At 33.1% G+C, this 72,089-nt stretch overlaps 3 protein-coding genes and 1 pseudogene across 3 annotated transcripts; 1 reads left to right on the forward strand and 3 right to left on the reverse strand.

Annotated features, from left to right (window-relative positions):
• Positions 1–253: 253 nt before the first annotated feature.
• Positions 254–16,025, reverse strand: LOC114391090 (annotated as a pseudogene).
• A 19,787-nt stretch (positions 16,026–35,812) lies between these two features.
• LOC114389213 (major pollen allergen Ole e 1-like) lies at positions 35,813–37,517 on the forward strand. The gene is made up of 2 exons (XM_028349843.1): positions 35,813–36,350; positions 36,799–37,517. Exons 1-2 carry the CDS (start codon positions 36,167–36,169, stop codon positions 37,134–37,136), a joined length of 522 nt encoding a protein of 173 aa, XP_028205644.1. The 5' UTR covers positions 35,813–36,166; the 3' UTR covers positions 37,137–37,517.
• Positions 37,518–47,642: 10,125 nt separating this feature from the next.
• Positions 47,643–50,249, reverse strand: LOC114389107 (omega-hydroxypalmitate O-feruloyl transferase-like). Its single transcript, XM_028349704.1, has 3 exons — positions 50,074–50,249; positions 49,429–49,896; positions 47,643–48,734 (listed from the first exon to the last, which is right to left on the reverse strand). Exons 2-3 carry the CDS (start codon positions 49,870–49,872, stop codon positions 47,874–47,876), a joined length of 1,305 nt encoding a protein of 434 aa, XP_028205505.1. The 5' UTR covers positions 49,873–49,896; positions 50,074–50,249; the 3' UTR covers positions 47,643–47,873.
• Positions 50,250–54,690: 4,441 nt separating this feature from the next.
• Positions 54,691–63,659, reverse strand: LOC114391263 (actin-related protein 2-like). Its single transcript, XM_028352329.1, has 15 exons — positions 63,505–63,659; positions 63,230–63,340; positions 62,942–63,076; positions 62,789–62,860; positions 62,413–62,491; positions 62,070–62,119; positions 60,452–60,555; positions 60,300–60,368; positions 60,156–60,219; positions 59,147–59,215; positions 58,829–58,912; positions 56,782–56,840; positions 56,053–56,119; positions 55,334–55,417; positions 54,691–55,239 (listed from the first exon to the last, which is right to left on the reverse strand). Exons 1-15 carry the CDS (start codon positions 63,544–63,546, stop codon positions 55,159–55,161), a joined length of 1,170 nt encoding a protein of 389 aa, XP_028208130.1. The 5' UTR covers positions 63,547–63,659; the 3' UTR covers positions 54,691–55,158.
• Between the last annotated feature and the right edge of the window lie 8,430 nt (positions 63,660–72,089).

A 72,089-nucleotide genomic window follows, 5' to 3' on the forward strand; every position in this document is an offset into this window, starting at 1 on the left:
CTTGATGCAATATTAATATGTTTATCTATTTAATGTTTTTCCAATTTTCACAAATATCTACTAAGACGTTCAACCCTGATCCCTCACGATGAAGAGTCTAATTTATCTTTTTTTTCTCCCAAATCCATTTGCAAATATAAAATAGTAAATTGCATGAAGTATAGAGATGTATGCATAGACAAAACAAAATCACTCTATCTCTAGCAATGAGTTATTTAGATGCCCTTTCCAAGTTCTTTAGAAATGACAATTTCCCAATGTATAACCCCTAAAACAAATGTATGGATGATCGTACCATACAATATAATGAAGAGCAAAAAAGAGACAATAGAAACATAAATTTCATTTAATAGATAGTAAAAGAAGTTACATTACAAGGGTGTTGGTTGTTAGGCTCCCAACAAAGGAGATTTAGTCTCTCATGGCCATGAGAGACTTTACACTTTAAGGCCTGATGTGAATAGAGAAAGAAAAGGGATGGATAAAGAAAGAGAAGGGGGGAATGGTTATAGAGAGAGAGTTTCTCCTATAAGAGATGCTCAGGCTTTGGGTGTACTTAATAGAGAGTTCCGAGTCTCGGTGTGTTACATCGAGATCTCGTGCTAAGCGCTCCTTTTCTAGGCTTAGCAGGGTGATCACGCGCTGAGCGCAATAATGTCTGGGCTTAGCGAGGTGGTTACACCCTTAGCGCGTGATTTCACGCTAAACGTGCCTCTAGGCTTCTTCGTGGGTCTTTTTTACGCTAAGCTTGAGTTTGCTCGCTAAGCAAGGATGATGTGCGCTGAACCTGACTTGTGCGCTAAGCATGTTATCCCTTTTAACTTTTTCTTCAAGGTTTTTTTTCTTCAAGTTTTTGCATCAATTTTCTTCCAAAGCACTTGAAATTTTCTTCTTTTGAATCCTACTTGTCAAAAATTACAATGGTATTAAATTCTTTATTATTTCATTAAAAACAACAGTATAGTGAAGAAATTTTAATCATTCTTAACCAAAATTGACTATCAATTAAACTCAAATTTCACATTTATCAAATTTATCAGAACTTTTGAACAGGTGTAGATGTTATTGGTCAAAATAGATGAAAGGGAAGACACCTTAAGGAGTACTGAAGTATTCACCCACAGAAATAATCAAAGAGCATAAACAGTATTGATTTTATAATAAAATTGAACTTCTAATAATTAATTTGTACTGTCTAGAGTCCATAAAATACATGTGATATTCTATATGACATTTCAAGACACATGTCAATTCTCCACATCAGCTCTGGAACAAGAGCACGAACACTCGGCCCTTAGCAACCGGACTTCCTAATTGACATGTTATCTCTAATATCTTATTATTTGAATATATTTGAATCTCCTTATCTCTTGGCATGTATTTAATTATCTACAAACTACACATTATCTATAAGGTATAATTATTTACTAGTTTTTATCTTTAAGCTACGTATTATCTTCTAACATTATCCATAAGCTATCGACTCTTATCTATAATCCGAGAATTATATGTAAAGGCTATAACAGCCCCTACAAACAAGGAACCACAACTTCACTCCACCCATATAAATATCAGGTTTTGTCGAACCCTCAACACATCCCACATACACACCAGCACACGAGCAAACACGCCTGTGCATACGCTCTTATATTTTCTCTCTCTTATTCTCTTAACTCATACTTACTTGAACGTCGGAGTTTAATTCAAAGCCAAAACATTTACTCAAAAACCATATTACTAACCGACTCACAACTTACTGTAATTGAACCACTGTGATAACAAGAATTCTTGTGAAAGATAATTAATTCAATCATCGTGAATCTAACAATATAAACATTTTTTTAATAGAAGCCTAACTAAAGTTGTCCACCAAACATTTTGACGAAGTTGAAGGAGCTCAATCTCTTTCTCTATATATTGATGTGCTTCTTAAAATAAACTAAACAATTGTTTAAGTTAATTACAAACTCAATTTTGAAAACCATTGTAAAATAGTTTCTCAGAGAATTAAAATGAAGAATTATTTCCTATCAACTTTCTCCCTTTAGTCATATGCGCCAAAATTAAAACCCTATTAGCTCATTTTAAGTTTCTCTTATTGTATGTAATTCTTTGGTTCCTCCATATAGCTAACAAGCATAGTCACTATGGCATCATAGATAAACACTTACAATGGGAGAAAAAAAGAAGCCAAAATCTCAAATCTCAACACATCTTTTGTTTGCAAATTGTCTTCTCAACCTGTATAACTCCTCATTTATATGGGTTTCGATTGACTATATATGTCACTTATTCTTTGGATAAATAATGTACGTACAATATTTTTTATATTGTCATCTAATCATAATCTATTATATAATAGCTTAATTTGTTAACTTTTACATTAACAACCATATATATATAAATATATATATTATCTTATAAAAATAATTATTTTATGTGAGAATGAAAATGATGAATCTCAATCAACTGTAAAATTAAAATAAAAAGTCAAACTCTTTTCACTCTCAGATTTTGTGACAAAAGCAACAGGTTTTTAAAGAGGCCCGCACTTCAGATAAGTTGATCTTACATTAATTAATTGGCAGTGGAAAATAGGGAAAATGAAAAGGATGGAAAAGGTCTTAATAAAGTGGAGCATGCTAGTGAAGGTCAAACTCACGTTCTATCAGCAGCGTTAAAACTTGTTTTATGTATTGTTTTGATGTTCTGAAACAGATGCTATTTGGCTATAGTTCTATTGGAATTTGTAAATGGTACATATGGCGTACTCAAAGTGATAGTTCAATTCTAAGCATGCATAGCTTTAGTCTGAATAAATGTTATTATCATTATCCTCCTGTACCTTTTTTTTTTAATTTTTAAATTAAGGCTGAGATGAGGTGATTAAGGAGGAGGATTTCCCAGCAAAGGACACCCTATCCCAAAGTCACCTGCCTTAAATAACATTAAAATGAAAGAAAAAGCTCAAATACAAAAAAGTGGGGGATTTATACCAAAACCCACAACAGCTTAACGAAACCTATAATGTGGATGAGACATTCTATTTCTAAGAAACTCATTTCTAACAAAAATGAGAACGAGTCCCACCAAGTGAAGCAATCACTAGACAAAGCACCAAGGTTGGTCAACTTGTCCGCACAAAAGTTTTCTTCTCTATAAATATGAAAAATGACTAAAACTATATGTTTGCAAAAAATTGGCAAACTTCAATTCCCATCTTTTACGCAGCTTCCAAGGGACAATGGCGAGATTAGAGATTAGAGAAAGCTTGAATAACCCATACAGAATCACACTCTATCCAAAGGTTCAACCACCCTTTCTCTTTGGCTACTTTCATGACCATCATGCCTTTTATAGGTTTTCACACCTTATTAGTGAGTAAATATCTTTGTTTTACTTAGCATTTTAGATTAAATTTGCAAATAAAACTTAGAAAAATCATTTTAGAAAACAAAAATAGAATTTCTTGTGTTTTCTTTTTTTTTTCTTGTGACTAGTTTCACAATGGACCAAATTAAAATGACATTTAGCCCATTAAATAGTATAATTTTTTGGTTTGACACTTAATATTTTAATCAAGGTCTAGGATTCGATCCCTAACTTAAGCATGAAATAACAAAAAGAGATATCACTTTACTACTAAATGGATCAATTCGGTGGAAGGAGATTGGCTAGCTAGACTAAAAAATAGTACAATTTTTATGGTTCATTTTTAATTAAAAAAAAGATATTTTAACAATTTCTAAAAACTACAAAAAAACACAATAGTTTTGTTGATAACAAAAAGTGGTTATTTTCTTTCTACATTGATTAATTAAAAATAATTTTTCTAACCCTAATTAATCCAAAATTACATGAGAAGCTTTTTTCTAATAACACTATATGCGATCGTAGTACTCTTCTAAAGTGAAAAAAATGTCAAACAAATATTTTATTTGCTATAATTAATATATTTTTATAAATATAATCAACTTTAAACTAATCTAATGATATATATATATATATATATATATATATATATATATATATATATATATATATATATATATATATATATATATATATATATATATATATATAAAGTTATCATTGTTATAGATTTTAGTAAGTACATTTGATGTCCACCGTGGGGTTGCGGTAAAACTTACCTTGCGGCCTCTTTTCACCAATGATTAGCACGCGGTCTGGTTTTAGTCACAAGACACCTCTAGAGAGCTCTAACCCTCCCCTAACAACCATAACTCACAATGACACCCTCCAACAACTCCAAACACATATTATACAGAGATGGACCGACGCCACGCGGAGGAACTCAAAAAGTTGAAGGATGACCATGACCAGTTGGAGGCTCGTGTGAGAAGCTCCCAGGACGACAAGCATTCTACCCACACAATACACGAGCATACTCAAGGGAAATCACACCTCCGACAAATCATCAACACCCAAGATGATCTTAGTCTCTCGCACTTACACCACCATGAAGGGTGAATGACTCATCGACACCCCTTTGTCGACTGCATTATGGAGGTCGACTTACCCTTAGGTTGGAAACCGCTTAACCTAGAGCGTTATGATAAAACTACCAATCCAGACGAGCACCTTGATGCATTCCACACCCAGGCTAATCTCAACACCAACAACGACGCAATCTGATGTCGAGTTTTTCCAATGTCCCTCAAACGGGTACGGAGGACTCCCTCCAAGGTCCATCGACAGTTTCGACACCCTTGTTGAATGTTTCAGCTCTCAGTATGCAACCAGCTGGTCACTTCGCATGACTTTCGCTGTTTTAGCCAGTCTGCGAGAAGCAAATGATGAATCTCTTTGAAAGTTCATGGACATATTTGGATGAATTGTTGTCCAGATCAGGAATCTTAACCCTGAAGTAGCACTACATTCCATGTTACTCGCCTTACGACATGGTAAGTTTACAGATAGTTTATGCAAAAAAACTCCTAACAGCATGGACGAGTTACGTGAACAAGCCAAAGGCTATATTCAAATGAAGGAGATGTTCAGGTTTAGAAACGAGGTCTGACAAGCTGGACAAAAGCCAGATAAAAGGGAAAGAGGTACCAAGACCGAATCATGCAAGTCGGACGAAAGGCATAAGCCGAACAAGCGTCAACCTCTCCCAAGGGGACCCAGGTATAAGCGTTACACACCCTTGATGGCCAACCGAACCACTATTCTTGAGGAGACCTTCAATGCAGAGGTACCCATAAAGCTAACTCCGCCTTTTCCTTCCAAGTTCAGGTTAAATAGAACCAAACACTATAGATACCATTGCAGTTATGGTCAAAATACAGAAGATTGTTGGGCTCTGAAAGATAAAATTGAAGAACTCATACAGGCTAGATATCTAGCCCAATTTGTGAAGAGATTGACAATAACCAGTAGGAGCAAGACCCGAAAGACACCAAGAGGACCAACACAGAAATCACGATAGAAGAAGGGAAAGAGAAGAAGACAGAGGCATCACCAACAAAGACACGAACAACAACCTTAGCAAGAACAAGAAAAAGAGCTCGCCCAATAAATCAAAGGTATAATCAACACCATTGCGGGTGGATTTTCCTATAGAGGGTTGTCTAGTCGATCTCAAAAGCGCCATCTCCACGTCATCTGGGATATCGACATCAACTGCGTCGACATACATGGTTGTCTCCATCCCACAACATTCATAGATAGAGACTTTAGAGGCATCAATCCTATCAACTAGGACAATCCCATGGTTGTCTCCATCGTGATTGTCAATTTCATGGTATCCATGGTCCTTATAAACCAAAGTAGCTCCAAATATACTTTACTGAAAAACATTCCAGCGACTCGAAGTCTCACCTGATAAATCCAGCCACACTATGGCTTTGTAGGAGAAAGAATAGAGACCAAAGGCTATGTAGACCTAATGACCACCTTTGGTTAAGGCCAACTCTCTAGGAGCTTCACTGTCAGGTATTTAATTATTGATGCAGATACATTCTACTTTGCTTTGATTGACAGGAAAATGCTGAACGAACTCGAAGCCTCCCGAAGCTCGCAGAGAAAGTGAAGCCATTCTACAAGCTACTCAGGAAAAATGAGCCGTTCCTATGGGACGAAGCTTGTAAGCAAGCTTTCTTGGCCTTTAAGAAGACAATTGTCACACCGCCAGTCCTGAGTCGACCCAAGCTAGGAGTAACCCTAATTTTATACCTCTCAGTAGCTGACGAGGCTGTCAATTCGACCTTTGTACAAGAGGAGGGAAAATACCAGCTTTTCATCTACTTTACTAGTCGTATCCTTCATGATGATAAGAAGCGACACTAGATGATAGAGAAGGTAGCACTGACACTCATAACCTCGGTCCAATGCCTAAGGTTGTATTTCCAAAGTCACCAAGTGATGGTCAAGACGGACTACCCCATCAGGCGGGTGTTGTGAAAGCCTGACCTGGCAGGAAGGATGGTAGCATAATCCATAGAACTATTAGAGTTCTATCTCCGGTACGTACCTTGTGGCCCTATGAATACCCAGTTCATGACAGACTTTTTGGCAAAGTTTGTTGGCAACAACTAAATCACCCTAAACTGGTGGAACCTCTATATGGATGGAGCGTCCAACGTGAAGGGAAGTGGAGCAAACATCATCCTTGAAGGACCCGACAACACTACTTTAGAGCAAGTTTTCAAGCTCAACTTCAAAGCATCAAATAATCAGGCCAAATACGAGACACTTATAGCAAGCCTAAAACTAGCAAAAGAAGTTGGGGCCAAGAAGCTAAGGTGTTACACTGACTCATAGCTTATCCAAGGACAAGTTGCCAACAAATATCAAGCCAAGGAGGCAATATTGCTTAGGTACTATCATGTTGCAAGAACCTCTATTGATGGTTTTGATTGCTTTGAGATGCACCACATTCCAAGAGAAAGCAACACCTGAACAAACTTACTCTCCAAGTTGACCAACACCAAAAGGACCAGACATCTCAAAACCATCATCCTGGAGACACTCTAGGCTCCAACCAAAGACACCAAAGAGGTCATGGTAGGATAGGAGAAGGAACTAGATTGGATGACCCCCTACAAGAATTTCTTAATTTGGGGGGTGTTACCATCAAACAAAAATGAAGTCCAATGCCTGAAAAGGAAGGTCAGCTACTACGTCATCCTTGATGGTGAGCTATTCAAAAGAGGGTCAACAACACCCTTACTCAAATGCCTAAACAACTAACAAGCAAACTATGTCATGCAAGAGCTACATGAAGGAATCTGTAGCCTTCATACCAGGGGACACTCCCTGGCAACCAAAGTGGTACGTGTCAGATACTATTAGCTGACACCTTTGATTTCATAAGGAGGTGTAGACGATGCCAAGAATTCGCAAACGTTCCACGCACCCTTCCTGACAATTTCCATAGCCTAAGCTCCCCTTGGCCTTTCGCCATGTGGGGGATGAAAATTTTGGAACCCTTGCCAAAGGCCCTAAGAGCGGTTAAGTTCCTATTGGTCGCCATCGACTATTTGACAAAATGGATTGAGGCAAGGCCATAATGAGATATCTCATCCAGCAAGGTAGAAAAATTCACCTAGAAACATGTCATATCTAGATATGGTCTCGCTTACACCATCGTCATCGACAACGATACTCAATTCAAAGCTCAAGCTTATAAAGAATTCATAACAAGGTTAGGAGTCAAGCACCTCATGAATTCTGTCGAACACTCTCAAACCAACGATCAAGCAAAGACAGCCAACAAGTTCATCCTTAAAGCCCTACGCATAAGACTTGGCAAGTCCAAAGGTCTATGGAAGGAGGAACTCCCTAGCATACTTTAGGCTTATCACTATTCACCCAAACAACTACTAATGAAACTCATTTCCGACTTACATATGGCACAAACGCCATAATCCTCGTCGAAGTTGGGGAACCGTCGACAAGGAGACTGTTTTTCTAGGAACAACAAAATGAAGAAAATATGAGGGTGGAACTAGAGATAAAGGACAAAGTCCAAGATATGGTCAGAATCAAGGAAAAGACCAACAAGCTCCAAGCATTAAGAAGATACAATACAAAGGTTCAGTCTCGAGCCTTTCAACCTGGCGACCTAGTGTGGCAAGTCCGGGGTGAAGCAAGGAAGGATCTCTGAGTGGGAAAGCTAAGACCTAACTGGGAAGGCCCATTCAGGGTTGTGACAAGCCTAGACAACGGAGCATATAGGCTACAAGAACTAGATGGTAAAGCAATTCCAAGAACATGGAATGCTACCCATCTAAAGTTCTATTTCAGTTCACTTGTTACAAGATCAGGTGCTATACTTTTTTTCCTACTCAAGTTGTTTGTCCCAAAAGAGAAAATTCAGGATTTTGACTTGAGAAATTTTAATGAGGCATACCTGGGGAACAAAGAGAATTTGTACTTAATTGACTACATTGAATAAAAGTTCAATCTCCCTTTAGCTTTTATAATTTTCTTGTGTCAATCTTGCAAAGGCTTGTTAAACCCAAGGTCCGCCCTTGGTGAGTCTCGCTTCTCTAAAGGCTCGTTAAACTCAAGGTTTGCCCTTGGCAAGTCTCGTTTCTCCAAAGGCTCATCAAATCCAAGGTCTACCTTTGGTGAGTCTCGCTTCTCCAAAGACTCATCAAACCCAAAGTCCGCCCTTGGTGAGTCTTGCATCTCCAAAGGCTCGACAAACCCAAGGTCTGTCCTTGGTGAGCCTCACCAAAATCCCGGACAAACACATCCTTGGTCAAAAGCTCGTTAAACCCAAGGTTCACCCTTCCATTTCTATGTTTCATCTTCATAGAAACCTAAGGTACATAAGGTTCATCCCTAATGAGCTTCTTTATTATTAAACTTTATCTTTGTAGGAACACGAGAAACCCAAGGTCCACTCTTGGTATGCACTCCTATAAAAACCCAAGGTACACCCTTGGTAAACTCATTTCTTTGGAAGAACGACGAGTATAGTCAAAGGTCTTGGTTTCACAAGGCAAAAAGAGATATCACCAGACTGGTTAGCAAGACCTTCAACTAGATGAAAATCAAACTAACTCCTCATAAGCCTTTAGGGGAGAAGCTCTGCAAAGTGAAATGAAGCATCACCAAGATGATTGACAAGACTTTTAACTAGGTTGAAATCAAACCTGAGATGATTTTATGTCATCTCAAAACTACCAAGGTTCCATTCTCATCAAGGCGAACTATCCTTACTACCACAAGTGACGGAGCATCATATAGACAAAAGACAACAACATACAAGACAAGTTCCAACAACAAACAAGGCAAATGTATTAAAAATAAAAGAATAATTTTCAGAGTTACAAAACCATTACGACCCAAAATCCAGTAAAAAAGAAAATAAAGAAATGGCAGCCTAAACATTGGCCCCGTCATCTTGCCCTTTGTCGACATTCTCTTCCGCAACAACTATTTCTTCTTCATCAATCAGTTCATCGTCCTTCACATCCTTGAATGGGTCAAAAAGACCCAAGTCAAGATCCTTGGTGAAAAACCCGACTTGTTTGACGACCTTGTAAAAGCCTTTCTCATGTTACTCCACAGCCTCCTTCTAGAACATCAGCAACTCCTCTTCAAGCTCTATATTGGTCTCCCTCTCATTTGACGCCCTGAGCTCGGACTCCTCTGGCTTGGACTCTAACTCCTTCAGTCGGGCCTACAGGTCAACAACTCCCTTGGCGAGCTCATCCTTCTCATCCACAATGCTCTCCACCTTGCCAGCCAAGTCATTTTTCCCTCTTTGCAAGTCCTTACATCACTCAAACATCTCATCACCATTCAGCTTGGTGCGCAAAAGCTTGACAAGGACATCACCGACTTTGGACAAAAGCTAGTGGTTAAACCTAACGACCTCAACAAAGGTGACAATGGCATTGACCACCTTGGGACGCTCGACTCTCCATACAGTCCGAGCAGTGGCCCTCAAATTGGCGATCTTAGCCTCTAAGAATGCCAACTTGCTTAGAGCTTTCTGATGTCGTTGTCCATTTTCCTCCAAAATTGCCAAACTTATTTGGAGTTGCAAAATTATTTGTGTTTTGAACCTTAATTAACCGAATGAGGTTTTTGTCAAGAGAAAACACAAAAGCCGGTCAGAGTTCTCTGCATTGGCCTATTCACCATGCTCCAAATTGAATTAGTATCAAGAGAAGTATAGATGTTATCTAGGGAGACATTGGGGGCAAGAAAAGGAGGAAGGAAATGCCAATGCCAAAACAAACAAAGTAGGAACTGGTGAAGCTGAAGAAGAAGGAGGCAAGATTTCTAAAGCACCTGCAGTCGTCACATCAGCACTGAGCAAAGGCATAACAATGGTGGAAGCAGAAACCACGACAGGAGCAACCAAAGGAACAATAAGAGAAGTCATAGTAAAAGGAGAGACAAAAACCTCTTGAGCAGGCAAAGAAAAAGGAGTCGAAGGAACATGAGCAACAGCCTGGACAACCAATGGAGCCGAGGGCAGATCGTGCAAACCAGCAGTAGAAGGGCGACCCGAACCAGACATCAACCCGACAACCTCCTTCAAAGCGCAAAAACTGAAAGAGGTCCTTGACTTCTTACGACCTAAGACCCTAGCACCTTCATCACACTTCCTCTTAGCCAAAACAGAGAAAGACACGTTGGGGGTGACCTCAACAACTTCATCATCATTAGGGTCAACCCTAGTAGTAGGAGGCTTGACAGTAGACAGTGGCATGACCCCACTAGCAAGTCTGGCCTGCTTGACCAAGGGCCTCCGTGCAGAGACATCAAAATAAGCAAAAGTGAAACAAAGGTTATTTCAAGCCAAAACCCACATCAGACACAAAAGATACAAGGTAAAATATTTTACCATGTAAAGTAGCGAGAGGGTTGTTCGCCGAAGGAAGGGACAAGATGTCTCGTGCATCCAATTGCTCCAAAATAGCCTTATCGATCTTTTCCACTAAGGTCAACATATCCTCATCAAAGACTTAAACATGGTAGAGTTTGATTGCCAGTAAAATGGGGAGTGGGGTTCCCCATCCCGGTTAAACACCAGTGGCAACTCATTAGCCACGACGTCATTCATCAGGACCTTGAAGAAGCAGTTCTTGAAGCAACGAAACACGTTTGAGTCAAACTCAAATAGCTTCTTGGACACACTATTCAGGGAAACCCATCCTATTTTCCATGTTAACTTCATTTGGAAGAAAAATAAAATCATAGACACACTATGTCATATGTTGAAAAAGGGACACAGGTCCTCGAAGGCCCTCACCATGGCCCGACTATTGGGATGAAGCTAAGAAGGGGCTACATTCAAATGCTCAAGTAGAGCACATTGAAAAGAGTTCAAGGAAAGAACTAATCCATGACTTCAAAAAGATATCGATACATGAAAAAGAAGGGTGGACAACCCGACACAACCCTCAGAAAGGGAAAATCATCACTCCTACAAGACTGGATTGCCATCTTGTAGGAGTCTTCTGGGTTGGTCAACTTCAGTTTAAGCTCCAGAGCAGCGACACTTGCCACATAAGTATTTCAAAACATCGCCCCTTACCCACTTATAGCCAACGATGATAGGAGAGGACGAAAGTAACCTAGCATTGTGGCTACGCCTGTTACGCGGGAAAACCCTAACATCCCCGTCGTCACTCCATCTCGCTCCCCTAGAACAAGATCATGGTGACTAGAATGGATTCCTCGTCCAAAGGAGCAGTAAAAGGTTGCATCCTCCTATGGAGGCGAGGAGTACCTCCGCCAGCATGGCGCGAGTCCACTAGCCTCTCAAAAGAAAAGAGCTCACTCTCAGAAGCCTCATGGCGTGTCCCCTTCGAGGAGGAGCCGTCAATGGGAATGACCTCTCAATCCACTAGGGGGTGCTGAATAAAGCCCCGAAATCACTTTTGCCCATACCCATGCAGAATCAGAAATGAAAGACATTGTGGAAAGGAGTGTACTTTAAGAGAAAGGGAAATCGCAAAAACCGTATGCAAAATGCAAGGAGATTTCAAAAGAGGAAGCAAAAATTCAAAACTTGTGGTGATCAAAACTCAAACATACACTTCATTTAAGTGGAGGCGCGACTTTTCGGTAACTGATAAGAGCTGAAATGATGCCCTAAAAATTTGCACCACGATGCAGTCCCACTAATCCACACACCGTGTCTCCAGTACATGCCCACTCCTCGAGTGACACGTATGCAAGAGTAACATACGTGCGTTGCACCGCCCGCAGTGAAAGACAAACAAAGTGCTTGTCTTTAATGCATTCTCCAACTATCAGAAAAAGACATAATTGTCAAGTACAAGAATTCTACTCACCTGAGACGACTGATTCCACCAACAAAACAAAAAACATGTCCTCCCTCGACAACTTAACAAAAGCAACTCTCACATTTGTCGAGGTCAGCACCCTCGACATAGGACAATATTTGTTTAGGCTGGGGGACTCGACAAGCTTGTTACTCTCCTACTTGTCAAGCTATTACCCTCGACACTAGACAATCTCCTTTGACATCAGACAACTTCTTTCGCCAACAAGCTGACTCAGAAATTGGGGGGCTTATGTACTGTCCAATGTCCACAAAAGGGACATGACAAGTAACATGATGCTTCAACACACACGTCAACCCTCCATGTCAGCCTTGGAACAGGAGCACAAACGCATCGCCCTTAGAAATTAGGCTACTGGACTGACAAGTTATCTCTAAACACTTTAATATCTGAATATTAATAATAATGTTACAACCTTCTTATTATTAAGTGGCGGGTACTCAATTATCTATAAGATATGAATTATCTATAAGTAACAACTTATCTACTAGCTATTATCTACAAGTTAGAAATTATCTGTTAAGGTTGTTATACCACTGTAACAGCTCATACAAATAAGGACCCAAAACTCTCATCTCACTCTATAAATATCAGGTTCTATCTCACCATTTTCATTCAATTCTAAACTAACTCACGTACTTACTTGAACGTCAGAGTCCTTTGTTTTGCAAGTCTCCCCTCGTGTTCTCCTAATAGAGGGTAGCTCAAGTTCGACGCACGAGATCGTGGAGTCCATCTTGCCCACATCAACCCTATAAATATCAAGTTCTACAAATATCAGGTTCTATCTCACCATTTTCATTCAATACTAAACTAACTCACGTACTTACTTGAACGTCGAAGTCTTTTATTTTGCAAGTTCCCCCTCGTATTCTCCTAATAGAGGGTAGCTCAAGTTTGATGCACGAGATCGTGGAGTCCATCTTGCCCACATCGACTCTAACGTCGGTCAATTCCAAATTTTGGTAAGTACAAGTCCATTTGTCAAGCCATTAAACCAATTGCAATCTTTCATTCATTCTATATACAAAGTAAATAAAAAAAAATGGAGGCATAAGACAGTGGGCTTAATAGTGTACCCTTATTTGCATTCTTCAACAGAATGCACATCCTTCAAAAATCTGCTTTGACTTGAGGTAAGGACCAGCCAGAATGTCATCACCTAAACAAAATAAGAAACGATTTAGGGGTTTACTCAAATACTAGATAACAACGAAAATTAAAGCAAGAGAATTCTTATGATAGGATGAACTTACCTTATGGGACATTGTATGAGAAGTAGTACACAATAGCACCCGGACAAAAGCCAGCAGCATAAAAATCCCTAGACATGTCATTGATCACCTTCTTTGGCAGAGTAGTATCTGTTCAACATGAAAAGTGCATAAGGTTTATTTTTCAGATCATATCTAAAGCAACTGGGCAATGGGGTACGAAGTTTTTTTAGAATCAACTTGAGGGCGAGCCCTGGTGCAGCGGTAAAGTTGTGCCTTGGTGACTTGTTGGTCATGGGTTCGAATCCGGAAACAGCCTCTTTGCCTATGCAAGGGTAAGGCTGCGTACAACATCCCTCCCCCATACCTTCGCATAGCGAAGAGCCTCTGGGCAATGGGGTACGAAGTTTTTTTTATCTAAAGCAACTCTAACTCTAATAGTAAATGAGTCAAGGGAATTTCGATTATGCTATAAAGGTCTCTACAGGATGTTAATATTCCTACATATATATAATGGCTGCTCTGGCTGTACAATAACTAGAGTGATGAAATCATTAAACTCTGGATTGTTTCTGATGGGTGAAAGGTAGCCTCCAACGTGTGATTATCAGGAAAGCAAACTCTAATTACAGTCTGCAAACAAGTCCAAACCAACTTATAATACTGTTATCGTGGAAATACAAACACGCATTATTCACTATTTTCAGTCTCAGCTGGAAGAATAATATTAATAATAATAAAAACAAGAAAGAGAAGAAGCTAGACATTACTTTGGTTCTTCCTGACCTACGAGCAGCCTCTTCCGCTTCTCGGATTTTTCGAGTCTTCTAGAATTTATCTGAGTAAATTTAATACATTTAAATTTCAATGTCATGAAGGGAATATTTTGTCTAGGCATTCCTAACATGTAAAAAACTTAATTCTGTTTTACACCACCCTTTCAATGAGTTATCACCCATCAACTATATTCACCGAAAAAAAAAAATCACCCATCAACTATAAACAAAAACAACACATACAATTGCATTTAAAAAGACAAAAAGTGGGAAAAGATATTTAGTAGAGGACAGTATAAACAGCATACACTAAGAATGGCCCTTCCAATTTATTAATGCTGCAAACAAATGGCTGGCTTATTGACCATTGACTAAATAATCATTTTTGTCCCGATTTTTTAACTTTCATTTTCTCAACCTCAGTAGATTATCATTTTTTTTATATAAATTAACATTATACTTTTATGTCTGATTATGTGTTGCATGGAAACGAAATAAGAGAACACCATTCCTCTGTTTGAGAATTTAAAATAGATAGGGTTGCAACAGAACAGAAGGGGAACCATTCTCCATCATTTCCCCTCAAAGATACAAATATCACTTCCTCAAAAATTGGGGTGCAATGGGAAAAACACAAGGATAATGAAATTCTGTTCTGTTGCTTTATTAATCTTCCAAACAAGCAGAATAGTAACTTTGTCCCATTCCTTCCCTTTAAGTTCTTGCTTATCCCCTCTAGTTATGTTCTGTTCCTTTAATAATAATAATAAAAAATCCAAACACATTAAAATGGAGGTGTACATCAATGCAGATGCATTAGCTTACATGACTTGGAATCTTATTCAGGTAATTGTTCAAATTATAAAAGTTGGCATATTGCTAAGATGAAATAGGGCATGAAAACAGGTAACAATATGTGGTTAATAAAATTTCACTTCTTCACTAATATGAAATAATTAGTATCATCCTTACCTTCCTTTTTAGTAGCCAAAAGTCTGTAATAATCTTTAGCAGTAAACTCATAGAAGTCATCAGTCTCCTCTCCTACATACCAACAAGAAATATAAGTTTAATCAGGATATTTGAGAGGAAAAAAATTAATATCGATTTACAAATATCCATAATTGGAATTTTTCAAGCAAACATTGGGATTGTCCAAGAAAAGGTGCTATTATCATTGGATAACACAGCATTTGAAGATGAAGAAAGAGCTGATGTTTCAAAAACATGGATCTCTCGTCCAAATCCTTCTTTCGCAGCTGCAAGGTTTGCCTGGTTCAATAAAATATAATGGTAAAGGAAAGATCATTGAAATAAATAAAATAAGCATACGTATGCATTAGAGAAATATCCACGATGCCTCACGGAAGATCAAAGATAACAATCATTTCAGAGAAAACTTGCAAGAAACTCTTTGTTTTCCAAGGAAGTAAGCAACCCAACAATAAAAAAAGAAAACTTGCAAGAAACCCACAAAAGGAATGCTCAAATAATCAAGAGAAAGGCAAACATAAACCAAACCAAACCCAAGATGAATAGATTATCAAAGAGATGGGGACAAAACAAAAGACCCAGAAAACCAAAAAGAAATTTTTAAAAAAAGAAAAGAAAAAGAACAAGAATTAGTTTAGTAACAGAAGAGAAACCTGACCAGTTTAAGTATCCATGTGGGTGGAACAAACGTTGGTGACAACCCTTCTCCTCTTCGAAGTTAGTGTGAAGGAACCAACCATGGAAGTAGTGTATATTGGTCGAGGCAGTGGTGCAGTTACTTAATCTTTCTTACATATGTATCCGTTAATTATAATATGGGGATATGTGTTTATATAGGCTAGTTTTGTGGCCGTTTGTACTTCCAAATCTTTTTTTTTTTTTATCTCTTGATATCTTTTATCTTATATCTTCTATTAACATATAAAAGTAATTTTTTATCTTTTATAAAGTAACTAGCCTAGTATTAAATTAAATTTTTATAATTTATATGTGTAATTTTTATATCATTTTAAATTTTTAATATATTATTAATTATTTAATTCAAATTTTAATAAATATATACTAATAGATATGTTAATAAATGTTTAAATATATTTTTTATATACATATATGTTCTAAAAAATTATTATTATTGAAATTTTTTCATAAATAAGATCCTCTTTATTTTGATGATGTCTTGCATACACACTTTTGACTCTCTTTAAAAAAAAACTGATTTAATTTTTTTTATAAGTGTGTTATTAGTATGATGTATTTAATAACTTTGTCAATGACTTAATTTTATTAAAAGCGACATTTGTTCACCTGATAAAACTTTTGTTAAACGTTTTATGCAATGTTATATAAATATAAAGATAAAATAGGAAATGTTATATAAATATAAAGATAAAAGAAAAAAAAAGAAAAAAAAGTCATATCGAAGAAAGGAAGGAAGGAAGGGGCTAGAGGAAGCATATAAAAAGGAATTAAGAGGCTGAATTAAAATAGGAAATAGAACTTATTAAAGATAATTGTGGTATAATGTACGGGTGATGGAGCATTGGGGTTGAAGTTTAGGATGGAAGGTTGAAGGTGAAAAATGGAGGGAGGGTGAAGCGTTTAGTAGTGGGTGTGGATGAAAGGTGGTAGAAGAACACAAACATGAAGGCAGGGCTGTGTCTACGCATTTTAAGCCCTTAGGAAAATTTTATGTTGAATCTATTATAATATAATTTATGAGTCTATATTTTATTTTATTTTATCTTGCTAAAGGATAATTTGTGTTTTTATTTTTTAAAATATGTGATTTTAGTCTTTTTATTTTTTAATTGAGATATTTTATCTTTTACTTTTAATTAATCTGCAATTTCAATTCTCATTTTTTAATTCAGACATTTCTCCTCCACTTTTAAAAATCCATTATTTTAGTTCCTATATCTAAATTATTAGTCATGTGAAAGAAGTTTTTTAAATTAATTAATTGTTAATAAGTTTAATTTATAAAAAAAATTAAAAAAAATACACCACCGACCTTTGAAATTAGTCCTAAAACTAAAATGGTGGATTTTTTAAAATTGGGGGACAAAATTTTTCAAATAAAAAAGAGAATTAAAATAGTGAATTTTTAAAAGTGAGAGACGAAATATCTCAATTAAAAATGATTTTAGTCTTATATCTAAATTATTAGTCATGTGAAAGAAGTTTTTTTAAAATTAATTAATTATTAATAAGCTTAATTTATAAAAAAAATTATAAAAAATACATAGCCAACCTTTGATAGTCATGAAACTAAAATCGTGGATTTTTTTTTAAAATTGGGGGACAAAATTTATCAAATAAAAATGAGAATTAAAATAATGAATTTTTAAAAGTGAGAGAAGAAATGTCTCAATTAAAAAATAAAAAATAAAAATTACTTATTTGAAAAAATAGGGGTACAGAAATTATATTTTATCCTTTTTAATTAAGATTTAACAATCAAGTAATTTTAATATCTCATCCTATAGTCATTCATTCAATCACTATCTTACAATATTGTTGATTTCAAATTGAATATAAAAATGATTTTGAATTTTTTTTTACAATTATAACAATATCTATGTATATACATATTTTTAAATTATATAATTTCACTAATAAAGTAAGTACATTAATATAGTAAAATTTATGATCAAATAAATTAAACAAAAAAAATAAAACCTATACGTAAAAACTAAAAAATCAATCACATAAATTTGAGGTTTAAGAGCATCTCCAATAATAGATTTCATTTTAAGATTTTAACTATTTTTTTTGGTGGATCTACAATTTCACATTATTCTCAAAATTTCTTTCATTTTTTACTTCAACATTAAATTTCATCTTGTAATCTTAAATCATTTTTTATAAGACCAATAAGAGACTCATCTTCTAATAATATTTTATGTCATCAGTCATTACTCTTTATGGATGTTGTGAGAGAGAAGGGATATGTTTGGAATTATTTCCATCTAGTAGCAAATATTTTGATATGTAATTTATGTGGTAGTAGGGATAATAAAGTCTAACCAAATCTTATGCATGCCAGGAAAAATACATATAAGTGGAAAGAATAATTACTCACATATTAAGATTTGGTATAAGGAGAATATTAACTCGCAAAATTAGAGGGGTATGAGGGAGGATATGGGTACTATAGTATTCCCCCTGCACATCTCATATATAAATATATATATATATATATATATATATATATATATATATTTCTGTCAAAAAATTATTATGTATTTTTTAATTCTATGACTAATAAACACTAATAGAACCCTAATGGTGTGTTTGGATGGAAGGAAAGAAAGAAAACATGAATAATAATGTATTTTCTATTGTTTGGTTGGAGGAAAAAAATAAGAAGAAAAGGGAGAAAAAGATTGACTTGTACAGACAAATATTTTAATTTTTCTTACCTCTCATTTTCTTAATTCTAATTTTAATTTTTTTTCTCCTCTCCCATTTTCTTTTCTTCAATCCAAACAAAGGGTAAATCTAACCCCTAATCCCTATTTCCCTTCACAATTCATGCACTATGGCTGTCATCTCAATGGCTCTTTGAGTGTGATTGTGCGAGTTCGAGACGTTGAGTGCTGACCTCAAGTCATGAATCTATGGTTGTGCTGATAGCCTCTACAACTATGTCTCACTGTGGTTGCGCCTTTGCAACTTCAAGTATAATTATAAGCTAATTAGTTTCACTATATTCTTTTTTGACAGGTCTTGGAGAGTATTGTTACCGCATGATGTCCAAGTGTAATTAGATTGTTTGTTAAGTGATTAGAATTTAGAACATTAACTTTAAGAATTACACGTTGAATTATTATCTTTGTAATGTTATTTATTTATGACTTGAATTTGAACGTATTAGTGTTACGTATGGGTGTTCATAAGTCTAAGTTTACCCGTTACCCAACCCGATTACTTTGGGTTGGATTTTTTATAGTTCGGGTTGAAAACGACCAAATCTAATTAAGACTTGATTATATACAAATTGATCATTGTCTACTCGTGACCCAACCCAACCTGGCCTATAATAATAAAAATAATATTAATAATAATAAAATACAAAATTAGAAAATAGAAAGCCTCTCATCTCACAAACTACTCATATTCAATCTCTCACTCACATATTCACGAAATAGATTAGGGTTTAGGGTTTTTCACTAACACTACCTCTTGTCGCATCAACCCCCACAGTTATGGGTGGAAATAGGCTAGACAATTTGTCAGGGGCCCATGGCTTGGCCTGGTTAAGGTCTGGCTCGGCCTGTCCTATTTATTAAAAATGTGAAATTTGAGTTTTTTAAAAAGTATTTTTAATTAAAAAGTTCAGGTTGTAGGCTTTAAAAAAGTCCACTAAGCCTGAATAATAGGTCTGTCTAAACTAAATACAATTCCTACTTCCACTTATCAGTTACCTCACTTACTGTAATAAAGCCATAAGAGTTACATGGCCTATCAAGGACCTTTCTGCTAGAATCCACGTGGTCCACAAGAGTCACATGGCATGTAAGTTTAGAACTGGTCCATCACTTCCATTCCTACTTCTACATTCCTACAACTTGGATACATTTCTACTTCCTCAATTTCCTTCTTTCAATAATGAATCTGTCTTAGACTCTTGGTCCGTCACATGACTCACGTAGACTTTTAGGCCTTTTATGTATTTAATTAGACCAAGCCTTGCATATAGGCTTCCAGGTCAGGTCAGGCCTTTATGCAGGCAAGGCTCAGGCCTTGATAAATTATTTTTAACAGATAACAAATAAGTCTTAGACTTATTGATAGTGATACGGGCCAGGCTTAGGCCTACCAAAGCCTGACCTATTTTCACCCCTACCCACTGTAGTCATTGAAGTGGTCGACCGTCGTCATAGTTCTTTGTCGTGAAGTTGTTATTCATCTCTATTTCCATGTTGTTGTGCATCTTATGAAAAAAAAAAAGATTCCCTACTATTCGCTGGTAGTATATTGGCTAAACCCATGAGAGCAAGATATCAAATTGATAATAAAAAAATAAAAGTAGTATTAATCAAAAGGGTATGATAATGTTTTTTTTTCTTTTTTTCATTTTTTGCCTGGTATAGATGGAACTTCCTAAGTTCTTATTTGATGATAGCCATGAGGGGAGAAGTGTTGTTTCTGGTTTAGACATGCATATTATATGTAGCTAAAAAAAACTATATGTTCTCTTTTTGCAGCCCTTTAAGGGCATAGATCTCTTCTCTCTCTCTCTTCATTGTTTTGCTGCATTATTTGTTTGGTAATACTGTTTTCATATCATGCTGTGTTGGAAAAAATATCATGCTAGTAGAGTTTGGGTGTGAGAGATTTTCCTTTTTGATTTATGCTGCTGATCAGGTCTTGTTAAAATGTACTAGTAGATGTATATAATTTTTCTCTCCTGAAATTGTAAGATCAAGCAAGTTGTTCAAGAAAGCAATAACATGAATAAACTAGTTAATGTTATGTATATTATAGATAGACACTTTGTCAAGAGACAAGGGAGAAACAGGGCATATATCAAAATAAACGGGGGAATCTTCAGTGCAGGGATCAAATTCGAAGGAGTAAATACGCAATTTGGTTATTTAAAAATGTTACTTCTTGGTTTGGTAATTTCTAGAACTGTAGGTCCCTAAAGTTTTCTGCTATCTATTAACAAATTCACCCCCTTTAAAGTTGCCAAGTTGTTAACAAGTTCATCCCTTTAGGGACAATTGGTTTATATGAAAACTTTCAATGATCAAAGCAACAAAAGTAGCATTTTTCAAGAATCAAATTGTGTATTTTCTTCTTCCCCAAGACTAGCAGACATAAATTTGTTAACTATTACACTTTTACAGAAAAATGAATTGAATTGCTTATTCACTTCTCAATTGATTACAGGAGGAACCTTGCTTATATAGCAGGTTAATAGTAACTACTTGTTGGTTATAAGAAAGCAAACCTAACCAACCTTATAACTACCAGTTTACAGCTTTTTAAAACTTTGAATTATTCCTAACATTCCTCCTTAATTCAAAGTTGCATTTACACAAACAACTCCAATGGAATCTCTTAAACATCTAAATCTTTCTAGCTTCAAAGCCTTAGTGAGTATGTCTGCAAGTTGAACTTCAGTTCTGCAGTGCTCAATCTTCAGCTTTTCATTATTGACTTGCTCTCTTAGGAAGTGAAACTTTGTTTCTATGTGTTTACTTCTTCCATGGGAAGCTGGATGCTTTGCTAAATCAATGGCAGATTTATTGTCTACCAACAGCTTCACCTTTCCTGATTTTTCCAGCTGCAACTCCTTAATCAGGGCATCCAACCACACAGCTTGGCATGCAGCTTCTGAGGCTGCAATATACTCTGCTTCACAGGATGATAGTGCTACCACTGGTTCCTTGGTGGAGGACCAAGAGATTGGTGCTCCTCCATAAAAGAAAATGTATCCTGCAGTGCTTTTCCTATCATTTTTATCCCCACACCAATCAGAATCAGAGTATCCAGTCAATTCTAGTCCTATGTCAGCTCCACCTTTAGGAAATAGAATTCCAAAATTGGTTGTCCCTTGAATATACCTCATAATCCTCTTAGCAGCTAGCAAGTGAGACTGCCTTGGTTCTTGCATAAATCTGCTGATTAGCCCAACACTGAAGTTTAAATCAGGCCTTGTATTGCATAGGTACCTCAAGCACCCAACTATTTTCCTATAGTGAGTGGGGTCAACTGGTTCTTCATCAGTTTCCTTCTCTAACACAAGGCCAACCTCTGCTGGTGTTCTTGCTGGATTGCTCTGCTGCATATTAAATTTCTTCAGTAGGTCTTGTGCATATTTGGACTGATGCATCACTGTACCATATTGAGTCATTATAAACTCCATTCCAAGGAAATAGGGGAGAAGTCCAAGATCACTCATCTCAAATTCATTCATCATTTGATTTTTGAATGCAGTAATCTCTTCCTCACTGCTTCCAGTAATCAAGAGGTCATCAACATATAGACATACAATCAATGTCTCTGATTTGCTGTCCTGCAGACATCTCACATACAATCCATGTTCTGAGGTGCATTTCTTGAAGCCAATCTGTGACAGGAAGCTATTGATTCTCCTATTCCAAGCTCTTGGAGCCTGTTTTAGGCCATACAATGCTTTCTTTAGCTTGTACACTTTGTTTTCTGAACCCTTCACTATAAACCCTTGTGGCTGAAGCACATAAACTTCTTCATCTAATGGACCATTTAGGAAAGCAGATTTAACATCTAGTTGGTGCAGGGACCAGTTAGCATTAGTTGCAATGGCTACAACAAATCTGACAGTTTCAATCCTAGCCACTGGTGCATAGACTTCACCATAATCAATTCCAGCCTTTTGCAGAAAACCTTTTGCTACAAGTCTGGCCTTGTGTTTCACCACTTCCCCCTTTGGGTTAACCTTCACTTTATAAACCCATTTTAGTGCTATAGGCTTCTTGTTTGAAGGAGGATCCACTAATTCCCAGGTCTGATTTTTTTCTATAGAGTCAATCTCCTCCTTTATAGCCCTCACCCACATTTTATTAGTCACTGCTTTGTCAAATTTGATAGGTTCAGCTTCTGCTATGAGTGCAAAATGGACCAATTCTCCTTCTAAGTTGACTTCTGAATCCTGAAACAGCTCATAGTCCCTCAAAGTTATTGGTAGCTGACTTGTCCTTGATGATTTCCTTACACTAGGAACTTGGTTAGTAGTTGGTGCAGCTGGAGGTGTTTCTTCTAACAATATCCTGGACTGACTTTCACTAGAAATTGAATTCCAATTCCAGCTTCTAGTTTCATCACAAATAACATCCCTGCTGATGGATACTTGACCACTTTCTGGATTATACAGCTTGTAGCCTCCAGTTGAGTGATAACCAATTAGGATATGTGGCATGCCCTTATCATCAAGCTTTCTTCTAAGTTGATCAGGAACATGCTTGTAGCATATTGACCCAAAGATCCTCAGGTGTGTAACACTCGGTTTGGCTCCAGTCCATGCTTCCTCTGGTGAAGTATCTATCAATCTCTTAGTGGGAGATCTATTTAATATGTATGCAGCAGTTGATACAGCTTTTCCCCACAAGAAACATGGTAGGTTTTTGCTCTTAAGCATGCATCTCACCATGTTTAGCAGTGTTCTGTTCCTCCTCTCAGCTGTGCCATTGTGTTGAGGTGTGTAAGGTGGTGTGACCTCATGAATTAGCCCCTCACTTTCACAAAATTCCTTGAACTCTTTTGACACATACTCACCCCCATCATCAGTTCTTAGTACCTTAATCATTTTTCCACTTTGCTTTTCAACTAAGCATTTGAATTTCTTAAAGACATCTAGGACTTCATGCTTCCTTTTAATCAAATAAATCCAAACTTTCTTAGTTAAGTCATCAATGAAAGAGATGAAATACCTGCTGCCTCCAGGAGTTTCTGTTTGTATAGGACCACACACATCAGAATGGATGACCCCTAGCTTCTCATTTGCTTTGGTAGGAACAAACTTGCTGAAGTTTCCTCTGGTTTGCTTGCATTCAATGCAGTCTCTGCACACCTCATTAGGGACTACAATATGGGGTAATCCTTCAACCATCTTGTGGCTAGTAAGTAGGTGTAGATCCTTGAAGTTGAGATGACCAAACCTGAGGTGCCACAACCATTCCTCTTTATTTTCAAAGGTTGCAAAGCATTGATGCTTCAAAATATTCATCCCAATCCTAAATGTCCTGTTCTGGGACAAATTTGCTTGGATAACCAGCTTTTGATTTCTATCAAATACCTTAAGGCAATTGTCTTCCATTGTCATAACAAATCCCTATTGCAATAGTTGACCAAGACTCAACAGATTTGTTTTTAGGCCAGGCACATATAGAACCTCCTCAATGACTGTTTCTTTTCCATTTGTGTCTCTGAAAGCCACTCTGCCAATGCCTTCTGTAGTGAGACTACTATCATCTGCAAACCGGACTTTGCTCTTTGATGAGTCATCCAAACTGATGAACCATTCCTTCTTCCCTGTCATATGAGTGGAACATCCAGAATCCAAGTACCAAGAGGTGTCAATGGAGGATTCCTTACTTGTGGTTGCCATGAGCATTACAGCTTCAGAATCTGATCCTTCATCCTGTGCCAGATTTGCCTGATTCTTTGGCTTATTTTTAGCACCTTCTCCTTGCCAACAGTCTCGTGCATAGTGACCAAGTTTTTGACAGTTGTGGCATCTCACTTTCCTCTTATCAAACTTCCATTCCTTGCTGCCATTGGAGCTATCATTTTTCTTCTGTGATTGATCACTTTTCTTTCCTTTAAAGAATTCACTGCCTGCATTATATCCTTGATCTTGGTGTTTCTGATTACTGCATGGCTTATTTCCCTTCCATGGTCCTTTCCCTTTTCCTTTGTAGTTGGATCTTGCTTGAAGTGCCTATTCTTGATTGGATCTTCTCTCATTGATCCTCATTTCATGTGCCTCTAGGGAGTGCTGCAATTCTTCAATCTCCATGTCATCTAAGTTCCTTGACTCTTCAATTGCAACAGCCACATGATCAAATCGTGGTGGCAATGTTCTCAAGATCTTGTCTACCACTAGTTCATCGGGGATCTTGTCGTTACACGACCTCATGGCATTAACCAGTTCTTAAATCCTATCAAAGTAATCTGAAATTGATTCTTTCTCTTCCATGCATAGTAATTCATATTGCCTTCTCAAAGTTTGTAGCTTCACTTTCTTGTTCTTTTCTCCATCACCATATGTTTTCATCAGAATCTCCCATGCTTCCTTAGAGGTAGAGGCCTTCGAGATCTTGTTGAAAATCTTTGAGTTCACACATTGGTAGATGAGAAATCGAGCTTTGCAATCAAGTTTTTGCTTCTGTTTGAAATCCAATTGCTGTTCTTCAGTGGCTTTCCTTCCAGGATCTTCAAACCCAAATGTCACCACTTCAAATACATCTTGGAAGCCAAAGATTGCCAGCATCTTGACCTTCCAATCATCAAACAGTTTTCCATCGAAAACCGGTAAAGATCCTTGAATGATACTGTTTGAGCCAGCCATGTTGCACCTTGATCCTCCTTCACTTTCCTATACACAACTGCTATCTCAGAGGTTCCTCTACCCGCGTTCTTGACTATCAAGAACCCCACTTAGCCACCACAATCACAGATATGATGGTGAAAACAATGAAGAATCACTTACAAATCACAGTTCTCACAAAAAGAATCTCAAGAAGAAGGGTTTCCCTCAGTTTTTTGGTGTCAACAGAAGCTTGCTCTCCCTCTTTCTAATCTTCACAGGTCAGGTTCGTATAAGCTCTAGATACCATGTTAACTATTACACTTTTACAGAAAAATGAATTGAATTGCTTATTCACTTCTCAATTGATTACAGGAGGAACCTTGCTTATATAGCAAGTTAATAGTAACTACTTGTTGGGTATAAGAAAGCAAACCTAACCAACCTTATAACTACCAGTTTACAGCTTTTTAAAACTTTGAATTATTCCTAACAAAATTAGTTATTAGCTATGCTCCAAACTACTAATTGCTAACTGCAAATAGACAACTGATTGATGACATAGCATTCTATGAAAATATCCAAACAAGGTCACATAACGGAAATCCAAAATTCCTAATGTTAGGAAGATCGTTCTCTATTGCTTTTAAGATTTGCTTCAACATCATAGAGTAATTGTTCTTTGTCCATTATATATACATGGGCCCTCAAGAATGATGCAACCTGCCATTAACTCCAGAAACCGTACAAAGAACATGTCAGGTAATTATCAAATATTGTCCCTCCAGTCCTTATTTATTTAGCTCCACTGTGGAAGATCGATGCCACCAAAGGCAGCATGGCCTAATCAGCAAATGAGAGTCAAGAACAATAACAAACACACTTTTTTTACACAACCTTTTCAATCTAGTCTTTATGGCAATAGTTAAGGAATAATGGCATTTATTGAAATCAATTTTAAAAAATTAGAAATTATAGTGAAAATATAGTTATAATATTAAATATCATGCTTTTCATTTACTAAACAATGCTCAACAAAACTGCTATATTTAATGGCTGAAATATATATTTTTTTTATGTGTAAATATTAGTTGTTAATTGTTAATTATTTTAGTGGAAAAATTAAACTCAACATCTTTCTCTCTCTTTCCTTTTTTTACTATCCAACCAATCTTATAAATTCCTGTTAAAATTTATCATAATCTTGTAAGAGACTCATTATATAAAAAATGAAACATAATTTTAATATATTTAACTCAACTCATAAGACTTATTAAGTAAAAAGTGAAATATAATTTAATAAACTTGATTCAACAGATAAAATTGTGATAATAAGTGTTAAGGAGCAGTATTAACAACCTATTGGTGGAGTTGCATAATTTGCATGAAATCATTGATTCTAATGATTGGATAGTCTACATGAAGTCATAGGTTTTACCTCACCGTTGAATAAAAAAAATGAGAACATAAGCAAACTGAATGCTGAAAAGTGGCAGCTAGAAAACAGGATTATCCTACTAAAATATGCAAAACAATGCAATGCAAGCACAGTAGTTGCCAGACTCTGGAACTGATTTATATAATGGCAGTAATCAAAATCTGGAAGTTCTTTACTCTTGGTGGCTGGAGGCAATAAAATCAAGAAGTGTTGAAAAGCTGAACCATCTAATGGTCAGTGAATTGTACATGCCAGCATGGCTCAGCACATGCTTCTCTGCTAAAGGTGTGTACCCAAGGAATGAACTTTCAAGAGGTTGACATACACTCAATTAACCCTGCATCTCTGGGATTGACGAAGTACACACGAAAGTAACTTGGATATTGATTTTCATTGCAGGAAAATATCATCATGACATGACGTGTGCCAACAACATTGTAGGAAAATATCATCATGACATGACGTGTGCCAACAAAAACTAATGAATACAAGAAAAATTGTAACATGTTCTCTGATACATTCTTTGTTATTTGATGAATTAAAATGGGATTCTTCTAAATAATGAGTCTCAGACCCTCATTAGAGTTATATGTATTCTCCAATTCCTTAAACAAATTTACTTTCCAAAATATGTAATGGCATCATACACATGAGAATTAAGACTATTTATTGCATGAATCCTATTTTCAACTACATGCAATTGAAGTCGTTTGACGGCAAGGCCAGTTAAACGAGGGGTATGAAGTCGAATTAGGTAAAACAAGGGTTAATATAAAGAAGTTATAATAAATGAAGGGTGACGTGGGGATATTAAAAATTATAGAGGAGTAGGAAGTATAAAATGGGCTACAAGAAGCAATTGCCCTGTAGTTAAGGCCACATTGTCAATGTCACCAATTGATTGAAGGCATTTGAATCTTGTACCTCCCAGCTTGTATTTTGCACCTCTTATTTTATTTTTGTAGACAAAAACATCCCAAAATAGTTTAAGCACCTTCGTTTCCCATCATGGACGACCTGCATCAACCAACGCAACTCCCTTTGCCACCTCCACCACAAGCGCGAGTAGCGTCACGCTATCATGACACTAATAGATATGGTAATAATCGTGCTTGATGTAGGTGGAAGCATGACCTGTGTAAAGCTTCCCTCGACAAACCCACCATCCAAGATTCTTCGGGAGCTCTCATTGGAGTTAGATCTAAGAAGAATGATGATGATGTGGTTGAAGGGGGTGACAGATCTCAGATGCTAGAGATGGACATTTCTCATGGCATAAAAGATGAACAAGGAAAACAAGGGTTATCACTCTATTTTGGAATAGCTAATTTGGAAGGTAAATTTTATCTTATGAAATAATTATTTTGGAATAATTTTGGACCACTTATTTCTATTTCAAAAGGTAAAAATTATCTTCCGAAATAACTATTCAAGAATATGACACTTTTCTAGAATGACCATTCCGAGATGTGAGTTCCTGGTGAGAGAACTATTTTTGTAACACTCTCTACCCCACACATATATGTACTAATAATAAAAGGAATAAAAATACATAATTAATTAAAAGTTTTAAAACATACTTAAATAAAAGTATTTCAAAAAGGGTAAAAAGGTCACATTCACTTTTTTAAAATCATAATAGAATGTGTCCAAATAAATAATAAAATTATCTCAACTCAAAAAAGGATCGTCCATTCTAAATGAAAAGAGGTCAAACTAATAACGAAAAACATAAAACAACTATACTATTCATGAAATTGTAACATATGAAATAAAACTCTATGTCCCGATGTCACTTTTATCAAAGCATTTCCTGGGCCAAGTCTAAGCCTCTTCATCTCCAGCATGAAACTCATCATATGGTGGCTCACCTAAAATAAAATGGCATTCAGCCCAACACAAACACACACCAGGAGTGAATTATCACATTCGTATATAATAAAACACTAGAGCATATGAAACATATAATACTTAGAGCTGAATTTATATAAACAACATCACTTCACAAAACCACACATATTATTCACACTTATTCAAGTTCACACACTCCAGAAAATAACATCAAAACCCCAATCGTTAACTCAATGAAAGTCAAACATAAGCATTATGTAACAGATACACTAAACTCAAGCCTACATGCAATGTGATATCATTTTTAGTGAAAAACCCTCGTCGGATGCCTAGGAATACATGACAAGTCTCACAATGTGTAAATCAGGTCACTCTCAGTGAGTGAAATCATAGGGAGACCAGTCAATTAAAAAAATAAATAAAAATTACTTATTTGAAAAAATAGGGGTACGGAAATTATATTTGATCCTTTTTAATTAAGATTTAACAATAAAGTAATTTTAATATCTCATCCTATAGTCATTCATTCAATCACTATCTTACAATATTGTTGATTTCAAATTGAATATAAAATAATTTTGAATTTTTTTTTACAATTATAACAATATCTATGTATATACATATTTTTAAATTATATAATTTCGCTAATAAAGTAAGTACATTAATATAGTAAAATTTATGATCAAATAAATTAAACAAAAAAAATAAAACCTATACGTAAAAACTAAAAAATCAATCACATAAATTTGAGGTTTAAGAGCATCTCTAATAATAGATTTCATTTTGAGATTTTAACTATTTTTTTGGTGGATCTACAATTTCATATTATTCTCAAAATTTCTTTCATTTTTTACTTCAACATTAAATTTCATCTTGTGATCTTAAATATTTTTTATAAGACCAATAAGAGACTTATCTTCTAATAATATTTTATGTCAACAGTCATTACTCTCTATGGATGTTGTGAGAGAGAAGGGGTATGTTTGGAATTATTTCCATCTAGTAGCAAATATTTTGATATGTAATTTATGTGGTAGTAGGGATGATAAAGATGATAAAGACACACACACACACACACACACACACACACACACACACACACACACACACACACACACACACACACACACACACACACACACACACACACACACACACACACACACACACACACACACACACACACACACACACACACACACACACACACACACACACACACACACACACACACACACACACACACACACACACACACACACACACACACACACACACACACACACACACACACACACACACACACACACACACATATATATATATATATATATATATACGTCAAAAAATTATTATGTATTTTTTTAATTCTATGACTAATAAACACTAATAGAACCCTAATGGTATGTTTGGATGGAAGGAAAGAAAGAAAACATGAATAATAATGTATTTTCTATTGTTTGGTTGGAGGAAAAAAATAAGAAGAAAAGGGAGAAAAAGATTGACTTGTAGAGACAAATATTTTAATTTTTCTTTTCTCTCATTTTCTTAATTCTAATTTTAATTTTTTTTTCTCCTCTCCCATTTTCTTTTCTTCAATCCAAACGAAGGGTAAATCTAACCCCTCATCCCTATTTCCCTTCACAATCCATGCACTACGGCTGTCATCTCAATGGCTCTTTGAGTGTGATTGTGCGAGTTCGAGACGTTGAGTGCTGACCTCAAGTCATGAATCTATGGTTGTGCATGATAGCCTCTACAACTATGTTTCACTGTGGTTGCGCCTTTGCAACTTCAAGTATAATTATAAGCTAATTAGTTTCACTATAATCTTTTTTGACAGGTCTTGGAGAGTATTGTTACCGCATGATGTCCAAGTGTAATTAGATTGTTTGTTAAGTGATTAGAATTTAGAACATTAACTTTAAGAATTACGTGTTGAATTATTATCTTTGTAATGTTATTTATTTATGACTTGAATTTGAACGTATTAGTGTTATATATGGGTGTTCACAAGTCTAAGTCTACCTGTTACCCAACTCGATTACTTTGGGTTGGATTTTTTTTAGTTCAGGTTGAAAACAACCAAATCTAATTAATTAAGACTTGATTATATACAAATTGATCATTGTCTACCTGTGACCCAACCCAACCTGGCCTATAATAATAAAAATAATATTAATAATAATAAAATACAAAATTAGAAAATAGAAAGCCTCTCATCTCACAAACTACTCATATTCAATCTCTCACTCACATATTCACGAAATAGATTAGGGATTTAGGGTTTTTCACTAACGCTACCTCTTGCCGCACCGGCCCCCACAGTTATGGGTGGAAATAGGCTAGACAATTTATCAGGGGCCCACGGCTTGGCCTGGTTAAGGTCTGGCTCGCCCTGTCCTATTTATTAAAAATGTGAAATTTGAGTTTTTTAAAAAGTATTTTTAATTAAAAAGTTCAGGTTGTAGGCTTTAAAAAAGTCTATTAAGCCTGAATAATGGGTCTATCTAAACTAAATACATTCCTACTTCCACTTATCGGTTACCTCACTTACTGTAATAAAGCCATAAGAGTCACATGGCCTATCAAGGACCTTTCTACTAGAATACATGTGGTCCACAAGAGTCACATGGCATGTAAGTTTAGAACTGGTCCATCACTTCCATTCTTACTTCTACATTCCTACAACCTGGATATATTTCTACTTCCTCAGTTTCCTTCTTTCAATAATGGATCTGTCTTGGACTCTTGGTCTGTCACGTGACTCACGTAGGCTTTTAGGCCTTTTATGTATTTAATTAGACCAGGCCTTGCATATAGGCTTCCAGGTCAGGTCAGGCCTTTATGCAGGCAAGGCTCAGGCCTTGATAAATTATTTTTAACAAATAACAAATAAGGCTTAGGCTTATTGATAGTGATACGGGCCAGGCTTAGGCCTGCCAAAGCCTGACCTAGCATTACCTATTTCCACCCCTACCCACAGTAGTCATTGAAGTGGTCGACCGTCATCATAGTTCTCTGTTGTGAAGTTGTTATTCATTTCTATTTCCATGTTGATGTGCATCTTATTAAAAAAAAAAAGATTCCCTACTATTCGTTGCCAGTATATTGGCTAAACCCATGAGAGCAAGATATCAAATTGATAAAAAAAAGAGTAGTATTAATCAAAGGGGTATGGTAATGGTTTTTTTTTTTCTTTTTTTCATTTTTTGTCTAGTATAGATGGAACTTCCTAAGTTCTTATTGATGATAACCATGAGGAGAAGTGTTGTTTCTGGTTTAGACTTGCATATTATATGTTGCTAAATAATGGAGTAAGATATGTGTGGTTATTTGCCACAAAATTTGTGAAAAAATCTATTTTGTAATGTGATTTTTTAAATGTCTTGACCCGATTGATCTAACCTGTTCATGATTAGGTTGGGTATGATAATAAAATCACTTAAATTTGATTTAATCCAACCCAACCTGATAATTTTTCAATTGAATTGGGTGACGGAATTAGTCAAATCCGACCTAACCTTACCGGTGTACACTCCTAGTGTTATGTTTGCTTGTTTTTAATATAATGTGAGGATGTTTTAATGTTATATTTTCTAAATTTAAGAATTCACTCTTAGATCTATTGGATTAGAATTTCAAAGAATTTTAAAAGATTTTTTATATAAAAAAATTTTATGGTATTCAATTAGGATTTTTAAATGATATAAATAAGTCTTGTGATAAATTAAGACTTTTAGAATTTTTTAAGGAGTGCAACAAAACCTGTGGTATTCAATTAAGATTTTTTATAATTTAAAAAAATCTTTTGGTATAAAAAATATATAAATTTCGATGGATTATTTTTTAAGATGGATTTCATAACTTTTTTGTATAAAACACCTATCAAATAATCTCACCCAAAACTTTGAGATTTTGTTAGACTATTTTCTTTCTTTTTTTATTGATTACTAATTTTTTTTCTCATCATATATACTCTCTTTTATCTTCAATATCCAATGCAAAAGGAGATATTTATTACATTAAAAGAGGTACTGAACAAAAAATAATATTCTTCAAGATATGTGTCATATATGTTTCTCTTATTCTTTTGAAACCAAAAAATGTCAAATGTAGTCCTCCCCTTTTCACTTTTATGTTTGCTTTCTAAATCAAATTCATGTTTATCTTGTGTGCCAAGGCTAATCTTGTTTTTCTTATATTGACTATGCATATCTTTCCATAACTGAGTATCCTTCCTATAAATTTTTCACCCTCACCACTCACTTCTAGTATATGTTTATTATTGCACTTCATTTAAAAATGTCATTGGATTTATCATGAAATAATTGTAGTAATTAAAAAAAATAATAGAAAACCAATAATTTTCAATTTATTTTTCAAATTCAAAAATAAAAATGAGAAGATGTTATTGCAAAAAGGTTAGTATAAGAGGACCTAAAGCTAGAATCAATTTAACTATTAAAGATTAAAAATATTATATTAGTTTTACTTTTTTTTATCCAAACTTTATCATTTCTTATTATTTTTTTCACTAATTCTTATAATTTTAAATGTGTTTTTAAAAATTCATAAAGTCATTTCAAATCTTATAAATCTATAAGGTCATTTCAAATTTTATAAATCTATAAAGTCATTTCAAATCCTTTAAATTCTTATGATATAAATTCATTCAATCCAAACTATCATAAAAGTCTTGTAAAGAAATATGATAAGTTATAGCATTTCTAAATAATCTTTAAAATCCACAAGATTTTTCTATGCTAAAATAATATTTTAAAATCTTAATCCAATACACCTCTTTAATTTATTTGTAATAATTGTTTTGATTAAAAAATTTATTTATTTATTAAATTTATATATAAATAAAATGTGAATCAAAAGTGTAGGTATGTGTATATAGATACTAATCAAGTACAAGGATGAAAATTAAAATTTCTATCCACATAAGTATGGGTCGAATATAATAATTTATTTTTAACGAGATATGAATACAATACTATAGGATTTTACCTAGACGCTGCTCACCATCATCCCTATGTGGAACTAGTTAGTTACCCGCATAGGTTGTGTTAAATATATTTTAAAATTCACATCTTAAATAAAATTATTAAAGGTGTAATAGTTGGCATAATATAAATTATATGGGTGTAATTTAATCATCTCTCATTAAATATTATATTTTTAAATATAATATTATATATATATATATATAATATGATATTTAAATATATAAATTTTCTTATGAATCTATATATCTTAAAAATATATTATAAAACACAAATTAACTATTACAAAATTAAACACCTATATATATAATTTTATACACATTAATTTGTTTTTAAATTTTACTATTCTCTTAAAGTAGTTATAAAATTCGTTAAAAAAAGGTAGTTATAAAATAAATTTTAAATTTTCAAATGCATATTTGGTCTTGATCTCGGGAGGGGAAGGGTGATAATCCACTTGGCTTTAGTTATGTGCAGGATTCTGATGCCTTTTTTCTATCTCGGCTAATGGGTTAGTTTATATTTATATCGGATGAGGTGTTTCTTTTTTCAGTAAATGAGTTATTTTATTAGTTTTGTTAGAAATATTAATGACAGAAATTTAAACTCACAATTTCTCTTTTCACTCTTAAATTTTAATTTTTATTTATCAAATTAATCTTATATCTTTTGATCAGATATTAATATTGATTAACCGAGTTGCTGAATGTTGGGCTTATATTTTGTTCTTAAGGTATCTCTGATACTTACTTCTAATATATATAATTTGTTTGCGGATTTAAAAAATAAAAACTTTAAGGTTTCGGTAAAGTTAAAGCAGGTGAATATTCTATATAAATTGCATGGTAACCAAAAAAATATTTTAATTTATATTTAACTATATATGTAAAAAAAATATTTTTAATACATATTTTTTAAGTAACTAAATTTAAAATTTTAAACGAGATCTAAACAAAAATATTAAGGTTGCATTTAATGTTATTAATTTAATATTTATGTATTAAAATAAGTATTTTTCTCCATATATAGTATTATATATTAAAATGATTAAATATAACATATAATAAGCTTTAATAATGTAAATACACACGTATATAAATATAAATATATATATATATATATATATATATATATATATATATATATATTTGATTTGGTTGATATTGATTTTTATTTAAAAAATTTCAATTTGATACTCGAATCAATTTTTACAAGTTTTAATTGATTTGATTGAAATTCGACTTAATCTAAGAAAAACTTCCATCCAATTTAATCGATTTAATTTAAATTGTTAGATCCGACTAATGAACAGTCTTCCAAGTCGAAAAGATTGACCTCTATTATGTACTAGAAAGAGAAAAGGGAAGCACTATATTACGTATGCAATGTTGCAAAACTCAACGTTTGTACTGTGTAACAATTTAATTTTATCATGGGACCAGTGGCAATTTCACCTATTAATGTCTTCTCTGAAATGACACTTTCCCTGTTCTGAAGTGCACATGAACGACATGAAAATGCTTCTCAATGCCTTATTACCCTTTTATGTCATGTCAGCCATAGTCACATGCACACAAGCAATAGGTATTGGTAAATGAACTCAGTAAATAAGAGTGAGTGATTTAAATGCACTGGACTACACTATAGAACTTGGTCTAGAACCTGCTCTGTGCTTAATGCCTTGCACTAAAAAACGGAATGCTTTGATATGCTTGTACATTGGTCTAGTTATACTTATGTCATATTTGCAAATACATTTTTTTATCAGAAAATATTAATTTATTAAAATATTTTATTTTCTTTTAATCATTCAACTTATTTTATATCTTCTATCTGAAAAGCACATTAAAAATAAAAGAATTACATTTTGAAATGTGAAATTTATAATATGTGTTTGATTCTACCAACAAATTCACGCCAAATATTTAAATTAATGCAGAAGCTAATTTTTGGTGCATCAAGAGGATGTGAAGCCTAATTAAGGCATATCCAAACATGTTAACAATTACTATTAGCTTTAGAAAATCACATCTAACACTATATCTAAAAGGTGAAACCAAACATATTTTTAGTATCACTTTATTAATGAGGCAATAGAGAAAACCGTGACAAGTTACAATCCTTCATTACTACACTACCCTTTTTTTTATTATTTATGTGCATTTTCCCAACCGGTATCTCTATTTAAACACAACCCCATTTCTCAACTTCCCCAATAGGAGCTATCCTGTTCTTCCCCAACAAAAGAATCTGCTTACCCCTTCTCTCTCCTACTCATGAGCTCCATGTTATGCCAAACAACATTCACATGTCTTTGTTTCTTGTGAAAAAAAGAAAAGAAAAGAATATTTCCAACTTTTTGCTTGAAGTTGGTTCTCCACTAACCACTGCCCCTCTTTATCCACACCCCAAAAACAAAACACTCATCATTTTCTTCTACTAGCAGCTAAATGCTAATGCCCTGAAAGCAAAGCAAAACAAAGCAAAAGCTCTAGCTTCTGCTCATCATCATAAAGACACCATTCAGACTCTTCCCTCCATTTTTTTTTAACAAAGTTGGCCATGAATACCATAACCCTCTTGCTTCTTTTTCCCTTTTTTACTCAGTTTTTGGAAGTTGAGCCTGCAAGAACCAAGCTTCCTGGGAAAACCAGGTTCCCCATCTCACAAATCAGTGTTATGGGTTTTGTGTATTGTGATTTCTGCTCCAACAGCAGCTTTTCCAGACACAGCTACTTCTTGCCAGGTGATAACTCTCAAAAACCTCTACTTAGAACGTTAGATGGTGTTTATAAGTTGTAATGTAACTCGTGTTGGAACATTGATTCAAGCTTATTAATTTTTATTGAGAAAAATATTCATATTTAGTGTCCGACAACAATGTCTTGATCAGGATTGTCTAATATTTTTTGAGAGGTGTTCACGATTAGTGTCAGATAATGTCTTGATTAGGATTTGGGATTGCTTAATCTTTGTTGAGAGGTATTCGCATTAATGTCTGAAAATGTCTTTGTCTATAAAGGAGTACACATGTGGGAACCAAAAGAAATTATGTTTGTTGGTACTAATTACTTAATAAAGAACAGAATAAAAAAATTACTAAATAAAGATGCAATTGTTTTCCCTAACATACACACAGAGTTCAAATGGGGTGCATCTTATACTTTTTTATTTTCATAATTATCTCCATGCAGGTGCTGAGGTCAAAGTAGATTGCATGTTCAAAGCACTTTCAGAGAAAACTTCTGAGCAGATTTCACTTTCAGTGAACAGAACTACCAATAAGTATGGGATGTACAAGCTGGAAATCCCTTCAGTGGATGGAGTGAAATGTGCAGAAGATTCTGCAGTTGTGTCTTCTTGCCAAGCAAGCTTAATAGGTAGTTCATCCTCTGCTTGCAATGTTCCTGGCTACAAAACCACTTCTAATGTGATAGCAATCAAAGCAAGAAGAGCCAACCTCTGCATATACAGCTTCAATGCTTTGACTTTCAGACCATCCAAGAGGGACATCACCTTGTGTGGTAATTAAAAGAAGCAGCTTACACAAGTAGGCCTAGTACTTTGGTCACTTGTGTATACATACAAATTCGAAGAAAATAAAATGAAAAAAAAAAACTATATGTTCTCTTTTTGCAGCCCTTTAAGGGCATAGATCTTTTCTCTCTCTCTCTTCATTGTTTTGCTGCATTATTTGTTTGGTAATACTGTTTTCATATCATGCTGTGTTAGAAAAAATATCATGCTAGTAGAGTTTGGGTGTGAGAGATTTTCCTTTTTGATTTATGCTGCTGATCAGGTCTTGTTAAAATGTACTAGTAGATGTATATATTTTTTCTCTCCTGAAATTGTAAGATCAAGCAAGTTGTTCAAGAAAGCAACAACATGAATAAACTAGTTAATGTTATGTATATTATAGATAGACACTTTGTCAAGAGACAAGGGAGAAACAGGGCATATATCAAAATAAACGGGGGAATCTTCAGTGCAGGGATCAAATTCGAAGGAGTAAATACGCAATTTGGTTATTTAAAAATGTTACTTCTTGGTTTGGTAATTTCTAGAACTGTAGGTCCCTAAAGTTTTCTGCTATCTATTAACAAATTCACCCCCTTTAAAGTTGCCAAGTTGTTAGCAAGTTCATCCCTTTAGGGACAATTGGTTTATATGAAAACTTTCAATGATCAAAGCAACAAAAGTAGCATTTTTCAAGAATCAAATTGTGTATTTTCTTCTTCCCCAAGACTAGCAGACATAAATTAGCTATTAGCTATGCTCCAAACTACTAATTGCTAACTGCAAATAGACAACTGATTGATGACATAGCATTCTATGAAAATATCCAAACAAGGTCACATTACGGAAATCCAAAATTCCTAATGTTAGGAAGATCGTTCTCTATTGCTTTTAAGATTTGCTTCAACATCATAGAGTAATTGTTCTTTGTCCATTATATACATGGGCCCTCAAGAATGATGCAACTTGCCATTAACTCCAGAAACCGTACAAAGAACATGTCAGGTAATTATCAAATATTGTCCCTCCAGTCCTTATTTATTTAGCTCCACTGTGGAAGATCGATGCCACCAAAGGCAGCATGGCCTAATCAGCAAATGAGAGTCAAGAACAATAACAAGCACACTTTTTTTACACAACCTTTTCAATCTAGTCTTTATGGCAATAGTTAAGGAATAATGGCATTTATTGAAATCAATTTTAAAAAATTAGAAATTATAGTGAAAATATAGTTATAATATTAAATATCATGCTTTTCATTTACTAAACAATGCTCAACAAAACTGCTATATTTAATGGCTGAAATGTATATTTTTTTATCTGTAAATATTAGTTGTTAATTGTTAATTATTTTAGTGGAAAAATTAAACTCAACATCTTTCTCTCTCTTTCTTTTTTTTACTATCCAACCAATCTTATAAATTCCTGTTAAAATTTATCATAATCTTGTAAGAGACTCATTATATAAAAAATGAAACATAATTTTAATATATTTAACTCAACTCATAAGACTTATTAAGTAAAAAGTGAAATATAATTTAATAAACTTGATTCAACAGATAAAATTGTGATAATAAGTGTTAAGGAGCAGTATTAACAACCTATTGGTGGAGTTGCATAATTTGCATGAAATCATTGATTCTAATGATTGGATAGTCTACATGAAGTCATAGGTTTTACCTCACCGTTGAATAAAAAAAATGAGAACATAAGCAAACTGAATGCTGAAAAGTGGCAGCTAGAAAACAGGATTATCCTACTAAAATATGCAAAACAATGCAATGCAAGCACAGTAGTTGCCAGACTCTGGAACTGATTTATATAATGGCAGTAATCAAAATCTGGAAGTTCTTTACTCTTGGTGGCTGGAGGCAATAAAATCAAGAAGTGTTGAAAAGCTGAACCATCTAATGGTCAGTGAATTGTACATGCCAGCATGGCTCAGCACATGCTTCTCTGCTAAAGGTGTGTACCCAAGGAATGAACTTTCAAGAGGTTGACATACACTCAATTAACCCTGCATCTCTGGGATTGACGAAGTACACACGAAAGTAACTTGGATATTGATTTTCATTGCAGGAAAATATCATCATGACATGACGTGTGCCAACAACATTGTAGGAAAATATCATCATGACATGACGTGTGCCAACAAAACTAATGAATACAAGAAAAATTGTATCATGTTCTCTGATACATTCTTTGTTATTTGATGAATTAAAATGGGATTCTTCTAAATAATGAGTCTCAGACCCTCATTAGAGTTATATGTATTCTTCAATTCCTTAAACAAATTTACTTTCCAAAATATGTAATGGCATCATACACATGAGAATTAAGACTATTTATTGCATGAATCCTATTTTCAACTACATGCAATTGAAGTCGTTTGACGGCAAGGCCAGTTAAACGAGGGGTATGAAGTCGAATTAGGTAAAACAAGGGTTAATATAAAGAAGTTATAATAAATGAAGGGTGACGTGGGGATATTAAAAATTATAGAGGAGTAGGAAGTATAAAATGGGCTACAAGAAGCAATTGCCCTGTAGTTAAGGCCACATTGTCAATGTCACCAATTGATTGAAGGCATTTGAATCTTGTACCTCCCAGCTTGTATTTTGCACCTCTTATTTTATTTTTGTAGACAAAAACATCCCAAAATAGTTTAAGCACCTTCGTTTCCCATCATGGACGACCTGCATCAACCAACGCAACTCCCTTTGCCACCTCCACCACAAGCGCGAGTAGCGTCACGCTATCATGACACTAATAGATATGGTAATAATCGTGCTTGATGTAGGTGGAAGCATGACCTGTGTAAAGCTTCCCTCGACAAACCCACCATCCAAGATTCTTCGGGAACTCTCATTGGAGTTAGATCTAAGAAGAATGATGATGATGTGGTTGAAGGGGGTGACAGATCTCAGATGCTAGAGATGGACATTTCTCATGGCATAAAAGATGAACAAGGAAAACAAGGGGTATCACTCTATTTTGGAATAGCTAATTTGGAAGGTAAATTTTATCTTATGAAATAATTATTTTGGAATAATTTTGGAGCACTTATTTCTATTCTAAAAGGTAAATTTTATCTTCCGAAATAACTATTCAAGAATATGACACTTTTCTAGAATGACCATTCCGAGATGTGAGTTCCTGGTGAGAGAACTATTTTTGTGGCACTCTCTCCCCCACACATATATGTACTAATAATAAAAGGAATAAAAATGCATAATTAATTAAAAGTTTTAAAACATACTTAAATAAAAGTATTTCAAAAAAGGTAAAAGAGTGACATTCACTTTTTTAAAATCATAATAGAATTTGTCCAAATAAATAATAAAATTATCTCAACTCAAAAAAGGATCGTCCATTCTAAATGAAAAGAGGTCAAACTAATAACGAAAAACATAAAACAACTATACTATTCATGAAATTGTAACATATGAAATAAAACTCTATGTCCCGATGTCACTTTTATCAAAGCATTTCCCGGGCCAAGTCTAAGCCTCTTCATCTCCAGCATGAAACTCATCATATGGTGGCTCACCTAAAACAAAATGGCATTCAGCCCAACACAAACACACACCAGGAGTGAATTATCACATTCGTATATAATAAAACACTAGAGCATGTGAAACATATAATACTTAGAGCTGAATTTATATAAACAACATCACTTCACAAAACCACACATATTATTCACTTATTCAAGTTCACACACTCCAAAAAATAACACCAAAACCTCAATCGTTAACTCAATGAAAGTCAAACATAAGCATTATGCAACATATACACTAAACTCAAGCCTACATGCAATGTGGTATCATTTTTAGTGAAAAACCCTCGTCGGACGCCTAGGAATACATGACAAGTCTCACAATGGGTAAATCAGGTCACTCTCAGTGAGTGAAATCATAGGGAGACCAGTCAAGGTCACTCTGTTTTGTGAGAATACTCCAACCATGTGGGATCAACACATGTTTAAAGAAGCACTCAAACCGAGTGTATTTACCCCCAAGGCCTAGACTCCGAGGAGTCCGTCAGGGCCTCTCCCTACTGATTCAAGTCCAACACAAAAAATATTTTAACCGCAGACTCTGCCTATGAACTATGCAATACACACAATTGCTCAATAGTTTTCAAAATCTCAATTATTTTCAAAATTATTTTAACTCACCGCGCCTCAAAGTGATTAAACTCGTTGAGTTCCCAAAGTGAAGCCCATCACAAACTCATCGCGCATTAACTTGTTGTCCTTAAAGGGTCTTACTATTGTATGATTGCAGAGTTCATAGTTCACACCTCAATACATACAATATCTTAATTCATCACTTACACACAATCTCAATCACCATTTCATAATCCTAATATAACAATTATCCTCATGAATCGTATACACATCACCCAGTAATAATATTTACATGACACAAAATATATATATATATATATATATATATATATATATATATTAAATTGAACTATATTATTTTCAATTAAAAAGAGTCTCTACAACAATTAAATTGAATTGTAGCAAAAATAATTATTATTAAACAATAATTCCTATAACTTTATTTAATTTTTTTATTACTTTACTTTTATATATGTTTTTAGAATATATATATATATATAAGAATTGATATAGTGATTCATATTACAAGTCACGAAAATAGAATTCAGATTGCAAGATATAGAATCAATTTCACAAAGCAAGATATCTAGCATATATATATTTAAAAGAACTGATAGAGTGGTACATAGAATACGTTTTGTGCCAAACATTTAGTTAGAGTGATAACAATTGAGTGACAAGTTGAAAACAATGACAACGCACAAGGCGTAAAACAAAAAATCGTAAATGTTAATATACATTAAAAAGAATCTAGTGATAACAATTTGACAATTCAAAGACAAAAAAAAAATTGTGATAACACCAAGCTGCTTCAATAAAAAAATATTATGTCAATATACAGGAAAACAAAATCATAAATATTTATGGTGGTAGATATTACACTTAATTTAGTGTATCAAATCTTCGATTAGAAATGATTCATAAATTAAAAATTTATAAAACAATCCAAAATAATCCAAAATTAAATCTCTAGGATCCCTATATATGTTTATTTTATTTTCTGGAATAATTTATGTCTTATCTCGATGTAGTCACTCAATCATTCGTTGTTTATTAATAATGGTGGTATTTATGATGCTCTCTAGAGCTCCTCTTCTGTTACTCTATTAGAATTTTTGATCTTCATAGAAAAATAAACAAAAAATATTTTGTAAAACTGGTCAGGTTAAAAGTTTCTTTATATAATAATAAATATGATGACTTAATTCTTATTTTTTATTTATTTTATTTATAAAAAAAAAACAAAGGAAACTGGTGTTACAATTTTTACTCATATAAATAAAATGGGAGGTATAGGATACAAGTTGGGTGATGTAGGATTCAAATGTCTTGATTGAAGTATGAATTGTGAAGATTCAAATGGCCAATAGAATTGCATAATTTTCTTTGACGTTTAACCAATGGGATGGCAGGCTACGCTTCCTTTTTTTCTTAACAAAGGTAGGCTACGCTTCTAAGGGATGTTTAATTAAATATTTTTAAACCTAAGGGAATGTTAGTGTAACTAAAAAAAATGATTTATGTGTAATTTTAAAAAAATAAACAAGACGTTGAATTAGGAATTAAAAACTTCTTAATCATTAAGCTCAAATCAGGTAATGAGCTAATTTAACAAATGATTTTTAATAAGCAAGACACTATATGTGTTCCCTAATTCACAAGATCACATAGTATCATGTTTGCAATTCATAATTGTCATTGATTTAGGAAGACTTTACATCAAAGAAATTAAATGTTAATTCTTCCATTAAATAGATTATCCATTTACATGCATATAAATACAACCATGTCTTATATTATTATGTCAATCATTTATGTTAATTCAACAAGAATTGTGTATAGGTGTTGTTAAAAAAACAATGTTTGAATTTATTGAAAGAGTAGAAATAAAATAGATTGAATTAAAATAAAACAAATTTTTCATTTCTTCTTAATTAAAAATAAAGACAAATTATAGTATATGATGAAATATACTCCATTGGTATTTACATCCTCATATTTTACTAATTTAATTAAACAGTGTAATACCATTATTCCATCCTCTTTTATCATTTCCAAGAATCTGAACCAAAGCGAGGCGTGAAATTTGCCTATCAACAACCCTAACTCACATAAATTAATCTTCCAAAAACTTCCGAAACCCTTAAACCAAGAAGAAGACCAAAGTTAGTTACAAGTACACAGATAAACCATCAACAGGAAGAAGTTCACCACCGAGAAAAAATTGAGTCTTAATTTCAACATGATTTTATGCACATTAACATACTAATTAATGCTACTTTCTTCAACTCATCTCCCTTGTGCAGATTTTAGTCATCTAGCTAAAGACGTCAAATACTAGAAGCATAGCATGTCAAAAGAGACATCATCCAACTCCACAATCACATCTTAATTCCCCGTAGCTATTTAGCTACAGAAGGATCAATCTATGAAGGTATCAACCAGGGATGCTCTTTACATGCATGATCGAGTTGGAGAGTTTTGCTGCTGCCAAATTGTCAAAGAAAATGGGTGGAAAATTAAGAAGAAAAAAGTGAAAGTGAGTATAACATTTTTACAGAACTTTGTTCGGTTCTGACTTCTGATCATGCTGTTTCGTTCTTAAAATTATTTGATCACATAAATGCAGCATATGGGGCGTCATTAATGAGGCTTCAGAACTAGAAGAAGTTCAGGATCAATCCAGCAGATAAGTCATCAGTTTCACATAAAAGCCACATTGACAACAATACAGTAGGTACACACTTCTCTTTCCAATGGAAAAAGTATAAGAACACGTCTTATATGATGTAAAACAACACAATGGATTGGGGTGGACTGAATGTCGATCAAATCAGTGCACTGAACAAGGAAAATGTGTGTATTTTATTTTCCATATTGTTGCCTACAATCATTAGGGAGAATTGTGTACATATATGGATATGGATCCAGCCATTCATCACATTATGTGGAAGCACAAGGGCTGGCTAAAGAGACAAGTATATAAATTTATTGTAGAGGATCGATGGGACCCAACCATTCACTACATGAGGGTGTTTGAGATATATACTAAGCTACCATAAATTCAGCTGCAATGGATTCGATCAGTGCTTCCTGTTCTGTTCCTTTGACGAATTATGATTCATTTTCTTTTTTCTATAAGAATCGAACATATATACTAGAACTCAATCAACTTACGCACTTTATTTAACTGAGTTAGATCCATCATTTATCATTCATTTTATTTACAGTTTGTTGACTGACTTTATCTAAATAGTTTTGTGAGATAATGCAGTAAGATTGTCGCGTATATTAAAGAAATGGTTGACAGTTGGAAACTGTCTCTAAACGGTAGGTTGCATAATTGTGTTGAAAATCTTTATCGTCTAGTAAAAAATTAAAATAGTATATACACAAATTGAAAATAATCTTAACTTTATAAGTTGATCGATTTTGGTAGAATTAAATTTGGTTCAACTTAGATTCTAAGATGTGTAGTTAGGATCAAACTCAAAATTCTAAGAGTTTATAATCAAAAGCTGAACTTTTGATTTGTTTAAGTTTAAGTTCGGATTCATTTGAAAAATATCCGAGGAGGGATTTGTAAACAATGTAAATATAGAAGAAAGGGAAGAAGAAAAGTGCAAAAGGAGATAAAGAGGTGCAAAGTGAAAAGTCAGAATGTGCAAAGTGAAAAGAAGGGAATATAAAACAAACAAGGAATAAGACTAAACTAACCTCACATATAACTGAAATAAGAAAAATGATATTATTTATCAGGATTTATGTTGAGGTGCAAAAAGAAAGTCCAAAGAGGTTCATATTAAATTTTATAGTACAATAAAGGTATCCGAAATATTATGTTTATGAATCGTGGGACTTTTAACACCCCCTTATCCATCAAAATAGGGCTCTGATACCATATTAAATTTTATAGTGCAATAAAGACATTTGAAAGATCCCCTTATCATGTTTATGAATCATTCGATATGGAACTCTTATCGATTCTATAGAAGAAGAAAATAGATTTTTTTGCCGTGTGTTAATAAAAAATAGGTATTAGAATATTTACAATCACTCATAACTTAAAGGAAGATAAGTACGAAAAGAAGAAAAGTGACTAGTTCTCTACAAAGAGTGTCAAATTCCAATGAAAACATTTTCTTATGTTACAAATCTTTAATACAGTAAATACTGAATAGAGTTACTATTTAACACACAACTTGCTTAAACTATGGCAGTGACGCCATGGTTGACTTGCAACGTCGAGGGGACAATCAGAGCAGAAGATGAAGGTGGCATAGCAGAGGCAAAGCAGAGAAACTCAACAGAGTTATTTTCCTTTTTTTAATTGATTTTATTTTTTTGTGTGATAGATAGTTTTTGCTCGTAAATGGGTTATTAGACATTATATAAATATTCAAATGAAAAGTATTCTTGTTATTATTAAAAGTGTGTATATAATATTAGTAGCAATTATTTTATAATATAGTTTTAAATTTTATTAATACTTCATAATAAAAATATTATTTTTATATAAAAGAATAATAAGATTATAATAACTTAAGTAATATATTAATTAGAAAATAAATTAAAATTGAAATGATATGTATATTTTGATGACTTTTAAAAATTTACCTATCATTTATTAAAAACTACTTGCAAATTAAAAAAATGTAGAAAAATTACTTACAAATTTAAAAATTCATAAGAAATTACCTGTGAAAGTTTCCATGGATTTAAAATCTGCAGGAATATTTCCTGCCAATTTTTCTATGGATTTCTCCACAAGAATATTTCCTGCAGGTTTTTTTTCATGAAAATCCGTTAGAAAATTCTTAAAAACACCAATTTCCTCAAGAAATCCGGCAAAAGTTGATGAAATTTCTGGGAAAAAACCTGCAGGAAACTTCCTACGAATTTCAAAATCTACAGAAAACTTATTATTTGTGAGTACATTATTACCTAAGAATAAAAAGCTGTAGGAAATTTCACAGAAAAATTATTTTCAGCAGATTTTTTTGTTTAAAGTTCACAGAAAATCTAGATGTACTACGAGCAATTTTAGTAGTAATAACGCTTAATTTGTTCTTGATATGTTTTGATCTCGAAATGCAGCATATATATATATATATATATATATGGGACATGAATGAGCCTTCAGAACCAGAAGAAATGCAGGATGAATCCAGAAGGTAAGTCTTCGGTTTCACATAAAAGCCATTGACAAAAAAACAATATAGTTGGTAGTTTTTGTTCAATCATACTTTTCGTCCGCGAACAATTAGAATTCTTGGTAGTCTTGATTTTTGTAATAATTTAATCTCAAGTTAATAATTTCATAATCTATTAAAAAAAATTCAAGATTTTGAATAGACGGATAATGCTATCAACCAGCTTTATGTGACCCACCATGTCTCTTCCTATATTGAGTTGAACAATGAACAGTATTGAACATGTGATAGCTGATAATAGTCTTTGAGACAAAAAAATAACATGCTAAGCAATCCTTATTTAGAGGTATGGTCATGCAAAAAATGTTCATCTATACCAACAAACTGAATTTTTTTTTACACAGCAAATCATATTATAACAGAAAGTTAAATAATTATCTTCCCATAAACACATGACAATTTAACAGAGTGAAACCTAAAGTAAAAATTAAAAGAGATTTTTTTTAGACATTTGTTATATTCACTTTCCTTTATGATAGTACGGGGAGTGTGTTAAAAAAAGAAAAAGAAAAATGAATATAGTAAACACCTTTCTTTTACTTGAAAAAAAAAAGTTATACATGAGAGTAATATATGTAATCTTTTTTACTTTAATAACTAATAACAAATGTTGGTATTTGGTAGGTATTAAGGTTGAAGTTTTAGTTGTCTTGTCCTTGGACCGATTCTGCATAAACATCCAAATTATTTTATAAGGTAAAAGAAAATATAAAGATAAGGTAAATTCTTTTTTTTCGAAACAATATATCATTTTTATATTTGATAAGTGCATTTTTTTTTCATGTCCGAATTTCATTGTGAGTCGGAAGATAAGTGACATCGTCCCAATCAAAGATATTTAATTGAACTAATTAGTAAAGAAACTACATCATATATCTTAATTTAAACCCAGTAAAAAAGGAAGAAGAAAACACTGCACATCCTTGTCTTTATCAATTTGTTTAATATGCTTTAAATTGAGAAAAACTTTTATAAAAAAAAAATTGTGAAAGAACTGATACACTAAACATGAATCAAATGAATTACAATAACTCAAGTCAAGATGTTTTGGTAGGTGTTGAATATACAAAACTTCAAGTGGATTACGTTTTTCCATAAGTTCTATTTAATGATTAGAGAAATCTAGATCACCTAACAAGCAACTCAGTATCTCACCTGGGAAACTTGTGTCACCATGTAAAGCACCCAAATGTTTCTTCAAGTGAAGAAACTTTTCCATGTAAATTAAATTCACCAACAAAATATAAGGCTTCAATTATTGATTAGCACCAACAAATTCATAAACAGAATAAGTACTCTTTCTTTTTCTTCCAGGAAACAACAGACTAATAATAATAATAATAATAATAATAATAATAATAAGCTTAGAAAAATAATCACATAAGATATAATATATGTATGACCCTAATTACATCTGCATCAAATCTTGGAAAATCTTCATGACAGGAGCAGGCAAACCAAGAAGCACATTGATGTTCCTCCTCTCTTGTCCATGAGAGAGGAACAGAATCACTTCCTTCTCTGGCAGTGACACTGGCCCTGACAGAACAGGGTCACCCCATCCAAAATCAGTGGTGTGAAAGGAAAGCCTAGACCAAGTTGTGATGAGAAGGGTGCAAGCAAGAGAAGGCCTTGCTCTTGTCACCTCAAAGTAATCAATAGCTGATCTCATGTAACTGTCTGTGACCATCTTGATTGCATCTTGGATGAGCCTCACACCAAATGAGAAGGGCTTTTCTGTTAGCTCACCAGCTTGGCACACAGAATTTGTTAGCACAATTCCATTCCCAAAGTACCCTTTTGGGAGAGGGGGATTGAACTTGGCCCTCCCATCAACAGCAAAAAGAAGCTTTGTTTGTTGGTCTGGCAGCAACTTAAGTGCCTTGGTTCTTGCTATCCACACAAATGCTGAGAGGACTTCAAATGTTGTGCATTTCTCTAGTGCTCCATCTTCCATGGCCTTCATCTTCAGCTGCTTTAGCCTCTCAGGTTCAAAGCAGAAGGATCTGTAGACCATCTCATCTTCTACATATAAGCTGTTGGTGCTGGACTTGTCTTCAATGTCAGCAAATTCTTGGTGCAGGTGCTCTATCTTTGGAGGGTTTCTTGCCTTGAGCATGCTTCTGTCTAGCACTGGAGGGATTGAGAGTGGCAAGTCTCTGGCTGCTTCTCCCCAAGAGTTCACAAATTCCATTGCACCAATTCCATCAAACATGCAGTGGTTCATGCACAGCCCAAGTGCAAAGCCTCCACATTTGAACTTGGTCACCTGGAATATATATAGAGTTGACACTTTCAAAACTGCAATGATCAATTCAAAGTGAGGGGCCATCTCTTCAATCATTTTCAGTCTTGTAGGTAAGAAGGAATTCATTGTTTATCATAAGTATAGGGAAAAAGGATAAGTGATTAAGAGATGATGTGATGGTAGAGTACTGATACAGAAATAGATTATTATTATTAATATTGTCATACATTTAGCTTCTCTTACATCTTAATTTCACCCCAAAAATTAAGTGAAAAATTTTCCCTCAGATATAGTAAGTCAAGTACTTGCAAAATGGATAAACTGGCTATTAGCATGAAAAGATAAAGTTGTACTCTTTTGATAAACATTCACAAACCAAAACCAATTTTTAGTCAGGGATACTAGCACCCCCTTCGTTTCTTTTCTTTTCTTTTCTATTTTTAATTAATATCACCGCTTCAGTTTACCTCAACAAAAATGTTTTGCTGCTAACCTTATAAGTGGCATTCAAAATAGCTGCTAGATGACATATTTTTAATTTATAAAAATTCCTACAAAGAGGTTGATAAATGCTAGATAACATATCTCTAGTCTCTAGTCACTACACTTGTGAACTGAAGTATTTGCTTTTTAAACACCTCAGGGTTATGTATCACAAAACAAACTCCTCAGCGAATTTAAAAAACAAGATACAAGAAAAAGTCATAAAACTTACCTGAGCAACCAAAGGAGGCATCTGAAGAATGTGTTTTGCTTCAGGAATGTCATAAACAAGCATACCAAGAGTCCCAGGGTCAGGCTTTGTGATGTCACCAATCTCTTCCATGGAACAGTTTGCCTCAGCCTCCACAAACAAGGCACCTTCACCTGTGCAATCCACTATGAGTTTACCCTCTGAGCTTATAGTAAGCCTCCCAGCAAGAGGGTAATAGTGGACAAGAACCTTCCTCAAAGCATTCTTCATCACTTCCCCAGCCTTCTCATTCCCCCTCTCATCAGTTTTGAAGCAGTAAACGGTTCTCACAATCACAGCAATGTTCTGGTCAAGGTTAGATAGGAAATACAAACCCTTCTTTGTTTCTTCAGCAGGAGGAACTAGAGTTGGTTCACTTAGCTTCTTCACACTAAGTTGGAAACCGTTTCCATTAGCCATTTCCATCTCAAACTCCTTAGTATAATTAACCTGTACCACAAAAAAGAAGAACAATAGAAACATCAAACATGTGTTTGAGAGAATGGAAACAAAAGCACTCTAGAGGGATCTCAAAAGTAAGATATAAATAGTCAAAGTTCAAGACTAGAACATGCAATGTTGTTGGAAACATCATTAGGAACACGTGTTGTGTTGTGTTGCTCATACCTGGGGTATCTCTCACACAATATGATAAGGGTCTGAGTTTCTTCAAGAGAAAGTTGCAAGGTATATATGTATGATATGGATGGAGTTCTTAGATGTTTCAAAACATAGCAAATGGAAGAAAATAAATATAATGTGAAGGTGAGAGGTAGTTGTTCATAGACAACGGTGCAAGCTACTAAAAATACGTGGTATCTTTATTCTTTAAGACTTGATTGTTATATATTTTTTCCCTTTTTGTTTACACTGGATTGTGTATGGGTGAGGGTAGGCCACTAGTAAAGAGACCAAAGACCAAAGGAAACAAAGTCAGAAGATGAAGCGAGATGGGCTTGTTTGGTGTGGTTGGTATCCCACATTTGCTAACCTAATATTTTGTTTAATTAGTTGTTGTTTTTCCACATCATTACTTTTGGCAGTAAACTTAAAAGTGGCATAACCGTGTTTAAGTTCCATGGTTTTAAGTGCGTGTATAAATCAAATTCATGTTAGATCATTTTTATTCATAGTTAAAGATTACTTGTTAATTTATTGAGTTATAGATTAATTTCACTCATGATTTGTAATTATTATTGGTTCAAAAAAAATTTACACATAATAAAAATCAAATATAAATTCTCTTATTAATCATGCTTATCATTTAAACCATCACAAATTTAAAAGTGTAGAAACTAAGACCAAGTTTTAATGAAAGAATAAGATCAAAAACACATTTTCCTCATAATAGGAGTATAAATCAGTTAAGCCGATCAATAGAATTTTTTACTTGGTCTCTGAAAGAAAAATGGATTGCTAAAGCTTAACTCATTTATTTAATTAAAGAAACAAGCTTAATTGAGCATTTAACAAGTCTAACTCGAATAATTCACAAATAACTTGATTCATTTACACTTATACTCATAAATTATTCTAAACACTAAAAAATCACTTCAAACATACACATACTCTTATGTTGACTTAAATATATTTTTAATTCCTTAAATTTGGATTATTTCTTTTTTAGTCCTTCAAATTTAAAGTTGTTATTTTTAATTTCTGAAATTTGCATAATGCTATTTAGTTTCTCCACAGTATGAGTCAAACAATGAATAAGATCTTCACAATTTATTTTGATTTTTAACTGTCCGAAATTAATTTTTTATAGTTTAAAATTATCAAAATCAACTCAATAAAAAATTAATACATTTTTTCAAGCAGTTAATGAATTTTTTATTTTTTGTTGACTTAATTTTGGTGGTGTTTTATCGAGAGAGAAAAACTTTAAAATGTAAAATAAAAAATTAGAATATTTCATACTTCACTTTTATATAATCTTTTTCTTTTATACACTTTATGCCCAACCCATTTGTTCACACGTGCTTAATATCAATCAATCATTCACGTCAATAAAATATTTATATGCAAAACGCTTATGATATTTCTAGTTTACGCCAATGTTTTTTTTGTCTACAGCCAATGTGTTTTATTAAATACTTTTAATTGTATTAAAAAAAATTACTTAATTCTTAAGTACTTAGTACATTTCTTTAAAAAAAGTACTTAGTACATTGAATACTTTACTTTTTTATTTTTTATTTTTCCTTTTAAATTATCCCCTAATGCATTTGTTAACACCGGCCTAATAATAATCAGTCAATGTACCCAAAAAAATCAATCATTCAAACCAATAAAATCTTTATGGCTTTCACAACATTTCCCATTTGGCAAAGGATAAGCAAGATGCTTATTAATATTTATATGAATTTAATGATTATGTCTTATCAAATTTTATATTATCATTTAATTATAAATTATAGTTTAAATTATTTTAAAAATTAATAAATTTATTATATTATATATGATAAATTATAATTGAATAATAGTAAAATATTGATAGTGTATTATTTTTTTTCCTCATTCACTTTTCAGCATTTGCTTGTGTTTGATAAAGTGTGCGTGTTTGGAAATGGATCACACATGTGATTCTTTATATCAAAGTGAACGCTATTAACTTTTCTATAACTAAAACTTGTTTCTTTTTTAATGAGTAAAACTTGTTTCTTTTAATTTTTACTTAAATCATAATGACAATTACAAAGGAAAAATGAACACACTATCCAATAACCGATAATTTATTACTGATGGAGACACCCCTTGTCAGTTTTCCTTTTTCTGCAAGGAATTCATAGAAACTGATCCTTTGTTTCCCATTTTCAAATAGTAATGCTCTCTGAAACAAAACAATCCTAATCTTAGGTTAATTGATCCAGCTTCCTTCCTAGCCTTGTGTCCATACTTTTGAAAATGATAATGAAACAATAATAAAACAAGAGGAGTTACAGGATTGGTTTATGGAAAAAGTAAAGGAAAAAACAAGTTCATGAATTTCATTCTTCCCACTAATAAAATACAAATAATTGACTAATATTTGCTGATAAATATTAAACTCACCAGTAAAATAATATTTACTATTAATATTTATAAAATAAGTGTTATATGTTGATAAAAATGTCATATATATTAATAGAAAATCTAACATATTCAAAATAAAATATTTCTCTTAAAATTTATTTTAGATGTTGTTTATGTTGAACCGGGCACCGTTAGAAAGTCTACAAAAGTTGAGAGGGGCGTTGAAGACTTTTGTGACATTCCAATTTGTTTTCATTGTCCAAGTAACATGGACATTATCTCATAAGTTACTTGGTTTGGTAATATTGATCATGCTCATTAGAAAGTTCCGGTAACCCAAAAATAAAATTTCATTGAGAGGTCATAGACAACTATAATCAGATAAGCAAAAAATGTTAAACTTGTAGACCTGCAGTTGCTTTTCTTGGGTACTGAAAATTAAGTCCAGAAGACTTTGACCCTATTTAGATAAATATATGTTAACGAACACAAGTATTTCTGCTGGCTAGCACGAAGTTGACATGTATTGCAAGGAAGACATTATTAGACAACGACCCAGAAATAAATTATGATATAGAAATCACCAGTTCACAACATATACAAATTTGCGTGTTAAATTAATCAACTTCATGATTGATTAATCATGTATTAACTAATACAGATGTTTAGTTTAATTGATTGAACTTCATGTGTGAATATTATAAATTTATGATATTGTATTTAATTCCTACAGATAAAAAAATATTTATTAATTAAGTTTTCAAGTTTATCAATTTAATGACAATTTAATTCCTAATTTCTTGATGATAAATTTCAATTTCAATTTTTTTTAAGGTCACATTAATCTATTATTTTCATGGAATTGACAAATTTTAGGGTGCATAAGGAGTAATTGCAAGCTTTTAGCTTTTTATTTGTAAACGTATAATTCAAAATAAAATGTGCTTAACTAAAATGGAACTAAATTAATGTTAGCCCAATTTTAAAATAATTATTATTTAAAAAAAGTCATTCTTGATATTTTGTTTTTAGTTGTAAAAATAATTTATTCTAACTTTCATCTTTCTTGAAAGACCCTTGTTACTATCAATACCACTATGGGCATTCAGAGTTCTAATGCAGAGTTTATGGGAGCCATTTTAGCCATCGAAAAAGTGTTTCAGAAGTGTCAGAAAAGTCTGGTTAGAATCTGATCCTATGTTAGTAGTTCAGTCTTTCAAGAATATCGATTTTGTGCCTTGGACCCTGTGAAACAGATGGAGTAACTATATAGTTTTAACTAAGCTGATGCATTTTGTGGTTGGTCATATTTATAGAGAAAACAACACTTGCGCAGATACTATTGTCTCTCATGTGTCTACTAACATGAAATTATGTTGGTGGAATTCTATTCCTCAGTTTATAGCTTCTGACTTCAATAGATATAGATATGGTCCGTCAAACTATAGGTTTACATAGTTTGTTGATTCATCGGTCTGGTTTGTGCCCTCGTGCATGTTTTTTATCTTCTTTTTTATTAATATATTTTTTTAGCTTGTGGTCTTACCTAGTAGCCTTGGGATGTCAACTTAGTTGGGATCAAAAAAAATTATCACTACCACTATCATTTTGACAACTATTATCATCTTTTAACTATCATCACCTACCTTTTGCATCACCACTACCACATCCAACATCACCATTATTATTGTTGTGATCATCATTCTTACCATGATCATCACCATTGGTTAGTCTATAATTATTGTCCATATTTCAGTTGTCCTCTCTCAATCCATTGTCACTATCATCTTCATAATTAACATAACCACCTATGAGCTGCAACAATTACCATAATTGCCACTACCCTTGTTATAATTGTCAACACAACATGCATTCCTAGTTGACTATGGCTGTCATAACTTACCATTACCACCTCCAATTCCCCTATTTGTTGCTCTCACCACCATGGTTACCAATCAACCAAAAACACCACTAAAGAAAATAAAATATATATATTAAATTATATAATTTGAATTCCAAAATTTAGTATTGAAATTTGAAAAATGAAAATCACAATTTTAAAACTTAAATCATGAAACTAAATATTAATTTTAATTTTTAAAAAGTTCAAAATTTAAAACTCTTCATCATTCCAAACAAAGTCATCGGAACAAATTATGCACATAATAAAAATTTAAGGACAAAATTACCACAAATTGAGACAGACAAAATTATATATTGACTAAAATAGGCAGAGAAGTGAACGGTATTCCTTAACACAGTAGCACACAAAGGTCCAATATTTTGTTGCACAGCTAGATTATATAATCCATTAGTTGGCTATTGCCAACTTAGATGTGTAAACTATTCCTTAACACAAGCTCTCTCGACAAAGTAAAACGAACATGTAACAGTTACAAAATTTACAATGTACTCTTTATTCAAGATTATGCCACATAGTTGCAACAATTCTTGTTACAAAAACAAGATACAAAAATTCTCTTGTCGTATCTATCACGAAAACATAGTGCGTATAACAAATTACAACTAGCCCTCTAGTAGCCATAGGGACAGCTACACAAGGCCAGCAGCAATTAATGCAAGCTATTTTAGGAGGCAGTTTTAAAAGCTTTGAATATTCTTCATCACTCAGCCTCTGGTGCACTTTTGCTTCCCAAAATTGATATCCCATTTTCAGAGCAATCACGGACCTCAAAGTCATGCCTGGCCACACCTGCTAAGACAAGCAATTCCTTCTTCTAGATAATCTTCCCTGTTAATCCAAAACTCTGGTGCATCCTGAGTTTTAAAATATGTCAATAGCTTTCACATCTACATTGACAGATAAGCCTATGCCTAGAGAAAAACCAAAACATTAACAGCTAACTCATACCTTCATTATTCCTGCAAGGACAGCACCTCCAAGGTACACCATGTGCTTCCTACGTGGTGGATCCTCAATTCTTAGTCGTAATTTCTGATCACCATCAGAGCAGAAAAGATGAGAATAAGGGAACAATGAGTTGGCCTAATTCATGATTACAAACTCTCAAACATCACATACTGTTTCTCTTTCTCCTTTAAAGCACATTTATTTCCTTAACTTATATGGTTGTCTGTTGCTGTCATTTTTGGAGGAAGTACCAAAAAGAAAAGAGATAGATCCAGGACTAGACAAAAGCTTCAGATTTAATTCTTTTTTAATTTTCTAGTGACATCACATTGGGACAGAGGATGTTTTGCTACAATCAAGATTCAAAATCATGAGATGGGAAGAATCTCACAATTTTAGACATGGCACATAATTTGCGGCCATAAGACCAGATTTAATTCAAGAGCCCCAACCTTTTTCCTTCCTTTCAGGTAAATATCTGCAGATTTAACTCAACCAACAACACAATTCTCTCGAGGTATTCTATAGCTTGTCCCGATAAGTAACTCTAATTAGATAATATGTATTATTAAATAATAAATAAGTACAGGATAAACTTGGTGGTTGTTTCTAAATTAACAAGCAAGCTTAAATTACAGAATAAATGTGTCTTCAATAATCCACATGCTACATAGGATACACATGCAGAAGCAAAATGAAAAGAAGAAACCTAAGCTTACCTTCAATCCATCTCTGTTACCCTTCAGGACAACATCAAGATAACGATCAAGTATTTCTTTTTCCAATCTGAAAAATGGGGACAGAGGAAGAACATAGATTTACCAACTTCAACTTGGAAACACATTATAAAGGGGAAAAAAGTAATTATAGAAAACCAGACTGCATCCCCGCCAGATAAAAGGAGGAAAAGAACTGAAGAAGAAGGACATCCAGAAAAGTTTATTTAAATCTTGATATTTAAAACAATCTAGAATCTAGAAATATATATCACTTAATCCGTAACAAAATGACTAGAACTTTAAATTGGTATACTTAGGTAAGTATCCTAGCTTGCAATATGTCCAGTTTATCAACTAAAAAAAAGGAATCCGGTTGTTAGTTCTCAAAAAATCAATATAGAGTTCTAATAGGTACTTTCAGTCAAAGAAAAATGTGCTTAGGAGTTACTGTAAACATTCTGAAAAATGGACAATAGGCAATCACAAATATGTAGCCATACAGATATGACATTAACTGTCACTATACAGTTATATTAACATTGACATGGATCTAGCAGAAAAACATACTAAAGGATTGAGATTAGTATCATGTGCTACATGTGAAGACATATAATAATAATAATAATAATAATAATAATAATAATAATAATAATAATAATAACGAAAAAATTCAGCAACACCAAAGATTAAGGACAATTAGAGCCAAGGAAAGAAGAAATAACAAACTACCGGCTTGGTAATCCAGGATACATGGTGCTCCCTCCACTTAAAACTATGTGTTGATATAGCTGCAAGACAAAACTTCACAGCATAAATAAATTGCACGACATTTTCAAAATACAATGACAGAGGCAGGAGTGCTCTGTGCAGATTATAGAAATCGCAAGACCCTCTAGAGCTGCAGTGGCTATATCCATAATAAAGGAATATTTTAATGATAGTTATTTGGACAGATGGCAAATGACAATGCAATTTAGTCATGACCCATGAACGAATACAAATAGCATCTTGTAACTAGAGATGTGACGTGACAAATCAAAAGATTAATACAAAGATTGAGGACTTGCTTGGTTGAGTAGGTGGGAAGGTGGAAAACTGAGGACAGAGTGAAACTATTTTCAATAAAATAATAGCCCAGACTAAAATTGCGTTATATTTTCCACCTCAAATTTTTATACCAAGATAAAGTGTTTTTCATTCAAGCCAAAGAGTCCCTTAGTATTGACAGACAAAGAGTACATGAGAGGCAAAAACTGCTTGAGAGACTTGTAATACTTTAGCAGGGAATGACAGAAGACAGAAGAAAATTCATGTAGGCAGGGCGAGTGACTGAAATGAAGTCATAACAAGGTAGCCATACTGGAAGGTTAGGCTGAATTATCTACTTTCAAAAGGAGCTAATGCTTTTTGGGTAGTTTGGTTTGACACTACTTTACACCCAAAAAGATGTTATGTCTGAGTAAAATTAGAAAATTGAAGTCTTCTTTCATTTTTCAACAATGAAGTAAGACTAAACTCGAGTGATTCACTACTAATCACATGGAAACTCCAAATTCAATAAGTACAAGGGACTCTTAAGTATCTAAGTTGAGACACATGCAAAAAAGACAACACAGTGGATCCAACACAGAAGATTTATGTACTGGGTAGTTATTTATTTCTTTTTTGAAAGATAGATTTTTTGGTATATCCTAGGTAACTAAATATTTATATAGTTATATTAATATTGAGTAACCTTGGATCAGGAAATGGTCTCTTATGAGATGGTGTCTACCATTTGTATATAGGTTTGGGTACCCTTTGTACCCTACAATATCAATATATATCCTTAATTTGCTGACTAAAAAAAACGAATAAGATAGTTGATTGAAAGTTGAAAACAAGAAAAATCTGACTGGTATGTGACACATTTATACTAGAAAAAAAGAATAGGCTGAATAGGCGGGAGCTAAATGGAGGTGATGGACCACGTGCGTATGAAGAGGCAAGAGAAATTGGAGAAAATGATCGCTGCAGAGAACATGCCAATGGAGTTCATTAGAAGAGAGAAGGACAGCTGTAACAACCTGGACACTGGACAGCTATACTGAATTGCATTGAGGTAATGATAGCACTGGACAGCTATACTGAATTGCATTGAGGTAATGATAGCACGTTGAAATTGAATCCTAAGCACATAACTGAAGGTGCCTTATCAGGAATTTTTATTGGGGAGCAAATCTACATGCTGAGTGGAGAAGGAATTCTGCTGTGATACCAGAATTGGGTGGCAAAAATATGGATGGGGGTACGGGAGGAAGGAAAGGGCAGGCAAATATTGAGCAAGGAAAGCATTGGATGGTTGCAGCATTCTGTTGTTTTGCAGAATCTCGTTGTCATATCCAGTCATCTTCAGCATTTAATAGAGAGCTATCTCAGCTCGTAAGGAACATGGTCTCCCTTTTTCTCATTCTAATTTTTCAGAATTTAAAATAGAAGAAGAAAAATATATTTCAAATTATCAAAGAAGAAAAGTATGGTCTGCCTTATCAAAGAAAAATAAAAACATTTTTCCAATTAAAATTAGGAGGAAATGAACTCAAAATAGAGGTGGTGCATCTAATAGCTGTCATATTTCATCTCAGAAATGGTAGCCTTAATATTATTTCACACTTCCATTGTCAAATTTCAATTTATGGAAGTTAGTCTAATCATTTCAAGCCTAAATTAGTGATTGTTTTTTTCTGTTTTTACCTAAGAAAAATATATAAAGGAATATAGATTTCAAATATCATACCATCATCCGGTTGTCAATATCCATTTCCTGAATGCAGCGAAAAACCATGTCAGCCATTCCATCACCTTCTACATCTATAAGTTCCTGTGAAAAGAGGAAAAAGTCATGCAATCATAAGCCAGCAAATTACACTTACACACTAGCTAGAATTGCAGAGTCACATCGTGAAAATACTTTAGTCATGTTTAAAAAAAAATTGCCATAAATGATTCTGATAGGATTTGAACTTTGAAGAGCTGTCTTTTAAAGAGGCGGAAAATAAAGAATATATGACTTTAACAATAGAAAACATAAGTCAAATGGGCACCAAACACCTACCGGAGTGAAAAGAGCCTCAGGAGCCTGGAACCTTTCAGTGCCTACTTTAATGACCCTTCCATCTGGAAGCTGATTCAGAGGGGTAAATCAATATGTATAAAGGGGAGAAAAGGAAAGACTATTATGAGATTGATATTGACTTGATACGATGTGATCATACAACCTAGAGTACTAACCCTTAATTGTACTAATCATGATCCTAACTATATAGGAAACAAATCATGAGATAAGAAAATATGGTAACCAATTCTAAGAGATAATGAGGATATAGGGAAACTAATCCTAAAGGATAATCTAAGATTCTGAGATAAGATCAAAATAATATTAGATATTTTCATATATTCTAACAATATTAATAACAGTTACCTTATGCATAAATGAAATTTGGAGGGGAGGGGAGAGATTTTTTTAATCCTACATTGTTTAGTTCAGAAATTTAGAAGCAAGGAAAGGGGAATGAGGAGGCCAAATCTCTCCCCTTCTATTTTTTCCTCCCTTCCAATATTAGGGGGAATTGAAGGGAAGGGAAAGTGGTTTAGAATTTTTGTACTATGCTGACTGAAATGTGATAAGGTTTTATTTTACCTCCCGTCCCCTTCACTAATGCTTATTACGGTTAACAATATATTACTCATATTTTCCCTCCCCTCCACTTCTCTTGGACCAAACCAAACAAGGGAACCCTCTCCTTCCATCCTTTAAACCAAATGCACTACAAGTGAGTGGACAACAACAACAACAATAATAAATAATAAAATAATAAATCCTATATATTACATGCATGAGTTATGGCACAAGAAGTATGAATGTAGTTACAGAAAGTCTTGAAAATCATATGAAAAGAAATGCATCAAAGAACAGATTAAAGGATTAGCAAAACATGAGTCTCCCATCCCTCTATCGTCAGGCAAGCCTTAGCCATTTTAACCAGAATTGCCAACTAAAACAATAATTATTTACACGGAACTAGTCACATAAAGATTTCAAGAAATCCAGGATACCAACTTACAGTATAATTCTTAACAAGGATAGTGGTCTCAAGCCCCAATTGATATTCCCTCTTGTAGTCATAACTGCAGGAAAATATATGTACCTGTTATGGAAAGATTAAAGGACACAAGAAATCAAACGTGGCTTGAGATCTGTAGCCAACCTTATATAGCATAGCTTCTCTTTGATTTCCCTAACAGTCTCAAAATCAGCATTCCTATTTAGTGCATACCTTAAGGAAGAAAAATTATGTTCCAGTTAGAATTGAAGCATACATAAGATATTACAACTTTAATGAAAGGAGTTAGCCTCTACCCCCTCCTTGAAAGCAAATCAACAAGATAGGAGGTTATATGTCGACCAGCAACATTCATTCGTTTAGTTAGATGAGGGAAAGAATAGCCATCAACAACTGGAACCTGGAAAATAAACTTTCATTATTAACAGCTTTGGACTGTATACTTTAAATAATAATTTGGTATCATTGTAATGGCAACATACTGAACTTGTTAACCACCTTTTGCTCTCTTAAACCATGGGTCGTACAACATAACACTTGTGTGTGTGATTACTGATTGGTGATCAGTTAGTGTTTCATTCATAAATTATGCTTCATAATCATTCAGGAAAAAGGAAATAGAATAGAGGGGTCCCCATTCTCAAGTCACAACATTTCACTTTCACCAGTTCAATTTTGCTTCAAGAAAATTCCATGGGGAGAGTAATAGTTTTCTCTAGAAGAACTGATTTAAGTTCTCTACATAAATCTTAAATTATCTCCAAACTGCAAGAGACCATTAAGAATGTGTCAGGCCATGATACATTGTTACTTGCATAAATTCATTGACCAACACACATACAACAGTATCAAAGCCAGTCATTTTGTGAGTATCAAAGCCAGTCATTTTGTGAGTTGTATGCAGGCTCTCCTTTCTCGGTTGTTGGACCTATATAGAATAAGATCCTCAACCTATTGATCCTTAGTTAAATGGTCATCACAATGTGGGGAATCAATTCAAATGTACATCAGAATTAGCAGTAACTTTAATCCTATAAGTAGGATCAAGATCACCCAACACTAGTGTATGGCTTAGACACTTGTTATACTGATAACTGCTGACCCATATATATGAAAGAAAAAGGAAACATGATGTGTCCAGACTGAAGGAAGTTGGGTTAATATCAACAATGAAGGCATAAGGGGTGACAGAGGAATTGTAACACTATTTCTAATTTTTGTCAACAAATTCATTGTTAGAACACCAATATACACACATTTAGGATTCAAATCAACTGACACCAGTGTAAAAGTACAGTAAGTTTTAACACTCTTTAAAAATTATTTAAAGTTAAAGGACAAGCTCACAAATCCACCATGGAATTTAAAACTTTCATCAAACAAATAATTTTTTAAAAGTATATATAATGTATTGATAACAAATAAATTTGCAATCCCATCCATAAATATGAACAATGCTAAACAAACTAATGATGATGTTCATGCACTGAATTGAAAGAAGGAAAATATGATATTCACATAAAATGCAAGGGTGATGGTTAACTAATGAGCATCCAACAATTTAGAATCCAACAAGCTCATCCAGTACCAACTTTCCAATAGAGATTGCCACTCAACATGGTATTTCTGTATCAATATTTGATTACTTGTTAAGAATAACGTACAATATTATTTAGAAAGATATATGACATTGTCAAATGTTTTAGTTACACTACCCAATTCATCTAAGATTAGTTGTAATGATCAACAAGGGCATAAACTTGTAAGGTTTGACATCATAATATTTATATACAACTGACATGAAAGGCTACATTCAAAGAAATCAAAAACAGAGATTAAAAAACAAGAGATAAAACCTACTGTCATTATAGTGGTCAGCATTATAATTAAGTGGCATAGAAGCTAATTAATTACCACATGAGTGACACCATCACCCGAGTCAATAACTAATCCAGTCAGCAAACCTGAGACAAGTAAAGAAATGTTAAAGTGCAAGCTGATAGAAGGCACAAAGAGAAACTCCCTATTATACAAACAAATCTTTGCAAATTATGACACGTAATTTGACCAGATATGATGTGCAAAACTGTAACAGAGTATAAAACAACTACAGTTTATAAACAACTATATGTTATAACTTACAATTAAAATCGGTATTTCCAAAGATGGGTAATAAGAGTAATGGGGAGTAAATTACAATCAGGGTGAGATTATAAAGAAAAACAAAACATCAACCTTCACTCATCTCTATAAGCACCTTGAGCATATAATGTTAGAACAGCTTGGATTTGGATAAACACTCCAGCAAAATTGTACTTCTCAAACATCGTCTCAACCTGTCAGGCCAAATCACATAAAACAATAATATTTAAAATAATTAAGAGTTTAATTTTCATACACCATCAATATAAAAACTTTTATACTATCAACTAAATAGAAATCACCTTATATATGATTCTTGAAGTAATTATTACAAAAGTAAACAATCTTAACCTAAATGGCAATCTATGATTATATGACAATGTAAAAAACTTTACGTTATCAATGCATTCTAACTAAATTCAATAACTAAATATAGGATACATTAGCTCTTTTAGTTTCTAAAACAAAGGCAACAGAATCAGTAAACAAACCATTTGTTCGCGATTCTTAGAAGGATTAAGAGGCGGGTCGGTGAGTAGAATCTTACAGTCCTGAGGGTTAATCTGTCAAAACACGACCATTTTACCAACTGATGAAGCAACAATACTCAAAAGAACATTCAAAACTAAGCACCAGAAAGTCACCTTCAATTCATTGAAAAACGCATGATCCCAAACATGGCACATATCATCCCAGTTTTGCACAATGCCGTTGTTCACAGGATAAGATATATCAAGCTGATGCCGCAAGTCTGCACACCCTTCTCCAACAACAATATCCTAAGTACAACACACAATGTACCAATCTAAGTTCATATCATAATCAAAGCCATAATAATAACAAATAACAATAATAACAACTTATATCATAATCAAAGTCATAAGAATAACAACAACCACTTCTTAGTGAATTATTGGGTTTGGGATATATACCTTAAGCGCCTGTTCGGTGAGTGATTCTTCGTAACGGAGCATTGGCCTTCCCACCACACAGGGAAAAACCGATGTGGGGAAATTCTCCCCAGCAAAACCACACTTCACATACTGCATTCACAGTATCAGAAATAATAAGAATAACTTTTAATATAATATCAGAAATATAACACCGTTCGGATCCGTGGAAGTAAATGATGAACTAATTTGACGGATTTTGCAAGATCCGTTGCAATGCAAAGGGGTGTGAGAGAGAGAGAGAGAGAGAGAAGTACCCCGGTTCCGTTGTCGCAAACGACGACGTTTTTGCTGTCCATGGTGCGCTTGGTCTTCAGTCTTCAGGTGGAATGCGGTTACAGTGCGTTTTGCTGCCTTTTTGTTATTAACACTTTGGGCCTTTTGCCGGAGATGCCGTACAAATGCCGCAAGGGGTGGGTGGTGGGGTCTACCTCTTCTTCTTGGTGCATCTACTAGTCAAGGGAAATGAGCGAAACGACTCTATTGCGTTGTCGTTTTACTTTTTTTTTCTTACAAAAAATGTACAAAATTCTTACAAACAACTAAAACTCTTCTATGGTATAATTTTGATATGATATTATTAATTAATAAAAAATTATTTTATGTATGCATTTTAAAATAATTATCACTATAAGACCTAATGATATATATATATATATATCATATTTTCAATATTCGTTTTGGTGCTTTTTATTTAATATTTTTACTCGTTTGAATAATATTTTGCTCTCTTATTATAGCTTCTTCCACACTATGGGTTTAGATTTATTTTAATAAAATTGAATTTTTCTTAGTTGTTTGTCTTGTAAAGATTTTCTCATTTTTTAATACTTATCAATAATATTTTAATACTTTTTTATATTTAAAGATCTCAACTGAAATAAGTTAATACTATTTATCATGTAAGATATATCATATTCTAATTTTATCGTATAATTGTTTTAATATTTAAAATATTTAGAATTTTTTATGCAAAAAATTTAGAATATTTTTCATTATTATAAAATTAAAATGTAATGTTTTTTATGCGGGTTTAGATCAATTTGAATGTGACATTACATTTTAATTTTGTGATGAAAAAATATACTAAAAATTCTACAAGGATAAATTATAAACATTTTTTTATATTTATGAGAATATAAAATGTATTTTAGCTTTTCTATATTTAAAAATCTCAAGGGAAAAAATTTTCATTTATTTTATAACTTTAGTCTAATTTCATGTCTCAAATGAAATACACCCAACAACAATAATCGTTTTAAAAAACGGTAAAAAAAAACATAGAGAAATCCAAGACATTTATTAATTAAATCATTTAAAATTTATAGTTTTGTTTCGATTTCTTTAGAATTTTAAATATTTGGCTTTTTAATTTTTATTTTTTTCATTTTCAATTACAAATTTAACTACAAATGAACTTATATATTATAAGGTAAATGATGTATTTGGTCATTTATCTCCTTTTTCTCAATTTAGTTCTCTATTTTTTAAAAATCCAGTTTGGTCTTTATCTCATTTTTTTAATTTAGTTTAGTCTTTTATTTATTTGTTAAGTTTATTTAGTCTTTTATCTTATTTTTTTAATTTGATTATTTATCTTATTTATTTTTATTCAACTTTATCATTCAATCTATTAAAGATTGACATGTTAATCATTTAAAATTAAATTTTTTGGTTTAGTTTTCTCCCCTTGTCCTCTACTTCAATTTTTAACAAAAAAGTTTATTATAAAATGATTAATTACCTAAATCTTAAATGTACCAAAGGATCAAACTTTACAAAAATAAATAAACGACTACAACATAATTTTTAAAGGATAAAGGATTCAACTTAAACAAAAAATAAAATAAATTACCAAATTTTTAAAAGATAAAAAACCAAACTGAATATAAAAAATAAGATAAAGGATTAAATAATTCATTTTATCTGTATTATATGAATACGTAATATAAAATTAAATTAAAAGTATTTTTAGTTTAGAAATATCTAATACATTTATAAATTAAAATCTATATATATATATATATATATATATATATATATATATACATTTATAAGTTTGTACCATAAATATCATCAAACATTATATTTTACCATTCTCTCTCGCTTACAACAGTAAAATTAAATTGATTTGATTGAGTTGCCAAACAGACAAATTTTATTAAAAAATAGTTAAATTATATTTATTTATTAAATATTTATAATCTGTTATATACAAATATATAAAGGCAATGTTAACTTTTAATAGATACACTTTTTGGTTTACTTAATTCCTTCAAATGTTATTCATGCTTTGTAACTAGAGTTGGGCATATGGACTTGGACCTAGGTCATATGATATATGGATTTTGATATTTTTAGTCTGCTTAAATTGTGGATTTTTTAGTTTGTCTCGCTTAATGTATAGATAAAACGTGTTTTATTTGTAGGCCACTACATGCTTTTTAAATTTTAATATAAAATATATAATACTAATAAATAAGGGGTTAAATAAAGTAAAAAAAATAATATAAAATTTAAATATTTCCTATATGGTTTAATGGTTAGTAAATGGTGATATGTTATTTTGATTTAGTATAAAATTATAGATTAAATAAACATGATGTAAAAAAATATTTTTTATTTAGCATAAGATACAAATTATGTTACCATTTTAGGCAAATATTTTTTTATTAGACAATTCATAGTTAGTTTTTAAAATTATTTAAAATAGGTTAAATTTTAATGTCTATTTTTTTATTTTTTTGTAAATACAGACCCACTAAGCCCGCACAAACTATGTGGGGCGGATGCGAGCTTGAAAAAAATAAGCTCATTCAAAATGCAAGCTTTGTAGGATAGACTTCAAGCTTTGTGGTTACGGACTTCGCGGGACGGACTTATATGCATGTCTAGTTCTACTTGTAATTATACTTTTTTCTATTTCGAGAAACCACACATTATATATTAATTTCTCTCATTCAATGAAACAATGAAGACAAAAGGCAAAATAAACAATTATATTTTTATCATTTCAATTTCATGTGTTAAAAAATGGGCATATTTACGAAGATTCCGTGTGCTGTGGTTCCGTGGAGAGCGACGATTGGAGATCTGGTGTTTGGTGGTTCTATTGCGTGTGGTAATTTGTGGAAGCTAGATGATGAGTGGTGGTTCTATTGCTTGTGATGGTTATGCTAACAGTGGGTTGGGGTTTGGAAGAAAGAAACAGCCGAGAAAATCACCAAGGCTAAACAAAGGGTGCAGAGATTTTTTTTTTTTTAAATTTCAGCGTGTGTATCTTATGGTAGACCCACACCTATCTTAACAGTTAATTATAAAAGCTTCATATCTAACGCTCCATTTTCTTTTCACATGGTGCAAGACCTATCTAACTTGTGCACGCTAGAAGGCACCTTACTATATACGCAAACATAAAAAAGTTAGAAATATATCACATATATAAGTCAAAGAAAAAAATATTGTTTATCTACCATAATAAGATAAATTATAATCAAGATCTTTCTTTATTGGCAAACCAATATGATTGTATTTTAAGATGATCTTTAGCTTCTCTTCGTTTTATGAAAAAAAATGTTAGGTGTTCACATTTTTAATGTGTTATCATATTTTTATTATGCTAAATTTGATGTATAAAACAATGTAATTTCTATTGTAAGAAGATGACACTTGAAGTTAATTTGGTATTTTTAGAATTTGGTAACCTAATGTTTCAACTTATGGAATAAGGATTTTTTGGGAATTTATTTATGTTGTTGATGCAATTGTGGTATTTACGAATTGGATGTTAGGGTTCCACTTTTGAGAGGGGGACCTTCAAGTGCCTTGTGACTGTTATATATTATTAACTATGCCTTTGATTAATTGAATTATTTATCCAATGATCTAAGACCTTAAGAGTGCAGACTAAAAGTATTAGGTTATGTGTGTATGGTATTGTTTGATGAAACCTTGTTTGAAAAAAATGGGGAATTGAATCCCTGTGAGACAAATGGACTCTAAGTGAAGCGCATTTGTGAAGCGTATAATCCTAACTAAGTGCTCATAATTCATTATGAGAAGTACCACAATTAAAAAAGTGTAAACATTTTAAATACATGAACATGAGACTCTAAGTTCCTAAAGCAAGGAGGATGCAATTACTTGAAGTTGGAATAAAACATAGGACCTTTGTGATGGAGTTATGAACCAAAGACTAAATCAAGGATAAAACACTGAGAGTGGTGAAGATATCGATCAATAAAACTTAATGAAAATGGGAAAGTCGTGAATTGAGGTTCATGATGGACTAGGAAGTGCATGAGAGACATGTTTGATTGTAACGAGAATATTTTTGTGTGTTGTTATTTTGTTGTGATAAATGAGACATGGTCGCATTTGGATGACACATTGTTCAAGGAAGATCACTTATGTGATGGACAACCAGGAAGACAAATTTAAAAGAGGTCATGTGGGAGCTTCTGTGAGGTTGTTCTTTAGTTATCTTGCAATACACATGTTAATGTGTTTTTTTTTCATCTTTCATGTAACATAACTTTTCATTCTTTAGACAAGACTATGGAAATGAAAGGCATCTTTATTATAGGTAAAAGAGATAGATATAGTTAATAGAAATTTTTATTTGATACATTAATTTGTTCTTAGCTAACTTCGACTTGATGTGTGCACTACAACATAGACACCATTACCTTCAAGAAAGCTAAAAAAAGTGGTTTCCCAGCATGGAGGGGACATGCATTTAATGTAAGAGACATTTGTTCAAACGAAAGCCTTCAACAAAGAAAATCAATCCGTTTAGAGACAACAAACACTTGTTAAAGATGATCTATAAATACAAGAAGCTTTGAAGAGGTAAAAAAATGAACTAATGCACTAAGAATTCAAATCTTTTGTTCCCTCTTCTTTAAGCTCTATCTCTGTATATTTTAAAGTTGTAAACCTTTCAGCATATCCTAAGAGAAAAAACTTAGTGCTTCATTTTTATAATCGTCTTTAAGACATTAAGAACTAGTTAGTGAGTAAACCAACAACAACAAATTTTTTTATTTGTTTAGAGTTAGTAGTGGCTTGATAGAACAAAGAGTACTAGGTGCAGTTTAAGCTTGGGGAAAAACTTAGTTTGTAAGAGTTAGAAGTGACAATAAACAATACTTGTAACTTTGACTAAAGTTAGTGGAACTTGATAGGTTGTCAGAAATTAGACATAGTCTTAGTGGTAGAGGCAAACTAGTATAAAACTCTATGTGTCTTATATCTCTATATCTCTTGTGTTAACTAGCCTAAGATTTGAAATTAATTTTGTTTTGAAAAAGTGTTTTTTACAAAATCTATTGATATCTTGTGATCATACCTGTTTGTGAAAAAAAATTATTTGCTTTCAAAGCTACATTAGACGATAACTTTGGTTTTTGAAAAAGGTTTATAAAATTTAGGAAATCACAATTCAATCCCCTTCTTATGATATTTAACTTTACACCACATCATTTTCCTATCTTACAAAATCACTTTGTGTTGAATTTATTACTATTTAGAGTATATGTTTTATCAAGGATGGTGGATTTACATTTGCAAGTCTAATATTCGTCCACAAGTTCAAAGTTGTTGATTGATTATCCATGATGTAATTTATTGCACACTTTGATTATCCATGTTGTAATTTATTGCACATTTTAAATATGATATTTATCGTGTGATATGAGACTTAAGGAGTGCAAACTCTAGGTGATAAGAACACACTTAGGATCGTCTTGAAAACAGGTATAAAAAAAAGGAACTTAACTCTAACCGTGACTTGCAAGTAGAACCAACACTATTGAGTTTTTAACCCAAGAACAAAGAAAAAGCTCTCGCAATAGAGAAACTTTCAAATTTCGTTAATCTTCAATTTTTGCCTTTGGAAAGTACAAGAGTTCCCTATTTATAGGTTAATCTTTAAATGCTATAATAAATTCTCACTAATATGCATTTACCAAATGCATTGATAATTGCATGTCACTAAATGAAAATAAAAGACAATAACCATGGAAATAAATTCTCACTAGCCACTAAATTACCTGGAGAATTCTATAAAGCATTTAGTGAGGCTAAGAGAAAATGAAAAGTCACTAGAAAATTAAGCCAAAAAAATAGTACAAAAATTACAAATAAAATGAGAGAAATTAGACTTAGTTATTATCTAATTAATCTAATATTAATAGTCCACCAAAATTGATCAACTCAGTCCATTGATGTTTATTGTCTTGTAAATTGGGCTTCCCAAAGTAATTCTTCAAGTTGGCCTCAAAACATCTTCATTAATTTGTAGGAAAGTGACCCAATTAGGTGCAACCCTTAATTCACATTGATCTTCTTTCTCTTTAATCTTTAGAATCGGGCCTTGCAATGCTTGCTCCATTCTCTTAGTCTTGGACCTTGTCATAGGACCTCCAATCCTATGTAAAGGATCATTAGACTGGTTGGTGCACATGATTTGTTTGGATTATATTGTTATTTGTGGGAACAAGGACATGATGTTAACGCTTAAAAAACTCAACTTCATTATTGAAATATTTATTACGAGAGTAGTGAATTAACGCTTAAAAAAAGTGTGAACATTTTAAATACATGGACATGAAACTCTAAGTACATAAACAAAAATTCACTTTAATTGATATTGAACCAACCTTAGGATAAATTAAAAAAAATGGGTGGTTAATTTTTTCAACATATGCAACTTTATTTAATTCAAAATGTTTAATAATGTCTTTTGAGTTAAGAATGTGTGTTTATAAGTGATTGATGATTTGGTAAAAAAAAAAAGTGATTCATGACTTGGCTTAATAATTTTGTTCTTATCTACTTAGATTATGTTCGACAAAACTAGTTGAAAGTTAGAAAAATAGCTGAAAGCTTAAAAGTTAGGTTGTTAAGGGTGATTTTGGTTAAGTTTTGTTTTAGAAAAAAACACTTATTTTATAAAAAAAATGCTTATTATAAAAATTTAGATGTTTGTATAAACTTATTTTAAAAAATAGAAGCTAAAAAAAGATAAAAATAACTTAATTGGATAAGCTATAGTTTTGTCCAAAACACGAAAGTCTCTTTAATGATTTTTTTGACAAAAATACCCTTCTTTTTAACATACAATTCTCTTCTTCCCTTCGCAGGAGCCTCATTTTGTGGTGTTCCTCTCGTTGAGATCTAGCCTTGGTTCCCTCCGCAACAGTCTCTTTCCCTTAGCACCAGTCTCCTTCCCAATTCACATAAGTTCATAATTGTGTATTTCGATTTTGGTTTATGCCTAATTGTTGAGTTGGTTAATTAGAATGAAACCCCTATTTTTTTCTGTAACAATTGTTGTTTGGTAATAGGGGGATTCTTGTTGTTTGTGGGATTTTGATCCAATTTTGTGGGGGTAAGGCACATTTTGTTGGGTTTTCGTATGTTGGGGTCGGTGGGTTGTTGGTGGCATCTAGGTGCTTTTGGGTCAAGTTACTGGACATGAGAATATGGGTGTTGCTATCTTTTTGTTGGGGGTATACATACTTGCTGGAAGTATAGTAGTTGTGATAAGCACTTAGCAGATACATACTTGTTGGAAGTATAGGGTTCATATATATGTTGGTTTTGGGGAGATTATTAATACGTTGCCAATGTGAAGCTTCAAGTGAATACTTTGTATGTATATTGTTTTATGTGTAGAAAGGTGCATTATAAATGAGATGCCACTTACTCGACCTCTATTTTTTTTACACCTTTGGTGCTTGTTAGTTTTGTTATGATGTTATATGTTTTTGCCTTTTAAATTGTGATCGTGATTAATTGATTATGTTATATTCTACTCACCATAAGCATGGTATATCATAGAACATCAGGCAACAATTTTAGGGATCATGATTAATTGATTATATTATATTCTGCTCATTAATTACATAATATCATCACTGTCAAAATAAAACATGTTCATTATACAAGACAAAAATTAGCTCAAAGTTCATAGGCAGATAGTCCTTATTCAAGCACCATATAAAATCAAGAGCAAGCTCATACCATCAATCAACTTTTTTTAAATGGCTTACAAGGAGTTAAAGAGAATAGTCACCATCTCCAAAGATGGGATGTGAAAGCCTGTTATGTCCTTCTCTTTGTCAAAGCTCTGTCAAAGAAGCAGGTTGCGTATTTAAATAAATTTCCCTTAAGTAACACTTTGGATCCAGTCCAATACATAGTATGAAAGACTAAGGAACTAAAAATTGTCACTTTAGAAGTAATCAACTCATGGTACCAAGAGAACAAAGGAATGATTCTTATTTCATTTATAACCATTGAATTTGTCTCCACTCCTATTCTATAACATGCATCAAGTAATTTATTCAACTTTTCAAGAGAATCAACCTGGCAAATCAGCCACACTTATGCTAGCCTTCTAGCAGTTAAATGACATTATGCACTAGACCAATAACATTCCATTTGTGTTGCTTTTGGGTTTCTAGACAATTGCTTCATATGACAGTGGAAAGGCACTTGTTTTCTGATGCACATTTTTCATACTTTGTTGTTGTGGTTGATGATAGTGTGGATTGTGGGTGGGCCATGTCCCTCACACTAAATTGTGATTTGAGATGCTTAGATTTTTTTTCCAGTAACTTAGTATCTTAATTGACCCTTATTTTTTTAAAAAAATGATTCTAGATTATTATTTTATAATGTGATTATGTTTTTATCATCTAAAATATTATAATGGCACCCAAAAAGGACTCTACTAAGTGGGATGATAAGAAAACTAAAATTTTTCTGAGAATATGTATCAAAGAGATACATGCTGGGAACAAGCCAGGAAATCATTTTAGTAAAGAAGGATGGA

Source organism: Glycine soja, chromosome 16, assembly GCF_004193775.1.
Source record: "Glycine soja cultivar W05 chromosome 16, ASM419377v2, whole genome shotgun sequence".
Classification (NCBI taxonomy): domain Eukaryota; kingdom Viridiplantae; phylum Streptophyta; class Magnoliopsida; order Fabales; family Fabaceae; genus Glycine; species Glycine soja.

What these genes read in the sequence shown, in the direction of transcription:
- LOC114391263 (XM_028352329.1), bottom strand. Translation starts at nt 63,546, where the DNA reads ATGGACAGCAAAAACGTCGTCGTTTGCGACAACGGAACCGGG. An exon ending in GTGATGGTGTCACTCATGTG is followed by an intron (nt 60,556 to 62,069) that starts GTAATTAATTAG and finishes TTTATTTTCCAG; the next exon opens with GTTCCAGTTGTTGATGGCTA. An exon ending in GATTTGCTTTCAAGGAGGGG is followed by an intron (nt 60,369 to 60,451) that starts GTAGAGGCTAAC and finishes TTCTTCCTTAAG; the next exon opens with GTATGCACTAAATAGGAATG.
- LOC114389107 (XM_028349704.1), bottom strand. Translation starts at nt 49,872, where the DNA reads ATGGAAATGGCTAATGGAAACGGTTTCCAACTTAGTGTGAAGAAGCTA. An exon ending in TGCCTCCTTTGGTTGCTCAG is followed by an intron (nt 48,735 to 49,428) that starts GTAAGTTTTATG and finishes TATATATTCCAG; the next exon opens with GTGACCAAGTTCAAATGTGG.
- LOC114389213 (XM_028349843.1), top strand. Translation starts at nt 36,167, where the DNA reads ATGAATACCATAACCCTCTTGCTTCTTTTTCCCTTTTTTACTCAGTTT. An exon ending in ACACAGCTACTTCTTGCCAG is followed by an intron (nt 36,351 to 36,798) that starts GTGATAACTCTC and finishes ATCTCCATGCAG; the next exon opens with GTGCTGAGGTCAAAGTAGAT.